Source organism: Lactuca saligna, chromosome 2, assembly GCF_052625555.1.
Source record: "Lactuca saligna cultivar CGN05327 chromosome 2, ASM5262555v1, whole genome shotgun sequence".
Classification (NCBI taxonomy): Eukaryota; Viridiplantae; Streptophyta; class Magnoliopsida; order Asterales; family Asteraceae; genus Lactuca; species Lactuca saligna.
This window is the reverse complement of record NC_136418.1, coordinates 52,231,387-52,303,475: the sequence shown is the minus strand read 5'-3', so window position 1 is coordinate 52,303,475 and position 72,089 is coordinate 52,231,387. Positions and strand designations below refer to the sequence as shown.

The 72,089-nt window shown below is 38.4% G+C and overlaps 3 pseudogenes; all 3 read left to right on the top strand.

Annotated features, from left to right (window-relative positions):
* Nucleotides 1-16,941: 16,941 nt before the first annotated feature.
* On the top strand, nucleotides 16,942-18,930 carry LOC145029724 (putative disease resistance protein RGA3; annotated as a pseudogene).
* Nucleotides 18,931-36,515: 17,585 nt separating this feature from the next.
* On the top strand, nucleotides 36,516-56,540 carry LOC145029723 (uncharacterized; annotated as a pseudogene).
* Nucleotides 56,541-71,903: 15,363 nt separating this feature from the next.
* Nucleotides 71,904-72,089, top strand: part of LOC145030959 (putative disease resistance protein RGA4) — a 3,429-nt pseudogene continuing 3,243 nt past the window's right edge.

Here is a 72,089-nt window from a genome sequence, read left to right as displayed (position 1 = left end):
ATCTTGATCTTTTGAGTTGAAATGGAAAGGTATTAAGGAGTATAGGAGCCTTTACAGCCATGCCAAGGCTTAAAGGTTTCGACTTTATGGGTAAGGAGGCTTAAAGAGAGCCGGATCTAGAAGTTGAAGAAGTGTCTTAACCATTTAAGACCAAAAATGAAGAATAGCTGAATCTGAGTGTTACGCTGGGCGTAACTCCCAGTACGCGCAGCGTACTGGGTGGAGACCCCGATTGTGGGTTGGCGATGTACGCCCGTGCACATAAGTCTGTACGCCCCGCGTACTGTAAGATGTTGACTTTTAGGGTTTTGGTCAACATGAGGACTGTGAGTCAAGGAAGGGTAAAATGGTCTTTTATCCCTCTGAGGAATGTTAATAAGGGTGAAGTCTAGTTGTGGAAGTCTATATTAATTAAAATGATATTTCGTTATGATTAGGCGGGGTTGGGATTCGGAGTAGTATTTTGGGGAACTCACTAAGCATTTATGCTTACAGTTGTTGTCTTTTGTGTTTCAGGTACTAGCGAGGACTGTGGAAGGCGCCGACGTGATCTGTACACACTGAATGAAGAATTGTTTTATGATCTTGGGGTGTATTTTGTTACGATGACATTTGTTATACATGTGATTTCCGAATATTAAATGATGGTTTATGTTGTTTAAAAAATGGAAAATTGTTTTGATTGTTACAAGTTGGTATCAGAGCCTTGGTTTGAGGGATTCGGATGGAGCTTCGGGCGTAATTGAACTCAAACTGAGGATTTGAGAAAAATTTTCAATTAATAAAGGCATAAAAATTTTATAAGAGATTTTGTACAACCAAAGGAGAAGCAATGTGTACGGTCAGCCAGCGCCTGAACGGTAAAATCCCCAAAATACCCTTACAATGTGTGTTATGAAATATGTTACTATATGTTATGCATGCTATAGTAGACTAGGTATTCATATTAGGACTAGAGTGGCCTGATTTGTGATGCCTTAGTCTAGGGGGAACTTGCTGTTATGAGATGCTTTGAGAGCGAGTAGATAGCCAGTGCATAGCAAGAAGAGAGTACTCGTGATCCGGGGTCCAAGGAGGAGGACTTGGGGTGAATACTGATGCAGTGTAGTCGGTAGTATAGGGCCCGTACTACTGAAAACACCGGATGAGTGGGCAATCCAAGTAAGAATCCTTTGGGTATTGGAAGCTGAGTAGGGTTGCGTTATCGAGTGCGAGTAAACTCAATTGAGTCTCTGATATTTTTATGTTGTATTTCAGAGGCATTATGGTTGGACCACGCCACAGACCTGGGACGAGCGGTGTGAGTGACGAGGAGCTTCGTCAGATGATTCACGAAGAGGTGGCTGCGGCGATCCGGGCCGAGATTCCGGAGATGTTTAGGTCTATCAAGACCACACTGATGGAGACTTTCGATGAGCGGTACGCCGCGGTGACTGAGGCCGCAGCCGCTGCAACTACCGTAGCTGTGGCTGTTGCCAGACCACAAGGAGGTGACTCATTGATATTTCGGGAGTTCAGCAACACGAAGCCACCCGAGTTTGACGGGACGCAGGATCCGATCGCTGAGATGAGATGGATTGCTGACATTGAGGGATGCTTCTACACATGTTCATGTCCGGAGCATCTGAGGTACAATTCGCTTTGAACCAGCTCCGCATGGGAGCAAAGGATTGGTGGAAGTTCGTGACGGTGAACTTCACTCTTACAAAGATTTCGGCCGTGACTTGGGAGAGATTTACTACTATGTTCAAAGACAAGTATGTTCCCCCGGTGGAGAGGGAATGGTTGATTAAGGAGTTCTTAACCCTCAATCAGGGTAATGATTCAGTTACTACGATCACCCGGAAGTTTCATGAGAGGGCGATGTTCTGCCCTGAGTAGGTGTCCACTGAGCAGGCTCGGATGAGCCGATATTTGGGTGTATTGAGGAGGGACATTATGGAGTTCGTATCGAACTCGACATACCGGACATTTGCTGAGCTCCAGGAAAATTCGCAGAAGAGGGAGATCGAGTTGGAGACTCAGGCCAGGGAGGAGGCCGAGTCTCAGCGGGTGGATCGGCGGCCGGCTTAGTCCCAACCGGCAGCCAAGCGGACCAAGTCCGCCGATTCGAGGACGGGAGGTCAGAAGGGCCGCACTTACGGAAAGTGCGACAAGGGTCATGAGGGGGCCTGTCGATCAGGTGCTTGCTACAAGTGTGGCAACGATGAGCACATCACTAGGGATTGCCCCAAGGGATTTATGGTTTGCTTCCATTGCAACTAGACCGGCCATCGGAAGGCCGAGTGTCCTCAGCTTCACCAGGGATCAACACAGGGGTCTGCACCTACTGCTAGGGTTACCGAGACTCGGCCGGTGAAAGCTGAGGCTCCGAAGGCTCGTGGGAGAGCTTTTCAGTTGACTACGGAGGAGGTGCACGCGATGCTCGATGTTGTGGCTGGTATGTATTCTTTCGTATATTTACTTTTATGCTGAGATATTGTGCTTATATTATGATATGCGTAAGTACGTTTCTTGTGAATTCTATACTTGCCTTGGTATTATTTGACTCGGGTGCGAGTCGGTCTTTTGTATCTTTGGATTTTAGTCAGCACATCTGTATTGATCGGGAGGTGATGAGTCGACCTCTGAGGGTTTCCATAGCTAATGAGAAAGCAGTATACGCCACCAATGTGATTCGAGGATGTGTGGTCGAGATTTTTGGTGTCAAGTTCCCTATAGATTTGGTTCCTATAACGATGGGAGATATCTGCGTCATCGTGGGCATGGACTGGTTGAGTAAGTTTGGAGCAGTCATTGACTGCGAGAGACAGCTAGTGACTATACGAGACCCTAGTGGGGGAGTGCTTACTGTGTATGGCGAGGGGACCCGGTGTGGGTCAGCGTTTTGTTCGGCTACCAGGGCGAGACAGAGTTTGCAGCAGGGCTGCAGTGGATTCATAGCCTATGTGATGGACACATGAGTGGCCGCAGGGAGGCCAAATTCGGTTGACGAGGTTCCAGTAGTGTGCGAGTTTTCGGATGTGTTTTCCGAGGAACTACCGGGCGTGCCTCCAGAAAGACAAGTGGAGTTCCGTATCGATCTGGTTCCGGGAGCGGCACCCATCGCCAAGGCGCCTTATCGCCCCGCTCCACCACAAATGCAAGAGTTATCCTCGCAGCTTCAGGAGTTTTTGGGAAAGGGGTTTATTCGACCGAGTAGCTCACCTTGGGGAGCGCCGATTCTTTTTTTCAAGAAAAAGGATGGTTCACACCGGATGTGTATCGATTACCGATAGTTGAACAAGTTGACGGTTAAAACCGGTATCCGTTACCTAGGATCGATGATCTGTTCGATCAGTTGTAGGGGGCATCTTGGTTCTCTAAGATAAACTTGAGGTCGGGTTATCATCAGATGAGGGTTCGGGATGAAGATATCCAGAAGACTGTATTTAGAACTTGTTATGGGCATTACGAGTTTCTGGTGATGCCTTTTGGGCTCACCAATGCCTCGACTGTGTTCATGGATCTATGAACAGGGTGTGCAGGCCGATGCTGGATCGGTCGGTGATCGTATTCATTGATGATATTTTGGTATATTTGAGGTCTACGGAGCAGCATGAGGAACATTTGAGGGAGATTCTTGGAGTATTGAGATCGGAGAGGCTGTATGCCAAATTCTCCAAGTGTGATTTCTGGTTACGAGAGGTCCAGTTCCTAGGGCACCTTGTTAACCAGAAGGGGATATTGGTCGATCCGGCCAAGATCGAGGCGGTGATGAGATGGGAAGTGCCGAGATCGCCCACTGAGATTAGGAGCTTTCTAGGATTGGCCGGCTATTATCGAAGGTTTATCAGGGATTTCTCCAAGATCGTCGTGCCACTTACCAAGATGACCCGGAAGGGTGTTGCATTTTCATGGGGTCCGAAGCAGCAGTCCTCATCTGAGACCCTTCGTTAGAAATTGTGCGAGGCCCCGGTGCTCACACTCCCGGAAGGGATGGAGGATTTTGTGGTATATTGTGATGCATCTATATCTGGATTAGGGGCAGTGCTTATGCAGAGGGGACACGTTATATCGTATGCATCAAGGCAGTTGAAGCCTCATGAGTCGAGATATCCCACCCATGACCTGGAACTGGGGGCTGTCGTGTTTGCCCTTAAGATCTGGCGACACTATCTTTATGGGGTTCGGTGTACCATATACACGGACCACAAGAGTCTAAAGTACTTGATGGATCAGCCAAATCTGAATATGCGCCAGAGGAGATGGTTGGATGTAGTGAAGGATTATGATTGTGAGATCCTGTACCACCCGTGCAAGGCTAATGTCGTAGCCGATGTGTTGAGCCGTAGGGCGGAGAGCGCCCCGATCCGAGACGTTTGTATGAGGTTGATGGTGATGACTCCGATTTTGGACACCATCCGAGGGGCCTAGGCTGAGGCTGCTAGACCAGAAAATCGAAAGAGGGAGCGGGTTGTCGGGAAGGTATGGGAATTTGTTACTAATGGTCGGGGACTTATGACATTTCAGGGTCGGATTTGGGTACCGTTTATGGGCAGGACGCGTACTATTTTGATGGAAGAAGCACATCGATAAAAGTTCTCGATCCATCCCGGGGCTACTAAGATGTATTTGGACCTAAAGAAGGAGTATTGGTGGCCCTGTATGAAGAGGGATGTTGCATGGTTCGTCGAGAGGTGCCTGACTTGTCGTAGATTAAGGCCGAGGACCAGCGTCCGCATGGTAAGTTGCAGCCGCTGGAGATTCCCGAGTGGAAGTGGGAACAAATTACCATGGATTTTATGACCAAATTGCCAAGGACTGCGAGAGCGCTCATTTTCTAGCTATCAGTGAGAACAAATTACCATGGATTTTATGACCAAATCGCCAGAAGTGTTATGCGGATAGGCTTCGGTCCGAGCTTGAGTTTCAGGTTGGTGACCTGATGCTCTTAAAGGTCTCTCCTTGGAAAGGAGTGATTCGATTCAGGAAGAGGGGCAAGTTGGGACCTCTATATATTGGACCTTTCAGGGTAATCGCTAGGGTAGGCAGGGTAGCCTACCGGTTGGATCTACCTGCTGAGTTGGATCAGATCCACGACACCTTTCATGTGTTGCAGTTGAGGAAATGTATTGCCGATGAGTCGGCAGTGGTACCATTAGAGGATATTCAGGTGGATGTAGGCCTGAACTATGTTGAGAGACCAGTGGCAATTAGGGATCGAAAGGTTAAGGTTCTGAGGAACAAGGAAGTACCCTTGGTGCAAGTGCAGTGGAAACATCGGAAGGGGTCCGAGCTGACATAGGAGTCCAAGTCTGAGATGCGGGAGCAGTATCCGGAATTGTTTTCGGTATAAGACTTCGGGGGCGAAGTCTGGTTCTAGTGGGGGATTGTGGATAGATTGACGAAGAGCGCTCATTTTCTAGCTATCAGTGAGAGCTCTTCTGCGGAGAAGTTGGTAGAGTTATATGTGAGGGAGGTGGTATCGCGGCACAGGGTTCTGATGTCGATCGTTTCGGATCAGGACGTACGATTTACTTCCAGGTTTTGGAAGAAGTTTCACGAGGAGTTGGGTACGAGGCTGCATTTCAGTACCGCATACCACCCGCAGACGGACGGACAGAGCAAGCGGACGATTCAGACGCTCGAGGATATGCTCCGAGCATGTGTTTTGGATTTTGGAGGGAGTTGGGACACCTATTTACCCTTAGCAGAGTTTTCATACAACAATAGCCATCATTCGAGCATTGGTATGCCACCCTTTGAGCTGCTGTATGGGAGGAGGTGTCGAACCCCAATCTGCTGGGGAGAGGTGGGGCAGCAGGTAATGGGTAGTATGGAGATTGTGCTTCAGACGACCGAGCAGATACAGCAGGTCAAGCAGAGATTGTTGACCGCTCAGAGTCGCCAGAAGAGTTATGCGGATAGGCTTCGGTCCGAGCTTGAGTTTCAGGTTGGTGACCTGATGCTCTTAAAGGTCTCTCCTTGGAAAGGAGTGATTCGATTCAGGAAGAGGGGCAAGTTGGGACCTCTATATATTGGACCTTTCAGGGTAATCGCTAGGGTAGGCAGGGTAGCCTACCGGTTGGATCTACCTGCTGAGTTGGGTCAGATCCACGACACCTTTCATGTGTTGCAGTTGAGGAAATGTATTGCCGATGAGTCGGCAGTGGTACCATTAGAGGATATTCAGGTGGATGTAGGCCTGAACTATGTTGAGAGACCAGTGGCAATTAGGGATCGAAAGGTTAAGGTTCTGAGGAACAAGGAAGTACCCTTGGTGCAAGTGCAGTGGAAACATCGGAAGGGGTCCGAGCTGACATAGGAGTCCAAGTCTGAGATGCGGGAGCAGTATCCGGAATTGTTTTCGGTATAAGACTTCGGGGGCGAAGTCTGGTTCTAGTGGGGGAGAATTGTAACAGCCCGAAATTTAGGTACCTCTAATTAGCCCTTCATCTTTCGCTATGTTGTCATTTTTGGGCTTTTGTGTTGGGCGAGTACGCTGGGTGTACAAGGAGTACGTCGCGCGTACTCACGTGCTTCATTTAAACGCATCGTCCCCCGGGTACGCTGGGCGCACCCAAGGTTACGTTGGGCGTAACTGGTCCAGACCCAAAAACCCTAATTTTGTGGATTGGCTATAAAAGGAATGAGATGGCTCGGTTTCTCAGCCACAATCTTTCAGAAAGAGACCCTAAGAGAGTTGTTCCTTCGTTCATAGCTTGTTTGTGAGTGTTCTAAGCTTGGTGGTGTCATTTCAAGGTAGCAAAAGAGAAGAGGAGTCCATTGTGGAGGCTAGAAGTTGGTGTTCAAGTGTAGATCAGTGAATAGCAAAGGTTGGAGCTTCTTTCTAAGGTAAAAAGTTCGAATCTTGACTTGTAGTTCTTGTGGTATGCTTTATGGACCATTTTCTAGGGTTTTGGTCCGAAATATGGAGACTTTATGGGCAAGTAGTCTCCATTAGCTTAGATGCATCATATTTCTAGACCATTTGAGTTGTAGATTCATAAAAATGTAATCTTGGACGTGAATGATTAGCCATGCATGAGATCTAGATCTTTTGAGTTGAAATGGAAAGGTATTAAGGAGTGTAGGAGCCTTTACAGTCATGCCAAGGCTTAAAGGTTTCGACTTTATGGGTAAGGAGGCTTAAAGAGAGCCGGATCTAGAAGTTGAAGAAGTGTATTAACCATTTAAGACCAAAAATGAAGAATGGCTGAATCTGAGTGTTACGTCGGGTGTAACTCCCAGTACGCGCAGCGTACTGGGTGGAGACCCCGATTGTGGGTTGGCGATGTACGCCCTGTGTACATAAGTCTGTACGCCCCGTGTACTGTAAGATGTTGAATTTTGTTGACTTTTAGGGTTTCGGTCAACATGAGGACTTTGAGTCAAGGAAGGGTAAAATGGTCTTTTACCCCTCTAAGGAATGTTAATAAGGGTGAAGTCTAGTTGTGGAAGTCTATATTAATTAAAATGATATTTCGTTATGATTAGGCGGGTTTGGGATTCGGAGATAGCGAGCACGTGAGATTCTAGACTTTCCACGAGGTGAGTTTTCTCACTATACTATACCTGGAAGGGTTTTATTGTGTGACCGGAAGGTCGGACATGCTATGAGCTGTATGTATTGTATATGATAAGTTAACCGTTGTATGTGCTATGTATATTATGCTTGATATGGGCCGAAAGGCATTATGTTATGGGACGGAAGGCATATATGTTATGGGCCGGAAGGCGTTTTGATGTGGATCGTAAAGTTGACGCAGGTAGGACCGGAAGGTTTACCGAGTCGGGACGGAAATCCCCTGAGACACATGGACCAGAAGGTCAGAGCCTGGAAAGGCGTATGTATGTAAGTAGTATTTTGGGGAACTCACTAAGCATTTATTCTTACAGTTGTTGTCTTATGTCTTTCAGGTACTAGCGAGGACCGTGGGAAGGCGCCGACGTGATCTGTACACACTGACGGAAGAATTGTTTTATGATCTTGGGGTGTATTTTGTTAGGATGACATTTGTTATACATGTGATTTCCGAATGTTAAATGATGGTTTATATTGTTTGAAAAATGAAAAATGGTTTTGAAATTTTCCGTTGTTACATCACTTATCTTAGGACACGTAACTGACTGGGTCAGAGTTCGGCAATAGCTTTTGGAAGCTACAATTTGCTGGTCAAATTTCGAAGTCGTACTAGCACATATAGTTACAGACTTATCCAAGTGGGAGACTATTAGATTAGGTGTCTAAGCCCATAACTATAATTGGTATCTACTTAATTGATAGCAACACAGTCCTTTTGGGTTGCCCTCAAACCTAGCAACCGGACAAGGAAATTATGAAAGGAGAGATATTGATTTATTATAAGATTAATAAATTAATATAAATGATTTATTAATATGTTAAAAGATTAATATATTGATTAGAAATCATAATGTTTCATTAATAGTTAGCCAGAAATTAATTAGAATTAATTTTGGGGTTAGCTGTATTAATTATAAAGTGCAGGGACTAGTTAGCAATTATCTAATAGTTGAGTGGAGGGTTGCAGAACCTCCTTGGGTGGGGGTGGACGAAATCTATAGCGGAAACCCTAATGATTTCGTCAAAGGGGATTGGATAAGGCCTTTGGATAAGCTTAGGCCCCAAGCAAAGGAACATTAGGGTTTTCCCTAAACCCTAGATCCCTCAGCTATATAAGGAGCCTCCTGGCTCTCAAAATTACTCACTCCTACCTTGGAAGAAACCCTAGGCCGATTTTTGCATACCCTACCCTCTCTCCTTCAAGTTTCTTTCTTGCTAGTTCTTGGGTGTGATTCCATTAAAGGCGTTACATTTGGGGTGCTAGGCTTCCAAGAAGATCAAGTTCAAGAGGATTATAAATTATTTATTATAACAATTGAAAGGTATGTAACTCTTAAACCCTTTTTACTTATTTTCGAAAATAGCCTCTCTCCTCTAGGGTTCTTGTTTTGCAATTCAAAGTTATATGTTCAATATTTAAAACATAGATCCGAAGTAGGTTGCATGTGAACTTAGGAATTGTTTTCTTGTTTATTTATTTTACCTAAAACCCATCAGTTATGACCTGTCGAAGTTTCACGACAAAACCAGCACGACCTAACATGACGTAAATCGTGAATTTACGTTAGAGTGATATTTAGCCTTAGCAATCTAAACGAAAGTCGTAGAGTTTGATAAACCATGAGAGTGCATAAAAAGAACGCCCAAATCTGACTTCGTACGAGGAAGTTATGATTTTTCTAAATTTTGACTTAGCAGTATGCAGCCCGAAACTCGAATTCGAGATCGAGTGACTTTTAGCCGAAAGAATCTAAACGAGAATCAAAGATCTCATTGATAGTAGTTCAACGGTAAAAAGACAGACAAAAACGGACGTCGGATGAAGAAGTTATGAATTTTTAACGGACATTCCCTGTCTCGACCTGTTAAAAATATAATAATAAAATAAAGTCAAAATTAGCTAATGGAGTCTAAATGAAAGTTGTAGAGCCTAGTATCACCTACGCGTGGATATAAAGAACATCAAAAAGGGAGTTCGTATGCGAAAGTTACGCATGTTTGGAAGTCTGCTTAAGCGAGTACGCCCAACGTAATTTTGGAGTACACCCAGCGTACCTGGAACCGCCTCAGCTACGCATTCAATGATGTCACTCGAGTACATACGCATGCAATGACGCTGCATACACCCAACGTAAGGCTTAGTATGCCCAGCGTACTGTGTACGCCCAACGTAATCCTAGATTCAGCACCCTATAAATAGAATGTGAGACTGCCTTATTTCTTTGCTCATTTTCTCTTTTCTCTCTCCCGTTTTGCTTCGATTTTCATGCAAGAAATATCCTAAAGCCCCGATATCATTCCCAATCCCCGAAGCAAGTCCCGAAGTCCCGAAGATCCAGAGAAGTGCAATTCCCGAACCGAAGCTCTGCCCGCGAGAAGCCAAATTTTGTGAAGATCTACCGAAGAATACTACTTCTACAAGCCGTAGTGCTGTCCGATCATCTTATGATCAAGTGAGTGTATAGTCACTTTCATCTTACACACAGATATGAAGTATTTTATAAAATACATGCTCTGTGTATATATATATATATATATATATATATATATATATATATATATATTGTTGTTTCTATGTGTGAGTGTGTGGTTACTTTCTTCTAACACACACACATATATATATATATATATATATATATATATATATATATATATATATATATATATATATGAAGTATTTGCTATGAAATACATGTTACATGTTTATATATTGTTGTTTACTTAAGATGAATGTTGAATAAATGTTTTATACATGTTTTTAAATAGTTTTAAACTGTATATGTAATTTATATCTAAAAATATGTTGGGTAGAACATGGGTAGATGAAATAGTTGGTGTGTGATGAAATAATGTGATAAGAGATAGGTGAGAATATAATGGTGATGATAATTAGGTGATGAATTACGAGTCCAGGCGATGTTGTGGCTGCGTATTCATGCGATGATAGTCTAGCCCTTATTATGAATTACGAGTCCAGGCAATGTTGTAGCTGCGTATTCATGCGATGATAGTCTAACCCTTATTATGAATTACGAGTCCAGGTGATGTTGTGGCTGCATATTCATGCGATGATAGTCTAACCCTTATTATGGATTACGAATCCAAGCGATGTTGTGGCTGCGTATTCATGCGATGATAGTCTAACCCTTATTATGAATTACGAGTCTAGGTGATGTTGTGGCTGCATATTCATGCAATGATAGTCTAACCCTTATTATGAATTATGAGTCCAAGCGATGTTGTGACTGCGTATTCATGCGATAATAGTCTAACCCTTATTATGATTTACGAGTCCAAGCGATGTTGTGGTTGCGTAATCCTGCGATGATACCCTAACCCTTAGTAGACACACATTGAGGGAGTGAATTAGTATTGTCTATGCGATGTAGGTGATGATCCTTAGGGAAAGTTCTTAGGAACAAACATATACGGAAATAAGAGGTAAGGAGATGAGAGGTGACCCTTAGGATAATATCTTTATGGAATATTAAACGAAGATAATGGGGATAGGTAATTGGGTTGATTGTTTGATGATTGCATATAATAATTATATTATTGTGGGTTGAAAACTCTATATGCTCACTAGGCTCCCAAGCCTGATCCACTCAGTTTTCTTTGCATTACAGGTAATGACACAAGAGTATAAGTTGGTGGACTTAACGAGAGATTTTGGATTATAGATCGGTAGTTATAAATAACTGTTGTAAGGTCTATTTTATACTGTTTATGCTTTTGGTCTGTATCGGAACATGACATCCCGAGATTTTGTTATTTAATGAAAAATACATTTCTTTAAGAAATACTTTGATAAATTTTATTTTATCATATTTTATTTTGGGAACAAATTCTGCAACTCTTTTAATCAAAGGATTACTCTGATTTAATAAAACAAAACATAAACAAAGCGGTCTTTTCTAGCCGTAAAATTGGGAATGTCACAGTGCCCCTAGTGGGGTCTAAGGGGTAGAGCCCCTGGTTGGGGTCTTGTGACAACTCGAAATTTCCATTCTGTACAAGTCATATCCAACCAATAGAAGTAGAACAGTTACAGTGAATCTCCAGACCTTTGGGTATAAGTTTGAGTATCCCAGGTTTTACCCTTAAGGAGATATAAGGAGAGTGGATGCACTAGGGTTTTGTGCAACACTGTTATTCCAAAATTCTAGGATATTAGGGTTCAATTCCGGAATTCAAATATTTTCTGCCAAAAATCCTAGGAGTATATATATGATTCTGAGCCATATTATTTCATTAGTTCCATTTTCAACTAGAGAAAAGCCGAATTCTCTCTCAAGGATCTTCGGGCTTTCGTCCCAAATTGTAAGTACTTTCATCCTAGTGTGTTATAAGGCTAGTTATGTACTTAAAACACTAGAAATCATAACAAAACCCCTAGATTTAAGAGTTCACGGCCCAAGAACATCTTGGACCGTGAACCATTCTTAAAGGGGCAAATGATGCCCTAGACAAGTTCTTGGGCCGTAAACCCCTATTAATGGGGCAAATTGGACCCTAACTCCTTCCTTAAGCCTAGAATCCAACTTAGATCATATCCTTGAAGTGTTAAGGACCTTAAGATTCCAAGAAACCATGTTCCCATAGAGTTTACGGCCGTAAGCTCATAAGGATTGGTCCTTAGTCCGTAAACTCTATAAAGGGGTGATATTGTGCCCTTAATGCTTCCACATGGCTAGAACTTATCATAAAACCAATCACCAATGAGCTAGGAACCTCAAAACATCAAATGGTACTCCTTACCATGAGTTTACGGCCGTAAACTCATGGGGGAGTGGTCCCAGGGCCGTGAACATTAAGCAAGGCCATTTTAAGGCCTTAAACCCACCCAAACACTTGTTTAAGCCTAGAAGCACTTCACCACTTAAGTTGTAATAGCTTTGAGCTTCATTTAGAGCCCCAATGGAGAGTTTACGGCCAAGAGTTTACTCCCTTGGGCCGTAAACTCCAACACACATGGTCTCTTGACCATAAACTTCCGTATGAGGTCTTGCACTCCTTTGTTGCAACCCATTAGCCTCCTAGAACTTGACCACAGTGTTTTCATCGCATTAGGATGTTTATACACCTAGCAGTCCTACCTCTTCAGTTCATCCGTATCACCCACAACAGGTGAGTTCATATCCCTTAATCAATGTTTTAATTGTTTTATGGTGGGGGGGGGGGGGAATACAAGTAGAATCATGCTAGTTACTATATCAATCACATGTGATTAGTAAGCAACATTCAAATGATTGGCTACTCATTAGCCATTTTACCAAACAGTTTACTTCAAATGTTTTTCATAAACACTTATGTGTTTAAAACTCCTTATTACACTGTACATATTACTCTGTATGTTTCATTTCAAACTAATTTACAATTGTGTTTCAAACAAATGTTTCCTTATACTTAAACTGTTTTATCAAACCCATGTTTCCAACCTGTTTTATAGATTGACATGAAGTCGATCTTTTTTTAAATATTAATTATGTTCAAAGGTTTTACAAAACTTACTTTATGCTTTTATATTATAAATTTCAAGCCTATATATGTATAGTTATATGAGAAATGTTTAAAAGATTTAGGAAGGCTATCCACCCTATTTCCTTTTCGCGCTTCAGATGTGGTCTGGTGGGATATCGTGTATCCGCCCGAAGGCCGTTTAAATATTAGTCATATATCATATGTACATATATAGTCATAAAGGCCCTTCCAGTTTAACCAATGCCCTTGGGTAGCAAGGGTATACATCGATGTCCATACGTACCAGTTAGATTACTAGTAAACTACCATAGGGGTAGTTTTGGAAGATACTAGAACAATTACTAGAACACGATATCATACAATGACTCAGTCCATTCATGAGTCAATACTTGCTAGATAGAGAGAACATACATTACAACTAGAACATTTCAGTACATTACTATTCGTGCTAGATAGAGAGAGAACACACATTACAACTAGCACACGTAGAACATTTCAGTACATTACATATACATGAATACGTTGACATAAATGTGATCCACTGTATCGGAGCATGCCTTCAATGGCATGGCCCGAGTTGTAGCCAGAGTCTCTTGGAGGGAGAGCGTGAGTTTGCGTATAGATCTATACTGGATTGACTATCCTACACCTTGCTGATAGCTACAGCCGGACCTACAGGTCTGCGGGTGTCAAAAGTCATACCTTTTTACGACCTACATTTGTCGTTGTTAACCAGTCGATAGTATGGTACAATTAATCACATGCTGCCTTAAAATAAATCCGGTTTAAGGTAGTTAGTACAACAGTAGTCCTTATAGCAATACATTACAGTATTACATTAATTTTCCTTTTACATATACTTAGTGATCTTTTCACTTAAACATTAAATGTAAAAACTATATTTTGTTAATGATAGTTACACTTAGGAAAATTACACACTTTTACAAGAAATGAACATTTAAAGCAGTTAAGTCTTGGTAGAAGGCTACATTCAGAACAGTTAGGTCTTGGTAGAAGACGCCCTTATATACTAGTAGGAATCATAGGGATTTCTAGGGTTTTTCAAACATTTACAGTTGTTTTACAAAACATTTTTATACTTACAGTTCATATACATTTTCAATACTTATAGTTCATATACATTTTCAATACTTATAGTTCATATACATACAAATACTTACATACAAATTAAGACACTAAAATACTTATGATCTCACCAGCTTTAAAGCTGATACTCTCTTTCAAAATAACTTGTATCCTCAGGTCAACCATAGACAGGTACCGATGCAAGGTTTAGAGAAGATGGAGCTCGTTCAAGACTCATCTTTCATTTTGTTAATACTTTAGTGTCTATTATAATTTGACAGAACACACTTGTATTAAAATTATATTATTAATGCAATGGATGATGTTGTTGCTTGTTTACTACTTTTCATTGTTGTGATACTGTACATGACGTCCTCCGCCCCAGAACGTTTCCGCCATTCATGGTTTTGGGGTGTGACAGGTCTTGATTGTAATTCTTGGAATAATAATTAAAATGATATGGAGACATAGTGGGAAAAACACATTATTGAAGGTGATTATGGTAAAACTGACGAAATTTGTCAGTTTTGGAAACCCTAAATCCGCATTAAATTTCAGATTTACTGGCTTGCTTCCAAAGCAACACATGAAGAACCAACCCTAATGAAACCCTAATCTTGTTTATTATATAAACGACTCTTCCTTTTGAGAAGATATATACGAAAATTAGCTCTCGTTTTTCTTAAAACACTTACCGAGTTCTTCTAGCAATTTGACTTACGATTTCTGTGTCTAGAATCATAAGTGTCCTCTTGGATTATCCTAGGCTGAATTTCTTGTAAGCCAGACATAGGGTAGAAATATCAGTTCGGAAAGTGTTTCATACGATCCAAGTGGTATCCAGATCCCCAATGTAAACCCTATATTCTCCAACAATTAAGCTAATTTATTCATGACTTGAAGCATTTATTTCATAAACATAAAAGAAAATAAGAAACGAAAGAACGAATAATTCCCATCTATTTTTTTCTTTATAATCATGATTTACAATAGTTCCATATTGTAGTCAATTAATGTGTCATTTTTTGAAATGTCTTTTTAAACCATAATTTTTCAAGTTTAACTAATCCGTTGTTTAGAAGTCTAACTAAATAACATCTAAACTGAAACATATTGTACCCCTTTTAAACCATAATTTTTTAATGAACCCATATAATATATGAGCCTGATAAATAGTGATATAGTATAGAGTGTTTAACATTAGTAAGTATTATCATTTAAATTTTATTTTCTTTATACTATTACTTGCATTTATGATTTTCTGAAGCTATCATGAGATGGTCTCACATTACAACAAAATTTATTTTAAATTAAGGTAAAAATAAACCATGGTATTTTAGTTTTTAGTTTTTACTAAATATTATTATATACAAAAAAGGGAAATTGCAATAAAGTCCTTACATATTGGCCTCATATTCGATTTAGTCTCTTTATTTTTTTTATTCAATTATGTCTCAAAAACCATAAATCATATTCAAATTAACCCTTTTACCAAGTTAACAGGTTATCCATCTTTCAAAAATTATATTTTTGGTACAGATTTCAAAATTTATCACAAATTTGGTCAAAAGTTTACACTTTTGGCCCAAATTTTAATTTCTTTATTTACAAATTTGGTCCAAAAATATACCCTTTTGGCCCATATATTAGAATTTCGTTATGAATTCATTATAACTTTAGTTTTTTTACAACTTTTTTGTTAAAAAAAAAATTCAAATGTTTTTTCTTTATAAAATCATATCTATACAAAAAAACACATTTTCACATAAAAAAATCTTATATATACTAAATAAAACCTTTTTAATTTTTTTTTGTATACAAAATACCTATTTAAAAAATTAGGTATTTATTAAGTACATAAATATATACAAATCTATTTTTATAATATATATATATATATATATATATATATATATATATATATATATATATATATATATATATATATATAAATGTGTTTGAATACAAATGCATTTATTATAAAATAGGTGCTTATAATATATATATATATATATATATATATATATATATATATATATATATATATATATATATATATATGTTTTTACAAAATAAACCACTTATTTGAGTCATATAAATATATTTTTACCGAAGAAATGTATATGTTTACTATGAAATAGGTGTTTTTATAAAAAATATGTGTTTGCATACAAAAGTATTTGTAATAAAATAGATGTTTGCATACATTTTTTTTGTAAAATAAATGTGTGTGTGTGTGTATATATATATATATATATATATATATATATATATATATATATATATATATATATATATATATATATATATATATATATATATATATAAATAAGCAGATTTGTATATATTTATGTACTTAATAAATACCAAATTTTATAAATTGGTATTTTGTATAGAAAAAATTAAAAAGTTTTTATATAGTAAATATAAGATTTTTTAATGTGAAATATGTTTTTTTTGTATAAATATGATTTTATAAAGAAAAAACATTCGATTTTTTTTTTGAAAAAAAAAAGTTGTAAAAAAACTAAAGTTATGATGAATTAATAATAAAATTCTAAAATTTAGGCCAAAAGATTATATTTTGGATCAAATTTGTAAAAAAAATTAAAATCGAAGCCTAAAGTATACATAAAAAATATGTAAAAAACAAATATATATGTACATAAAAAAATAGTAAAACAAAAGATAAAAGTAAGAAATAAAAAAGAGGAGTTTAAAATGACTTTTAATTTGTTTCCGCTGCACATTTCCCTGACCCTCTCTCTCTCTCTCATCGTGTCACTCTAGCTTTCTCAACAGTGAAAATGGCCGAAGCACTAGTGACTATTGATGCCGAGGGGTTACTGAAAAAGGTGTTGACTATCGCTGCCAGCGAAATCGCCATTGCTTGTGGTTGTGAAGAAAAGCTGAGCAGCCTTCACAGAACATTGGATCTGATTCGTGCCAAGTTGAGCGACGCGGAAAGTCAAAAGGGAACACAAGCTGTGATGGTGTGGCTGAAGCAGCTAAAAGATGTAATGGATGAAGCTGATGATGTGTTGGACGAGGTTCATTACGAAATGTTGAGGTGTCAAATAAAGAAACTAGATCGGTTGTCAAGAAAGGTATCGTGCCTTCTAATCTTAAAGTTTTCATTTCGTAATGAAATAGGTCATAAAATCCAAAACGTCAATAAAACGTTGCTTGAGATCTATACACAAGCAAACGGTTTAGGACTACAAAATGAACACCCAGCTGGTTCTATTCCAGATGGACTCTATCGGGAGACTATTCCACATCCAGAAGAATTCAAGATTGTTGGGAGGGATGATGATGTCCTACGTATCATAGAGCTTTTAACCCAATCAAGAAAGGAAGAAAAACTTGCAGTTGTTCCCATTGTGGGAATGGTTGGTATTAGGAAGATAGCATTGGCTAAGTTGGTCTACAATGATAAAAAAATCGTGCAACATTTTAATGTTAAAGCATGGTTGTGTGTGTCAGTTACGGTTGATATCATCACTCTTCTTGCAAAGATCTATGAATCTCTTGTTGGATAGAAACCTGAGTCGGACTCTAAGGTCAATTTAATTAAAAGTCTTGAAGAGAAGTTGGGATCAAAAAGATATTTTATTGTCTTGGATGATGTTTGGGTTGAAGAGAGACCATATTGGGAAGAGTTTAGGAGATGTATGCTTGGTGTAAACTCACAAAATGGAAGTTGCATTCTTGTCACTACATGGAAACTTGAAATTGGAACTCGTGATATGATCATGGATTCCTATTGTCTGGAAGGTCTTTCTAATGATGAGTGTTGGTCAATCTTTAGAGAAAAAGCGTTTGTGGGAGGAGAATCACCTTCACCAGAATTGGAGGAGATAGGTCGTGAGATTGTGAATAAGTGTGGTGGTTTACCATTGCTATTAAATGTAATAGGTGGCATGTTGGCAAATTACAGTGGTCGAGAGAAGTGGTTATCCATAAAAAATAGCGAGGTTTGGGATCTTGAAGAAGAAAGGTATATAATTCAAAAGAGTTTGGAACTGAGCTTTGATAATCTCCCTAATTCTATTATCAAGCAATGTTTTGTATATTGTTCCATCTTTGAAAAAGACACGGTAATGGAAAGGGAAGAACTGGTCCGACTTTGGATGGCTTTAGGATTGGTTCAAGCAGATGAGGCAAGTAACAAGGAGATGGAGGTTGTGGGAAATGATATTTTTCAAATATTGGTTAACAATTCATTGTTTCAAGATGTTAAAAGGGATGAGTATGGTTACATCACTCATTGTAGTATGCATGATCTGGTGCATGATCTTTTGTTATCACTTTCGAAACATGAAAGCTTACGTCTGATGGGTGTGAAGAATGATGATATTGCTCGTATTCCTCAGATTAAGCATCTCATTTTTTACCTATTATATCATGAATTAGAAGGCAAGATTTGTAAGTTCATTGAAAGGGATACAATGGCTAGAACTTTGCGCACATTGTTCATCGAGGGTGAAGTTGAGAAGAATTTTTCATTTGAACGATTCAAGTGCATGAGAATCTTAAAACTCAAAGGATGTCATATAGATAAGTTACACGATTCAATTGGAGAGTTGGTGCATCTTAGGTATCTTGATTTGTCAAATACAGAGATCTATGTTCTTCCAGAATCTATTGGTAACTTATACCACTTGCAAACTCTAAAGTTGCCTTACAGATTTAAGCAGTTTCCAGAATCCATGAGAAATTTAATAATCCTACGATATTTCCAAGGTCACATAAAGATTCCCGCCAATATTGTAGGACACCTGACCTCTCTTTGAAATTTGTCTTCCTTCACAGTGCTTAGTAGTATGGGACATGGTATTAAAGTGCTACACCATTTGAATAACCTTAATGGAAAGCTCCGTATTTGCGATCTAGAAAATGTTAGGAGCAAAGAGGATGCTATCAAGGCAGGTTTATCTAGCAAGAAAAACATATACGATATTGAATTCAATTGGAGTGAGTATAATGAAAGTGCCAACAGAAATGACAAGGATGTATTGGAAGGCTTGCAACCCCCTGGAGATGTGAAAACATTGTCAATTAACAAATTTTCTGGTGATAATTTTCCAGATTGGACGCCACTTGACAATCTCGTGAAGATATCACTAAGTGGATGTCGCAGCTGCCTCTCTCTTCTAATGCTTGAGCACCTACCACATCTTCAGAATCTTTTCTTATCTAATATGGACAGTTTGACATGCTTAAGGAATTCCGATGTTACTGGATTAATGAAGCCTTTGTTTCCATCATTGAGATCGTTCAGACTAATACATATGAAAAGACTGGAAAAGTGGATAGATGAAGCACCCAACAGCTCAAAAATGATTTCTGCTATCCTCTAAAGCTGGTCCATTCGGGATTTCCCTAAGATTGTTCTCTTATATGAGTCCCATCCCCACCCTCTTAACTCCTTAGAAATTAGAGCTTGCAAAGGTCTGGTGTCCATTAAGAGCATACAAGGCCTTACATCTCTTGAAACTTTAGTAATTTCTAGGTGTGATAGTCTTTTAGGAATAACCAATTTGCCCAACCAGTGTCGTTCTTTGAAGACTTTGAAAATTACATACTGCAACAAATTGAATTTCTTGCCTCTAAGAATGTTTGATTGTTTTGCCTTCTTAAATAAGTTGAAACGTGGTTCGTTTTCACAGGAGCTCGATTATCTCCCAAGTCTCAAAGGTACCGAGAAGTTAAGGGACCTCCTTCACTTATTGGACTTTTCTTTTGGGGTTGGGATGATTGGGATTCAATGCCAGAAGAAATACAACACCTCACCTCACTGACTCGGTTACAAATACATAAATTTGGAATACAACAACTGCCTATGTGGTTAACCAACATGTCATCCATCCAACATTTACTTTTCCATGATTGCAAGGGGCTAGATAAAGAAATGGTTAAACGAGGAGCGCCTCATGAAGCAAATTTTGTCAGTGTAAATTATTCAAGGGTTTCCATAAATAGAGATGTTAATTAGTTATTTGAGTGTGTTGGTGTATAATAAAATATGTTGTATCATTTTTTTCTCCTCTTGTTCAGTTATAAACTCTTGTTCGACTTTCACCATTTGTATGAGAGATCGCTGTTGTTCAACATTTAAAAGAGACAAATTGAAATGTTGTGTAAAAGTCCAAACTTTTTATGAATTTGATTTTGCAAACACTTTATACTAAAATTCATAACACTTGGGTCTCTCGCCTACCACTTATATCTATAACTTATAATCGCAATTAGTTGACCCAACTTTGCAAAGTTCATTTCTGCTTAATTTTCTTGTATAATTTCATCATTGGAATTTTCTTGCATGATGGTTCTCATTTAATTGCAACTGATTTGTACTACACCTAAAAAAGTACAAATTTAATGGATTGCAAAATGCAAATCCCAGTCTCCTATTTCTATCACCAAACAACTCATCCTTTTATATGTTGACAAATAGGGATGAGCAGCGGAACAAGGTACCTGCTTTCGGAACCAGAACCGTCTTAGAACCGCCGGTTCCGGAACCAAAACCGGCTTAAGTGGTTCCGGTTCTGGTTCCTAAAGTTTAGTAACCGCCATAAGCGGTTCCGGTTCCGGTTTTCATTTTCTCGGAACCACTACCCGTCGGGTACCTGGTAGAACCGATATATATATATATATATATATATATATATATATATATATATATATATATATATATATATAACGCTCCAATTCTCAGGTATTGCTTAAATAAGGTTTTTCTTTGGGTTCAGCTCTACTCGACGAGTTGGTTCACCTACTCGTCGAGTAGCAGCGGGGTGGGATCGCGTTTTAAGTGACCTACTCGACGAGTCCATGTTGGGACTCAACGAGTAGGAGCTGGCAGTGGAAACCCTAAATTCTGGGGTTTGCATTTTTATGTAAAGGAGCCTTAGCCTCCTTTGGCCTCTTTACAGTCTTTGAGAGCCCCCTTAAAACCCTAATTCGTGTGTGTGTGTCTTGGTGTGGTGTTGAAGCTTGGAAAAGAGGATCTTGCAGAAAGAAAGCTAAGAGTGCAAAGGAATTGAAGAAAGGAAGGATTGGGAGGCAGGCCTTTACCTCAGCTAACATCCTTTGTAGGTATCAAAGTGCCATTTCTACTTCCCTTTTTCGCTTTTGTTGAGTTGCTAAGGCTTTTATGGATTTTCAAGTTGGTATGATGAGATATGGGCTAGATATGAAGTTGTAACTTCAGATCTGGACCCTCCTTGGATTCTAGAAGCATAAAGTCACAGTCTTGGTTGTGATTAAGGTCCCTCTTGAGCATGAAGTTCCATTAAGACCTTAGAATAGACATTTGGAACCTGTAAGGCCATGCATGCACGTAAAGTTTGCAACTTTACGTGATAAGCATGCCATAGAAGCTTGGATCTGTGATTTGGAGCCGTTGCATGGCTCAAAACAAGTCTTTATGAAAAAAGGACTGAATGGACTCGGCGAGTCGCAAAGTTGACTTGGTGAGTCACATGAAGATGGTCGTGAACTCGACAAGTTGGATGAACAACTCGGCGAGTCCGATGAAGATCGCCATAAGACTCGACGAGTTGAAGAACAACTCGGCGAGTCGGATGAATTTTATCTTGGATATGTATGAGTGTGTATCCGTTGAGTTGTAAGGAGGGAACTCAACGGGTGACCTTAAGTTTGATCGGGAGTCAAAGGAACTCGACAAGTCTCTCCGATGACTCGGCGAGTTGGAATGCACTTCAGAGAACTCCACGAGTACCCAAGGGTACTCAACGAGTTAAGGTTAACATGTACTGTTGATCTTGACTGAGGACTTTGACTTTGAACAAGGGTTGACTAGTGGGTTATGGAGCAACTTATAAGGTTAAGGACTTATGAGTATGTTGTGCTATGACGATAGGTGGTGGGGCCTGTGTCAAGTGAACTGAGAGTTGGAGTTTGACTTTCGAGTCGACATCTGCAAGGTGAGTTATCCTCGCTATATCGATAGGGTCTACGACACCAAGGCCGACCCTTTAATTGTTATTGTTATGGTATGTTGCATGTGTTCATGAATTATTAGTTCGGAATCTAGGTAGACAGTATGTTATGCTCTTATGATCCATAGGGATTGGTATGTTAGTGACCTGCTAGGTCGGTACTCTAGTTACAGGTGATTTCTATGATTGATGATCAGTGAGACAAATATGTTTGATGTTTGTATATGCCAGTATATGATAGTATGCACACATGGTTATTTGCTTGTGGTTGGGTTGAGGCGGTCCTGCTTTGTGATGAAGGCCAATATACCCTATGAGCGGTCCGGGGAGACTGTAGGCCCACGTGGCGGACCAGTCATGCCGAAGGCTTGGGATAGATTTAGACAGACTGTAGGCCCGGTAGGGCATTCTAGTCAGGCCGATGGCCCAGAATGCATGTTGATTGATTGATTATTAATGTTATGGTATTGCTAGTGTGGTATTGGTATTTTGGGGGTAGCTCATTAAGCCCTCGGGTTACAGTTTTCAGTTTATTGTTTCAGGTACTTCAGGAGATCGTGGAAAGGCGAAGGCGTGACCTAGTGGTTGTCGAGGCCAACAAAATAAATACCCTAAACATTACACACTAAAATAGTGTATAGTGGTAAAGGGATCGTATCCACGAAGATTGGTTCAATTTTATAACTCTATGAAATATCTCTTTGTAAAAATACTTGTAAAATGACAATAAATAAAAAATGAGGGGTTTGATCTTTTGAAATACTTGAAACAAACTAGAATTAAACTATGATTTAAATTGACAATTTAAAAAAAAAACAAGATTTGATGTAAATCAATAAGAGAAGGATGATTAACTTAAGGTTTCCTCACTTTAACTTTTGATGAACATATCATTAGAATCCAATGGTGCAATACTTGTTTTAAATCCTTAATTTGGCTACAGTAATCCAAGAAGCTTGAGATTACCTAGACTTTTCTTAGTTGTTAAAATGGTTAGAGAAGCTCATAACAATTTCCTTAGTCAAAGTCACAATTTCCGTTAAGCATGTAATTAGTGAAAGTCAACTAGCATTAAGAACCAAAAAGTCACCAAATCCAAGAGGGGTCAAATGCTTTCACCACCATGTTGGAGGAAATGTTTTTATGATTGTGTGAAGCAAAACAACACAAAAATCATTTGTTGCTTGCTAATTTGAGGACCCTTTACTTAATCAAGAAATTAGCCAACTAATTACCACAAACACATTTAAACTCATGAACTAAAACATACAAGTAGTGATAAGATGTTAAAACACAAAACATTCCCATAAAGATTTAACAACATGTTCATGGATTCTTCAACATTCAACAAAAGTTCAAAGGATTCGACAAAAGTCAACCAAGATTAGTTTAGCTAAGCATGGCTAAACTTAAAGAAAAAAAGTTAGTAGAGGATTGTACCAAACATTAAGCAAGAATCAAGAGGTAAAAAGATGATGTTCTTGAGGTGTTCTTGGCCTTCAAAAGTCTTCAAAAATACAGAGAGAATCTTCAAAAATCAGATGTCTAAGAGTATCCAAAAGATAGGCACCAACCTTCCCCATATAGCTCAAAAAAAGAATTTCTAGAACTGACCCTGCAGGGGGTTGCGCGACCCGCGTGCTGTTGCGCGGGTGGTGCCTGACATGGGCTTCTTTGAGTTTTTGGGCCTCCAAAACATATCCCACTAGCCCAGATCGAATCCAATCAACTCCTTGCCTATTTTCTTCAAGTTTTTCTTCATTTTAAGCCCAATTTGGCCTCTCCAAATCCTCCAAACTTGTTCGATTAATAATCTACGCATGCTTGAATAAACTCCCGCATCTTGCAAATTTAAAGTTTATTTCTCTCCAAGTCTTCAAATAATCATCAAGCTCGATCCACGCATCATCTCCACAATCACCAAGCCTAACATCCTTTTTGTCTACCAAATCCCATCGCTTCTTATACATCCCAAACACTCCCGCTCCGCTAGACCCGAAAACCTGCAGTTATGCTCACAAGATTCGAAAGTACCTGAAATACTCATAAAATAACAAAAAGGAAAATATGCATGGAAATTATCTAAATTACGAATGAAATATGCTAAAATAAAATATAAAAAGAAGTAAACAAAACAAACTATCAAATCACCCCAAGCTTAAACCTTACTTGTCCTCAAGTAAGACAAGACTAAAATGAACTTGGGATGAACTATCCTAAAGAAAATGAAAAGAATGGATAGAACCATAGAACCTGATCACCATTAGTCAACATGGTCAAAATTGAACTTGCTATTACCTCACAAAATTTTCATCTGATGACAATGGAACCATGAACCATAGCCAGGGCAACTCCTTTAGGTAAGTAAGGAGGGATGAGTAGTTGTAGCCTCAATGGAACATGCATACAATGATGAAATATTTGTAATAGGGAGAAAACAGCTGGATGGGCTCGGGTGGAGCTCTTATTTAAATGTACACTCTGATCTCACGTTTTCCGGTTTCTCTCATGTGTAACTAGGTTTAATCGCTCGGGCACCGTTGTAGGAATCGGCTCACTTGGTGTTGGCCCAAACCTCCTGTAGTATCCGACTCGATGGTCTCCCTAACATCACCAATTTGCGAAAAAAAAACTCGATATATATACAATAAAACATACCTAAATAAATGAATATCAAACGTCGGGTGACCAAAATGTTGGAAAATTTTGTTCAATAATTGAACCGGTCACCCTTCTCAGATTTTTGTAGCTAGGAATTTTCCTGCCCCCTTTTTTTGTTACCATACTTGAAGGTAATGTAATAACAATCGAAATTTTTAACAAGAAAACCCTTTGACTCAAAATTTGGTTCCTAAAGTGTGTAAGTGGAATCGAAAGGGTAGTAATATAATCCGAATGGTCTAAGCGAGAAAATGACCATGTGTGGAGCATAAAGATGTAATGTAAGCTGCTTTTCAAAATTGTGATTTTTTTTTCCAAATTCAATGTAAATGTCCACATGTGGACTAAAAGACTTCTCTGAAATCCTAAGAAAATCGCAAAAAGATATCGTGATATAAAGAGACCGTATATGGATTCTACTCGGGGACAAGCACTAGTGCTTCATCCTAATGGTTCAAACATGATCAAGTGTGATCCTCTCGGCGGTAGTGACCGCAAGGCTAAGACATCCATTGCTATAGTATATCCTACAATCATTAGTATTGTATGCATAATTCTTCATGAAAACTACCTGGTCATGATCACTTACCCCTTTAAGCTACCAGCATCTAATCCCAAGTATGAAATCCCAAACTGCAGCTAATGGTCCTGGTTCGATGGGTGAGATAGCAACAAGATCCTGGACCAGTAATGATACAATAACCGTGAACCTGTTCCACGGCATCCACGAGAGGTGAGAATGAACAGAAAACAAAAATGCATGAATGCTAATTCCCTAAGCTAAATGTCATGTAAAAATAAAAGTGAAAAAGAAGAAAACAAAATTTTTTTGGAGTTTTTTTTTAATGCAATTTAAACTAAAATGCTATGCAACCTAATTAAAATGCATGAGAAATAAAAAATGAAAAGGAAATGCCCCACCCCAAGCTTAAGAACAAGCATTGTCGTCAATGCTTAAGGAAGGGGCATAAATGACCTAAATCGAAGGGTCGGGCGGCGGGAAATGCCCGTGGCGATAGTGGTATTCCCACATATCCTGGACCTGGCGGGAAGTGGGAGGGAAGGACTGCTCCAATCGATCAACACGACTCGCCACATCTTGGATTACTCTTGTATTCTCTTGCGTTTGGGTGTCGATGCGCTGCACCGTGGAGAACATTGTGGCAAATTGGTCAAAGAACATGTGGGGGAAATATGGTGGGACTTCGTGTCCCCCCTGCTGATGCGGCTGGTCAAAACGTTGTGGAGGGGCTTGGAATTGGTCATGCTGAAACATTGACTGCTGCATCGAAGGCTGGTCAAAATGGTCCTCAGCTGCGGGCATCTCGTCGTCCTCTTCGTCATCTTCTTCCTCTTGTTCCTCTGCGTCGTCACCTTCATCATCACCGAATTCTGGAAATACACCTGCTTGGGTTAACTGATATGGAAGAAGCCAAGTATCCGGGTCGTTTGTGTCGAATGAAGAACCGATCCAACTTGGTAGGATGTAAACCCGGGCTTTGTCAAAGTCTAACCAATTGTACGTGCGGGTTCCCCGATGGAGCAACATCTCCATCCGAATGAGAGCATCACAGTCTAGCAGGAAGTTCGGTGGTGTGTCGACAGGTATGTAGTCGGGAGCTGAGAAGTCTAGGCCGATGGCTTGACCTATTAGCATGATAAGTCCCCCGATGAAAATATCTCCTGTGGTGCGCTGGCTTATGGAGTCACATTTGTCTAAAAAGAAGCATGAAAAACTGAGGTAGAGAGCATGCCTCACGATTCAGAGGAAAAAGAGCTCACATCTGTTGATTTGACTGGGCTCGAGGTGCCCGAAGATGCTTGTTGTGAGAACTCGATGAGCAATTCACCAGCAAGGGTGAACAATGTGCTTGGCTCGCTGTCAGCTCGGGTTGAAGGTAGTGAGACCACAAGTCTGCATCCAAAAGTATGCATCCGTGTTACGCAGAAAATCTTGGTACTCTTGATGTTGGGGACTGGTGCAGTTTGAACTGTCAACACCCATGATGGAATCGAGCTCTGCGTATGTGAGGCTATGGTACTCTCCTTTCAACTGGAATGTGAGGACTTTCGCAACATCATCTCGTGCATATGTGCTAAGAAATTCCATTGTAGGTTCCTCGTAAGTTCTATCACAGAGTCTAAGAAAACCACGCCAACCCAGTTTTAGGAACAAATTGTATACACCATCATGCACCCCAAGCTTTTTCATGGACTTTCTATGGTAGAATTTTTTCGGCCGGATTGGACAACCCCGAACGTTGGAGCGATAGGTTTTGATTTCAGCATTTGTAAGGGAAGGATCGCTTCCCTCTTCTCCTCTTTTTTTCATTTACCGGCTGCTTTGCGTGATGGACCGATGACATCCTTTTGCAGGTTAGGATCAATCGATGATCCATGGGTGCGTGTTCGAGCTGTGGTTTTTCCTATTTTCAATACCTAGAATATCAAAAACAAATTCACCAACGTAATCCCTCACCTCAACACTCTCAAATCAATGCAACTATCTTTTAACCGAACACAAAAATTCCAAGAAATAATGGCACCCAACATTTTACAATTTAAAATGGTTTCAACAACACCACTCGGTTAATTTGACAAACCCAACAAAAATTTGGCAACATTACGAGACAAAATGAGAAAATCCAAACTAAAGTTTAAACAATTTTTGAACAAATTTCCAAGCAAATTAACCAATGTCAACCATTCTCAAATCAATGTTTCCAAATAAACCGGGAAAAAATTAACGATCCTAGGCAATTTTAAAAGCATAATTGGATGCAATTATCGAATTGGAACAATGTAATAAAAACCAAGGAAAAAAAAATACCTGAATTGTCCCAAAATTTGTGGTTATTCGTGGGTGCCAAAATGCAAGACTTGTTCACTAAAGGAATATTTTCAACTTGATTTGTGTGAAAAATCCAGCGGCGGCTCGTGGTGGCTCAAAAATCCCGGGAAAATTTTTGGTGAGATTTTGAGGTTTTGTTTGGTTAGATGTAAAGAGCTTGGAAAAAGAAACACTTTGGTGGTGTCGGAATTGCGAGAGGTGGCCGGAGTTGGCCGGAAAATGGCGAGTTGGGTGGTGGTGGTGCCCCTAAACCCGACAATGGATCGGAGTAAAGTTTGGGTGGGGTTGGTAGAGCACGGAAAATGGTGAAGAATGGCGGTGGTCTCATCGGATTCCGACCGGCAGAACTCCGGGAAATCGATTTCTAGTGAAAAGTGGGTTTATGTGTTCTTGAGAGTTTGAGAGAGAATGGTGAGTGTTTGAGAGAATGATATGAAGAAGAAGAAGAGCTGGAGGTCTTCAATCCATATTCAAGTGTGGTCAATACCCAATCAACGTTGGTCAACTCATTAAACCACATGGTCAACAAAAGTCAAAGCTGGTCAACAAAATAGTGGTTGGTCGTCGAGGCAGCACGCAGGTCGCGCGCGGGGGGGGGGGGGGGGGGGGGGGGGGGGCACGCGGGTCGTACAACCTATGCAGTTACGAAGGTGACTTTTGTTGCATGGAGGCGCGCACATCAGTCGCGCAAGGTTCTGGTCCGATTCTCGATTTTTCTCCGTTTTCTTTCGTTTCTTCACTAGTTCTTGATTCGGAAGGCACCAAACACCTAGAAACTCTTGATTTCTTCAAAAATGACTTCAAAAGACGCATCAAAACATTTTCAAAACTTTGTTATTCAAACATAAAAACATGAAAGCATAAAGCTTTCCAAAAATGCCACTCTTTAACGTCTTTGGCGAGACGTCCTTCTAGCTTGATTCAACACACCGAGACATCCAAGTGGATAATTTCAATAACATTTGCATTTAAACCTTCATAGAATGGCTTTAATCGGTGCCCATTGACTTTGAATTTTTTTTCCCGTTTCTTCACTTTGGATTTCGACCGCTCCATGGTCAAAGGTTTTTATTACAACAAATGGGCCAATCCACCTTGATCTTAATTTGCCCGAGAATAACTTCAACCGTGAATGGTAAAGTAAGACCCTATGCCTCGGTTCAAAATTCTTCCGGGTGATAGACTTGTCGTGGAAGAGCTTCGTTTTCTCATTGTAAATTCTTGAATTTTCATAAGAGTCATTTCTCAATTCTTCTAACTCTTGAAGTTGAAGCTTTCTATGTCTTCCTGCCTCATCAATATTGAAATTGCATTTCTTGACCGCCCAAAACGCTCGGTGCTCTAACTCGAAGGGAAGATGATAAGATTTTCCAAAAACTAATTTGAAGAGCAACATTCCTATCGGGGTCTTATAAGCGGTCCGATAGGCACATAGGGCATCGTCAAGCCTCAAACTCCAATCTTTCTTTGTTGGATTCACTATTTTCTCTAGAATAGACTTCACTTCACGATTCGAAACCTCTGCTTGGCCATTCGTTTGAGGTGGTAGGAGGTAGAGACACGGTGGGTCACATTGTACCTTTTTAGTAAGGCCTCCATCATCTTGTTACAAAAATGTGTCTCTCGATTGCTAATCAACGTCCTAGGTACACCAAACCTCACAAAAACATTAGACTTCAAAACTCGAGAACTGTTTTGGCATCGTTCGATCTTGTGGCTTTGGCCTCAACCCATTTAGAAACATAGTCAACCGCGAGCACTATATAAATGTTGCCAAATGAGACGGGCAATGGGCCCATGAAATCAATCCCCCATACGTCAAAAATTTCACAAACAAGGATTGGATTTTGGGGCATTTGGTTCTTTTGCGAAATGTTTCACGTCCTTTGGCATCGTTTACAACTTTTGCAAAACAAGTAACAGTCGCGTGACATGGTCGGCCAAAATAGTCCACACTCAAGGACCTTTCTCAAGGTTCGGCTAGGTCTGAAGTGTCCCCCACAAGCAAATTCATGACAGAATTGCAAAATAGATTGGTGCTCTTGTTGGGGTACACATCGCCTAATGATTTGATAGGGACAATGTTTCCATAAATAAGGCTCATCCCACACATAGTATTTTGCATCACTTTTGAGCTTGTATTTTTGAGCATGTGTGAATGTGTCGGGATACCTTTTTGTGAACAAAAAGTTAACGATATTGGTATACCAAGGAATAGATTGAGTAAGGGAAAATAGATGCTCATCCGGAAACTCGTCCCGCAAAGGGGGAGGAGTTTCATTTGAAGTGATCCGGCTTAGATGATCGGCAACAAGGTTCTCACATCCACTCTTATCAAGAATCTCCAAGTCAAATTCTTGTAACAATAAAATCCACCGGATGAGTCTAGGCTTTGCATCTTTCTTCATCATCAAGTACCTAAGAGCTGCGTGATCCGAATGCACAATGACCTTGGTACCAAGCAGGTATTGTCTGAATTTCTCCAAGGCAAACACTATGGCCAATAGCTCCTTCTCTGTAGTAGAGTAGTTTCTTTGAGCATTGTCTAGTGTTCTTGATGCATAGTAGATCACATGGGAGACTTGTCCATTCTTTTAAGCCAAAACAACGCCTATCACATAGTTGCTTGCATCACACATGATCTCAAAGGGGAGATCCCAATTTGGTGCTTGCATGATGGGGGCGGATGTAAGCAACTCTTTGAGCTTGTGAAAAGCTTCTTTGCACGCCTCATTGAACTTGAAATCAACATCCTTTTGCAAGAGTTGGCACATTGGTCTTGTTATCTTCGAAAAGTCCTTAATGAATCGCCGGTAGAAACCTGCATGGCCAAAAAAAGAACGAACTTCCCGAACAAAAGTCGGGTAAGGTAAGCTTTGAATAACATCTATCTTGGCCTTATCTACCTCAATTCCTTTCTTTGACACAATATGACCCAAAATAAGACATTGACTCACCATAAAATGACATTTCTCAAAATTTAAAACCAAATTTGTTTCAATGCATCTTTTTAAAATTTTGGTGAGATTGGTCAAACACTCTTGAAAGGAGTTGCCATATACCGTGAAATCATCCATAAAAACTTCAATTATGTTGTCGACATATTCTGAAAAGATACTAACCATTCAACGTTGGAAAGTGTTCGGGGCGTTACACAATCTGAATTGTATTCTACGGTATGCGAAAGTGCCAAATGGACATGTAAAAGTTGTGTTTTCTTGGTCCTCCGGTGCCACCAGGATTTGGTGAAAACCGGAATACCCGTTGAGACAACAATAATGAGATTTCCCGACCAACCTTTCTAACATTTGGTCAGTGAAAGGCAATGGGAAATGATCTTTTCTTGTGCTTGCATTGAGTTTTGAGGTAGTCAATACATACTCTCCACCCGTTTTGCACACGAGTGGGGACCATCATACCTTTGTTGTTCTCGACCACCGTGATTCCCGTATTCTTTGGAATGACTTGCACTGGGCTCACCCAATTGCTATCCAAGATTGGATAGATCATCCCCGCATCAAGAAGCTTTAATATCTCTTTCTTCACAACTTCCATCATTGGTGGATTCAACCTTCTTTGCGCGTCTCTACTTGGCTTGCATTCATCCTCCATTAAGATCTTGTGCATACAAGTAGAGGGACTCAATCCTTTAATAACCGCAATCATCCAACTCATGGCTTCTTTATGCTCCTTCAACACCTTGAGGAGTTGCTCTTCTTCAAATTTGGTTAAGTGAGTTGAAATGATAATCGGAAGGGTTTCATTCTTTCCAAAGTAGGCATACTTCAAGTGTTAAGGTAAGACCTTCAATTCCAATTCGGGTGGTTGAACAAGGGATGGAGGCAATTTTGTATGAGTTGGGGGCAATTCAATTTGCTTGACATTTAATCTTGTGGATGTTGGATTAATGTTTAAGTCCATAACTATAATTGGTAAGAATTGACCCAACCCGGCATGGTCCATTTGGGTTGCATGGCATCATGCACTTGGATAAACTATAATGAGAGAAATAACACTTAAGTTTGATTAATATATTATAATTTCTAATATATTAATAGGATTATTTAATTAGTATTGATCAAGAATTAATCTAGAATTAATTAAGTGATCAAAAGATGATTGTGTAAATCATCAATACTTGTATAGTAGGCTAATGCTCCATGGATAATCATGTTGGGCTAAAATCCATAGGATGGTCCATGGATGCTCGATGGTGTATTTGAACCCATGGATCCAAGGAAATGGAAGGCCATGACAATTAGGGTTTACCCTGATTGTAACAACTATATAAGATCATATTTTTGGGAAAAATCGGCCACTATGAATAATAAGAAAGGGCTAGCCGATTTTAGGAGTGTTCAAGTTTCTCTCAAGTTATTACAGGTGTATTTGGTGTTTTGTGAACCATTTGACGTGTCACACTTGAGGCACTAGGCACTCAAGCTTCATGAAGACATTTTACATCAAAGAGGTATGTATTCTATCTTGTTATATTCCTTATTTTGTATACTAGATTAGGATAATACCTTGGATGTTCATAATTGCATGTATAATAGAGAAAACATAGATCCAAGGTATTTAGGGTTACATGTACACTTAGGAGTGTTAGAATGCTCAAAACCTAACATTGGTATCAGAGCCTAGGCTTGTTTTCTTGTTATACTTGAAAAAATAGCTGAAAAATCGAGTTTTGCTGTTGTCTGCTCAGCAGACTCGCCGAGTCCACTGATGGACTCGCCGAGTCCAAGGCAAAATGCATCCAACTCACCGAGTTGGTTCGTGCACTCGACGAGTTGGACCCATGACAGCATATATTCGATTGTTTTGGCTGGAAATGGACTAGGAACATTACCCTAAGATGTTTTTGAACTTATAAACTTGTTTTTTGATGTGGTAATGTTCATGTTAATCCAATTTCTAAGATAATTGTCATAATTTCAGGATTTGTATTAGTTTGTATGTTCATGCTAATTTCTTGAAGATTGATGATTTGAATTATCTTATTTTTAGATTTATAGAAAAGTTGTGTGAAATAGTTGATTTCAATCCATTTTAATCTAAGAGTTGATTCCAAAGTGTGTTTTTGTAACTTGTCCTTAAGTTATATGAAAAGTCACATTTAAGAATCACAAAACTCATAAACGTTGGCAAAGGTTACAAAATGAGGAGTCTAGTTCCAACTAAATGGTTTTATGACTCCATAACTTGTCCTCAAGTTATGGAGGTTCAAGAGTCTCTTCATTAAATAATAACAAAAAAAGTGTAACCTTAATTAGTTCCATAAGTTACAATAAAAAAGTTATTTTTTTATTAATTAGTTTAAAGTCTTCCATAACTTGTCCTCAAGTTATGGAACTTGAAGAGTTTTTAATTAAAACTACTTTAAACTCATAAGTTATGGAATTAATTAGTTTTGAATAGTTTCAAAACTTGCCCTCAAGTTTTGGAATTTGAAAAAGTTTTCTCTTATGAATACTTTGATTCCAAGTTAAGCCCTTAGAATTTTAAAGAGTTAAAATTCAACCCTTATACTTTATAATATTATAAGTCAATAATATATATATATATATATATATATATATATATATATATATATATATATAAAGAGTAAAGTCAGTCTTATCGTTAGTAGGCCTCATTCACGAAGCTGGTCTATAAGGGGGGGTATAAGGTTACGGCCTGTAAAATGGTAGTTTAATGGGTGTCCACTCTCACCCACCGTTTCCTTGACCAGTGGAGGGTCGTTAGCTGAACGGGTAGGACAAGGACTAGAATTCTCCCTTCATTAAAAGTATTAATGATAAATAGTAAGTAACTAAACCATTTATAAATACCCAATCTTAGTTAGGTAAATGTGAATAAGGTGCTAATCCATGAAATTACACTTTGCACTTGGTTTAAGTCGGTTAGTGGAGCGTGTGTGGTTAACCGACACACTAACTCGTATTTAACAAGGTTGGCAAAGGGTAACTTAATGTTTATCATAGTATCGATGGAGCGTGTGTGGTTAACCGGCACATTGATTGAGAGGTAAACACTTAAGGGTACCAAGTAATTTGCATGGTTACTTCACACCTTGTTTTGTGATCCTCGACATCCCAGTCACAAAACTTGAAGGGCACACTCGAGATTGAAACATGCAATTGAACAGTTCAATGAATCTCAAAAGAATCTAGGAGTATCAAAACCAATTAAAACCTAATAATACATTTCGTTTATCTTGGTGGAAATTGGTGAATCGTCATTCAGCTACCTTTAAATATTTTATAGCTTGGATTACGACATCCCTCTTCCGAGTTATAAAATAGTTTGTAGGGTCCTAGCCTTAATATCTCATATAGGGTGTTATATTAAGGACTTTTAATCAACTAATTGTATACATACATATGTCTTTATATGTTATTAGGATCATTGTGTGTGTTCAAGTTTTCACTTGACACCTAGCACCTTGTCCGACACTTCCATACGATCCACTCACTACAGATGAGTTCATACCCCTTAACTAACCTTTTAAATGTTTTTAAATGTTTATAAATGATTTTATAGGGGGGAATACAACTTGAATCATACTAGTTATTATATCAATCACATGTGATTAATAACTAGCATACAAATGGATTTACTACACTTTTAGCTGTTTTACTCAGTATACTACTTCAAAATGACTTTCTGAAAAGTTTTTACATGTTAAAATGTTTATCAAATTGTCTTATATACTATATTTTTCCTTTCAAACTCTGTTATAACTGTGTTTCACACAAAGGTTTTCAGGTATTTCAAACTATGTTTCAAACAAAGGATTTCTTATACTTCAAACTGTTTATGTCAACAAACAGCTTTTAAATCATTTTATAAAATGACATCAAGTCATCAAATTTATTATTAAACTCTTCAAATGTTTTACAAGATTTCTTTTATACTTTTATATTGTCAAATGCATGCCTATATATATGTATAGTTATGTAAGTAATATTTAAAGGACTTAGGAATGCTAACTTGCTTTAATTCCTTTTCCTTGTTTGGATGTGGCCTTAGGGTATCGGTTATTTGTCTGACGGTCGTCTAAATATTAGTTACATATTATGCATACATATGTAGACATAAAAGTTCTATTAGTCAGTTCAGTACCTTTGGGTAGCAAAGGCATACCTTCATTCAGTCATATACATACATTACTAGTAACCGGTGTTGTAAAACTCGCCGAGTTGGCCGATTACTCCTCTGAGTACTCGCTACTCCCCCCTTGCCGAGGCGAGTTACATAATCCCAAGTACTCCCCGATTGGCCCCTTACGAACTGAGTAGTTTTGTGAAATTTGGTCAACTTGGTGATTAATATGTATAATATACTTAATGATTTATTATTTAACACACACACATGTGATTATTACTACATATATATTTTAAATTTAAGTAATTATTCACGAAGTGAGACCATTATGTTGTTATTCATTTTTTGTGTATTCACATGTATCCAATTTTGTTATATATTTCAATCAACTTATGATTTTATCTTATGATTTTGACATATATAATTTCCATAAAAATATTTATACAGAAATTTCCAAATCCGAGTACTCCCCGAGTACTCCCGAGTACTCGCTACTCGGTAGTCGGCTGAACAGGTACCGAGTAACGAGTTCTACAACCTTGCTAGTAACTATAATAGGTATAGTTAAAGATACTACTTACTATTCCTAGTACAAGGAATCACACAAGAGTCAGTTTATTCATGAGTCTATGCAAATGATCCATGCATGGATCATGAAAGCCAAAAATGTGATGGAGTAGTGATTAGTAGTGGGCTAGAAGGTGGTTTGGGCTCAATGGTTGGGTTGTGCATGGTAACCCACAAATTGAATTAGGGTTGCATGAAGGCTAGGGTAACATTTTTAAAGCTTCATAAGTGCTAAAACCGTTACTTTTTACTTCATAAAGCCTCCTAGCCGTTTTTATCACTCTTTGGTGGATTAGGGTTACACTTTAATGCTTTTGATGGCTCTTTAATGCTTCTTATGGCTCCTTAATGAAGCATAGACGTTTTTTTCTTCACCCTCAAGTGTCTTGGACATTTTTTTGTGTTATTTCAAGAGTTTCCTTAATTTTCATTTACCAGATGTAATGAATAATTGGTTTGTTGGCTTGTAACCACCAAATTTGTAATAAAGGCTTCATATAAAGCCAAGTTTATGCATGGGAAAGATAATGCACGAATTTTAATCAAAGAACCTTTATTTTCACTTTGAATTATTGTCATACTTCACAAATTATCATCTTTTGGACGTGATCCTTGAGTTGATCGAATTCAAACTAATAGGTCTTAGTTTGTCTTCAGATTTACAAGCTATAGGTATATTTTGTTTATCAAATCTATCCTTGTCATTCCATATATTTGTGGTTGTTATTATAGCTTAATTTACCTAAACACTACCCCACTCACTAAATCAAGCCCATACACGCATCATAAGTGGTATCAGAGCGCAGAATGGATTTTGATGATCCGGAGTTCCTACAAAATCTTCGAGAAGCATCCAAGAAGGTGGAAATCGAAGGCAACCCCGCCATGGTGAACATAGGGTTGTGGAAGAATTAAGGTGTCTGAATTGCCTGAATTTGTTGGTGGAACCGATCCTGAACGCTACTTGGAGTGGGAAAGGAAGATTGAAAGAATGTTTGAGTTCAAGGAAGTGGATGATGAAAAAAGCTGCAAGTATGCCATTCTCAAGCTAAGTGGTGGTGCTTCATTATGGTTTGAAGGGCTTAAGGCCAAGAGAACCCGTGAAGACAAAGAAAAAATTTGTTCTTGGCTTTCTCTAAAATAAAAGCTAAGAAAGAGATATGTTCCTTCTACTCATAGAATTGCCACTTACAAGAAGATTGTTGATTTGAGGTAAGGAAAAATGAGTGTTGGAGAATACATTGATGAATTTGAGAAGTTGTCCTTGATGGGGGATATTGAAGAACAAAAAATGACTCGTTTTCTAAAAGGGTTGAACTACAACATTGCCAATGTTGTGGAGTTGTATCCTTATGCTGATTTTGGAACTCTTTGTGGTTTGTGTTTGAAGTTGGAGGGGCAAGCCAAAGCACGTTATGGTGGGAGTTCAAGTTCAAGTCTCGAAAGTCCCAAGTCAAAGTCGTGGTCCAAGCCCGAGTCTAGCAATAGACAAAATTCTGTTTCTACTCCTTCTGGTTCTAGTAATGTTCCCGTTGCTCCTAAACTTACTAGTGGTACCAAAGAAACTAGTTTGGAGAAAATTAGATGTTTCAAGTGTCAAGGTTTTGGTCATTACCAAAATGCTTGTCGAAATAAAAGGGTGGTGACTTTAAGGGAGGCCGTTGAATGTCGTGAAGAGTTGGAGGAAGAAGAGAGGTTGGCGGGTATTTTTCATGATATACAAAAAGAAGAGGAAGAAGAGGAGGAGGTAGAGTATGAAGCACTGGTGTATGATACAGTTTTGGTGCTTAGAACCCTTAAAACTCAAGGGGTTCAAACTGTGGATGATATGGATCAACGAGACCAATTTTTTCACACCAAATGTTTGGTTAGAGACAAGTGGTGTAGTTTGATTATTGATGGTGGAAGTTGTACTAATGTTGCTTCTAATGAAATGGTGACCAAATTGGGTTTGTCTACTACAAACCATCCAAAACCATATGTTCTTCATTGGTTGGATGATGGAAGCAAAATAAAGGTGACAAAACAGGTTAGAGTTGGTCTAACTATGGGGTTTTATGAAGACGAAGTGTTGTGTGATGTTATTCCTATGGATGCATGTCATATTTTGTTGGGGCGTCCTTGGAAATTTGATAAGGACATGTTACATAGAGGGAGGAGGAATGAATATGAGTTGAAACACAATAATAAAAAATTTGTGTTAAAACCCATGTCCCCAACGGCTATAAGGTCCATGAATTCTAAACAAGTAAAAAAACCTAATCTTTCTGTGTTTGCTAGTGAAAGGGAGGTGGAGCAAGTTCTTGACAAAGGTGATGTGATTTACATGCTTGCCCAAAGAGCATGCAAAGGTGGAGAAGATGGTGCATGGAGAAAAAGATATTGCTGATTTGCTTTTAGAGTTTCAAGATGTGTTTCCAAGCGAATTACCACCGAGTTTGCCTCCAATATGTGGTATCAAACACCAAATTGACCTTATTCCGGGTGCCCCTTTTCCGAATAAAGCTGCCTATAGATGTAATCCGGAGGTGACAAAGGAGTTGCAAAAACAAATTGATGAACTCATGAAAATGGGTTATGTTCGTGAAAGCCTAAGTCCTTGTGCTGTTCCAGTTTTGTTTGTTCCAAAAAAAGATGGTTCTTGGAGGCTGTGTGTTGATAGTAGGGCTATTAATAACATCACCATAAAATACCAATTTCCTATTCCTAGAGTTGATGATTTGTTAGACGAGTTGCATGGTTCTATTGTGCTCTCAAAAATTGATTTGAGAAGTGGTTACCATCAAATTCATATGCGTGAAGGGGATGAATGGAAAACACCCTTTAAAACTAAACATGGCTTGTATGAATGGACCGTGATGCCTTTTGGTCTAACTAATGCACTTAGCACTTTCATGCGACTAATGAATGAAGTGCTAAAATCTTTTTTGGGCAGGTTTGTGGTGGTGTACCTTGATGATATCTTGGTATATAGCAAGAGTTTGGAGGATCATTTGGTGCACTTAAAACAGGTTTTCAAGACGCTTAGAGCTCGAAAACTCTATGGGAAGCAAGAAAAATGTTCGTTTTTGCTGGAAAAAGAGGGATTTTTGGGTTTTGTGGTGTCAAGAAATGGCGTGTCCGTAGACCCATCCAAAACTGAAGCAATCAAGTCATGGCCTATTCCTACTAACATTTCTGAAGTTAGATCATTTCATGGTCTTGCTTCTTTCTATAGAACATTTGTTCGTGATTTTGGTACCATTGCAAGTCCCATAACAGGTTGTTTGAAGAAAGGAGTCTTCGCATGGGGAAAAGAAGCTCAGAAGCCGTTTGCAAAACTCAAGGCATTGTTGTGTGATGCTCCTATTTTGGCTCTTCCAGATTTTTCTCAACCATTTGAAGTGGAGTGTGACACAAGTGGAGTTGGTATTGGGGCTGTTTTGATCCAATCCAAACGTCCTATTTCTTATTTTTTTGAAGAGTTGGGTGGTGCTCGTTTGAATTATTGCACTTATGATAAGGAGTTTTATGCTATTGTTCGTGCTTTAGATCACTGGAGTCATTATTTGCGTGCAAATCATTTTATTTTGCATTCTGATCATGAATCCTTGAAGTACATCAATGGGAAACAAAAGTTGAGCACAAGACATGCAAAGTGGGTGGAGTTCTTGCAATCCTTTCATTTTTCATGCAAATACAAGGGTGGCAAAATCAATGTGGTGGCTGATGCACTCTCGAGGCGTTACTCATTATTGGTGACTTTGGATGTTCGTTTCTTGGGATTTGAAACTCTAAAGGACCATTATCAACCTGATATGGACTTTGGAGATATGTTTTTGAAATGTGCAGGTGGTCCTAATGGTGAATTTGTGATTCAAGATGGATTTCTATTCAAAGGCAATCGCCTTTGTGTCCCAAAACATGTAATACGGGAGTTGCTGATTCGTGAAGCTCATGGCGGTGGTTTGGCTGGTCTATTTGGCATTACCAAAACTTTGGAGGTGCTTAAAGAACATTTCTTTTGGCCAAAAATGTTGGTGGATGTAACCAACATAGTGGGAAAGTGTGTTACATGTCACATGGCAAAAACAACTTTCAAGCATGGTGTTTACACTCCTTTGCCGGTTTCTATTCATCCTTGGGAAGATGTGTCCATGGATTTAATTATGGCTTTTCCTAGAACTCAAAGGGTGAAGGATTCCATTATGGTGGTGGTGGATAGGTTTTCAAAAATGGTTCACTTTGTGCCATGTCATAAAACCAATGATGCATCTAATGTGGTTGATTTATACTTTAAAGAGGTGGTTCGTTTGCATGGTATTCCTAAAACAATTGTTTTTGATAGGGATTCCAAGTTTCTAAGTTACTTTTGGAACACTTTATGGAGGAAAGTGGTTATAAGTTACTCTTTAGTACATCCCATCATCCACAAACGTATGGACAAACGGAGGTGACTAATAGAACTTTGGGTACTTTGTTGAGAGGGTTGGTTAGCAAAACTCAAAAAGATTGAGACATCAAACTTGCCCATGCTGAATTTGCCTATAATCGTTCTCCTACTTATGCAACAGGTCATTCTCCTTTTGAAGTAGTGTATGGTGTGAATCCTTACATGCCTTTAGATTTGATTCCATTGCCAAAGGATGAATTGGTTCACAAGGATGCTAATGACAAGTTGAAGGCCATGATGAAACTACACCAACAAGTTCGTGAGAAGATTGAAACTGTGAATGAGTTGTACAAATAGAAGTCAAATAAGCATAGGAAACCACGTGTCTTTGGTGACTTGGTGTGGGTGCATATGAGGAAAGAACGTTTTCCTAACAAAAGGAAAAACAAGTTAATGCCAAGAGCCGAAGGTCCTTATAAAGTGGTATCACGTGTCAATGATAATGCTTATAAGGTAGACTTAGGAGGAGACCATGGAGTGCATGATACCTTTAATGTGGGAGATCTTTCACCTTATCTTGATATTGATGGACTTGATGAATTGAGGTCAATTCCTTTCAAATGGGGAGGGGATGATCCATGCATGGATGATGAAAGCCAAAAATGTGATGGAGTAGTGATTAGTAGTGGGCTAGAAGGTGGTTTGGGTTCAATGGTTGGGTTGTGCATGGTAACCCACAAATTGAACTAGGGTTGCATGAAGGCTAGGGTAACATTTTTAAGGCTTCATAAGCGCTAAAACCGTTACTTTTTTACTTCATAAAGCCTCCTAGCCGTTTTTATCACTCTTTGGTGGATTAGGGTTACACTTTAATGCTTCTTATGGCTCCTTAATGAAGCATAGACGTTTTTTTCTTCATCCTAAAGTGTATTGGACGTTTTTTTGTGTTATTTCAAGAGTTTCCTTAATTTTCATTTACTAGATTTAACGAATAATTGGCTTGTAACCACCAAATTTGTAATAAAGGCTTCATATAAAGCCAAGTTTATGCATCGGAAAGATAATGCACGAATTTTAATCAAAGAACCCTTATTTTCACTTTGAATTATTGTCATAGTTCACAAATTATCATCTTTTGGACGTGATCCTTGAGTTGATCGAATTCAAACTAATAGGTCTTAGTTTGTCTTCAGATTTACAAGCTATAGGTCTAATTTATTTATCAAATCTATCCTATTCATTCCATATATTTGTGGTTGTTATTCTAGCTTAATTTACCTAAACACTACCCCACTCACTAAATCAAGCCCATACACGCATCAACAAATATACTGTTACAAACTAGACAGAGAATACTAGGCAAAGAATAGTATAACAGAGAATACTATAATAGAGAATACTAGACAGAGAATACTATAACAGAGAATACTAGGCAGAGAATACTATAACAGAGAATACTAGATAAAGCATACTATAACAGAGAGTACTAGATAGAGCATACTATAACAGAGAATACTAGACAAAGAATACTATACATACATAGAATACTATTACTACAACAAATATACTATAACAAGGTTCAGAGATAACATAATGTGAGATACTACTTCATGACACATCGACCATTTCATTATGTCACGTTTTGTAACCATAATCTTCTGAAGGGAGAGTGTGAGTTTGCGTATAGATCTATACTGGATTGACTATCCTACACCTTTGTTGTTTGCTATAGTGGGACTTGCAAGTCCACGGGTGCCAAATGTCATTTCTTCCGACGTCTTTCATCGTTGTGTTTTATTCAGATTAGCATGGTAATGATCATATCACATTTTGCCTTAAACCATTGGCTTTCAGGTAGTTATTACTTCGGTAATTAATTCAAATAATACTATAGCACACATATACATTTTCCCATTATATTCAAATTGTGATCTTCTCACATAAAGGGTAATATAATACTATATTTTGGTAATGATAGTCATACTTGGGAAAAGCTTTAATTTTTACAAAGAGACAAACATACAAAACAGTCGAGTCTTGGTAGAAGACTACTTTTTATACTAGTAGAAAATATAGGATTTTCTAGGAGTTTTCAAACATATACAAAACTTTACATTGTTCAAATAAAAACTTATCTTTTAAACATTTAAAAGTCTTTTCTTCACAAGCTTTACTAATCAATAACACTAAAATACTTATGAATTCACCAGCTTTATGCTTATCTACACTTTTAAATAACTTGTATTCTCAGGTCACAATAAACAGGTACGACGACCAGGTGTTGTGAAGACGGAGCAGTCAAGACTCATCTTTTATTTTGATTATTCTTTATGTTGTTTTATTCTATGAAAGAACACACTTGTATTTAAAATTATACTATTAATGCAATGGATGATGTTGTTGCTTGTTTACTACTTTGCATTGTTGTGATACTTTACATGACGTCCTCCGCCCCAGAACGTTTCCGCCGTTCTTGGTTTTGGGGTGTGACAGATTGGTATAAGAGCGTTGTTTATAGTGAATTGAGTATATCAACCCATCAAAGATATACAGACTATAAATAAAATGGGATTAAAATTACTCTAACCAAGAGTTTATACTTTTAAATATTAAAATATTTAACTAAGTATACATACCTGCGTTCATACTAAAATCAGTGTCACGATGACAAGAACAAAAGTATTACGATTGTTGAATATCACAAGTAAGCTCGGGGATGTATGGTCAGTTCTAGGAGTGGCATAGCCTGATCAACTATACTGGTTCGAGGAGTGATTAGCATATGCCCAAGAATGGTTGTGATATGGCGATAAGTCTAAAAACTTACCAACACTACTACAATGAAAACACTAGAACAGAACATAAGTCTAAAATAATATAAGAGTATTTTGTGTTACTATAAGTACTTATGTGAGAACTAAAAATATCTTCATTACTAGGTCCATAGTTGCTAAGTGGATACGCTAAAGTTATATATAACTAGAATGTTATAGACTTAGAATCTGTGAAATTTTGCTTTACCCCCATTCCTTGTGAATTTGGAGTTAAGGTCACTTATTCGAAGGCCTAGCCTATTTTGATTAGATATAAATGATATGAACTTTACAAATAGTGATGTAACTAATGAAGATTATCTTATAATTATCCAGTTAGTACGTCTAATAATTATTTCTTTACCCTAATTCTCGTGTAGATAACATGGTTGGACTCCATCTCCACGGCGACCCGTACCTTCCGAACGAAGGCAATGCTGGATGGTTTAAAGAAGAACCAGAGGACGATCATCCAATCCTTTTGAATGATCACCATGTTGAAGACCTTTTGGATGGTGCTAACTCCGAGCCCAAGGTTGAGAACCTACCCCAGGTAGCTCCCATTCCAAATTCTAACCCGCGTCCGACTTTTCATGTCCCGACGCCTCCTTGGGTAGAATGCTTGGAAACATGGAGCGAAGAGCAGAATCAACCTATGCCATTCAATGGAGACCAAATTTTCTATAACATAAGCGAAGGAAGCTCAGCAGACAGAGTTCTGCCAATCCTAGTCCAAAGAGTTGCCTAAAACGAAATCCAGGGTAGGACAGCCCTCCAGGGTATCATAGAGGTTGATGCCAATGCAGGAATGTATACCATTTGCACCAATCACATTAAACAAACTCGTGAGAGATATGAGAGAGACCATGAGACCCTGCTATGTCCTGTCTATGTCCTATGTGGCATTTTTCTACGAAACTATCTTGTACTGTAGGTACTTTTAGTTAGGCTTTTATGCGGCCCAAACCTTTCTACGCCGGATATGATGTAAGACCTTCTACAAGGTCAAATTTTCCCAAACTTATTACATCATAAATAACAATGATATTGACAGTCGGCTAATTTTTGAAACTCACTCTAGTCGAGTTATTGGACTATGGTAATTTAGCTCCGGGATCATTTCCAATTCTTGTCGAAGGTTGGATAGCAATCATCTGGTAACCATTATATGATATTACTTCTACCCTTACTAGGACTACATCATAAGGATGTAGGTCAAACCCTTGAGAACATACTTCTACTCCTTTCATGAACGATCGAAATACATCTAGGTTCAACCATAATCGCTCACAAAATCATTTTTTTTCGTGTAACAGAATCATGTCACCAAAGAAAAGTAAACAACCCGTCAACCAGACTCCAACTCTTCAGATTGATGCAACTACCTTTCAAGCTGTAGTCTCAGCTGCCGTGACAGCTGTCATGACTCACCTAAATGCTAACAATGCAAATGTTAGCGGGATGGTTATCAATAATTCTAATCAAAGTAACAACCAAGTACATCAATGAGTAACAAACTACCATGACACTTCGAATCTCAAACCCAAGAGTAATAAACGAAAATTCAGGGATAGATTTAAAGGCAAATCACCCCGAGGGACGAACAAGAAACAATCACATGTGGCAGCATTCGCGGCCACGATGTCTGTAACTCTTACTACCATCCCTAATAGCATCCCGGATATCCCAAACCCAGCCAGACAGTATGTTGGAAACCTACCAAAGTGCAATAAGTACAACTTCCATCACCTAGGTAGTTTTCGTCTGTTACACTGCAATAACTGCAACAAGAACGGACACACTACCCGCTTCTGCCAGACTCAGATCCAACACATTACTTCAACCACCAATGTTGAAATTTTTCGTATATGCCATCTATGTGGTGTAATGGGACATTTAAAAAGGGACTGCCCAACAGAGAAGGGTGACGAGGGAACAGGAGGAGCTTGACTCCAGAACAACAAAAGACAACTAAGGACCCTACTATAATATAGGAACACTTCCAATCAGCAGTATTTAAGTATGCTTTTAAATTGTTTAAAACTAGTGCAACTTGAGTCTTATATTTTGCGAGATCCTGTTGGTAAAGGGATCCTCGTGCTGTGTACTTATCTTCTATAGTATACCTTGTTCGCAGCAGTAGTCTTGTAGTTAATATAAAGTACTGTAACTCTGTTAAAAGTTTCACTTTTGTGTTTTGTCTGTAATGCCTTTATGATATAATCTAATGCCTTTATTTTCCAAGTGATTATGATACTATCAGACAACTCGAGTCAATTCAACTCTCAGAATACCAGTTCGTGCATACATCTCTTTCTCCGTAATCCCCTTTCTAGCGAAGCCGTCATTCCAGAACTCCGAAGTACTCATGCATAGAGTACCCTATGTTTCATATCCCTTCCAAAGAAACTTCAGAAAACCTTCCCAGAATACCAACTCATATAGTACGTCAAGTTCAATACAAAGACCCTTACGGTTGATCTATCTCTGAAGAATGTATACACAAGGGTAGTATATAATCAAGGTTCTACAGGTTGAGAATTGATGATTCCGCTTTAACTTCTTTTCCTTGTTTCGATGTGAGATGAAAGGAGAATCATTTATTCGACTACCATTTCAATCTTAATTATATATGACTCGTATACACGAGATGGTGATTGATGAACCATGTATGACTTCCAATACGGACTTCAGGACGGAGACTACTCAAGACTACGAGTGATCGTGCCGTCTGTCACACCCCGAAACTGATGGCAGAAACGTTCCGGGGCGGAGGACGTCATGTAAAGTATCAGAACCAATGTACATAGTAAGCATAGTAAACACAACCATTACATTACATACAAGTATTTACATTTTTTTGAAAGCAAAGTTATACATGATTATATATATACATCCAAAATGAACAAAAGTAAAGACGAGACTGCTAAAATGCTCCGTATTCTCCAAAAGATCGCGGAATACCTGTCTAACGAGGACCTGAGAATACAAGCAATTTTAGAAATATCAGCATAAAGCTGGTGAGTTCATAAGCGGTTTGTTTCTGTAAAAGAACAAGTTTCCTTTGGTTTTCTGAAAAAGTTGTTATCCAAGAAAATCCCATATTTTCTTATAAGAAAAGTTTAGTTATCCATTGGTTACACAGTCTGGTTAAGAACAGTTCAATTATCCCAGGAAAAACCCTTATTTTCCTTAAAAGTTTGTGATTGGTTATCGATTCGGAATGCAGTGTACAAGTATCTACCATACTTGTATCGTTAAGAGAAGTATCCTGAAAGCCTGGTTATTCTTGAAAAGTACATTAGTTTTAACATGTATATAAAACTAATAAGTAAGTAGAAAAGTTTTGATAATCTAAGTTGCGAGTTCCATAACCATACAATATACTGGATAAGGTTCGTAACGGGGCCAATATCGTTTTATGACTTTTGTCACCTGTGGACCAGTCGGTCTCACTGTAGCTAGCAGACAGGTGCGGGGTAGTCAATCCTGTATAGATCTATACACTTAAGTCACGTTCTCCCTCCAAGAGATTCTGGTTACAGGGGTAGTCCTACACTCTCGTATCCGGGGGAGTGTTACCAAGGACGTGTCTCTAATCTTAAGATTAATGAAATTGGTCCTTCACTCTCGTATCTAGTGGGAGTGTTACCAAGGACGTTATAAAATTTTGTTGATTAGTCCTTCACTCTCGTATCCAGGGGAGTGTTACCAAGGACATTAGAAATTCCTGTTTATTAGTCCTTCATTCTCGTATATAGGGGACTGTTACCAAGGACGTTAGAAAGTTCTGAGATTAATGCTTTTAATAGTAATAATGTGGAAAATCATTTGTGAAATATAAAATATAACATTTTATAATGATTTTCGCACGTAGTTTGAAAACTAACGCTGCAAGTTCAGCGGTTGGTTAATACGGTTTCCAGTATTAAAAGCATACAAAATATGAAACATTTCATATAAAATAATAAGTTTGAGTACAATATTTCCTTGTACTTTTGCTTGTATCCCCCCTGAAAACATTGAGAAACACAGAAAAAGGTGTAGGGGTATGAACTCACCAGTCGAGAAATGTGCCGGTTAGGATGCTAAGTGTCAGTTCAGGGCTTGAATACATGCGAGGTTCCTATCTAATATGAAGAGATACATAATTGTATCTAATTAGACTTTGAACCACTACTTAATTAAGATAGTTCACTCCAAGATGCGAAAACACTTTATTTCAAGTGTTAGGAGTGATCCGGGTTGCATCTAAGGAGGTGTAAGGCCTAGATATGGAGTTTGCTCTTCAAGAGTAAACTCCTAAGGGAGTTTTCGGCCCAATGACCATATCCCCAGGAGTTTACAACTGTAAACTCATGGGTGGTGTGTTGTTGGATGTTTAATGGCCTTACAACACTTGTGGAATTAGGCTAGGTTCAGTTCTAAGGCAATGGAAGTGATTAAATCACCAAATGGACCATTTAAAGGAGTTTACGACTGTAAACAAGGAGCTTACGACTGTAAACTCTTACATACCCTTTCCTTTTTGTGTTTTGATGATCCTAGGTTAAGCACATGTGATTCTAGTCCAATGTACAAGCCATGGAAGGAAATTAGGGCACCATTTGACCACTTTAGAGGAGTTTACGGCCAAGGAACCGTTCCTTGGGGGGTTTACGGCCATAATCTCCTAAGGGGTGGTTTTCTTTTAAGTTTAAGGTCCCTAATGCAATGGTGGTTGGTTCTAGACATTATTCCAAGCCATAGGAGGTGTATAAGGGGATTTTGACACCTTAAATGGTGTTTACGGCCTATGAAGGGGTGTTTACGGTCCAAGAATGATCTTGGGCCGTAAAATCATGTTTACTCCCCAAACATCAAGTTTTAGGTGTTCTAAGTTCGTATATGTAAGCCCCTAAGTCATAGCTAAGCACCAGAAGTGATTTGGGAGGGTTTTTGGGCTTCAAAACCCCATTTATGGGTGGTTGTGGTTTGGGATTGTTCCTGGGCCGTAAACACATACCTTTGATCATTTTAAATGATTTAGACATGGATTTAAATGTTAAACAAGCTACACTATCAGCTAGGATGGATCACTTACCAAATTAGAGCTTGAAAGGGGTGGTTTTGGATCAAAACTTGGATTGTAGAGAGAGAGAGAAGAGAGAGAGAGAGAGAGTGAAAAAGATTCAAATGAAGTCCACTCACCCTTATATAGGGTTTGAGTGTGAGGCCCGGTGGAAATCTACCCGATACCAACGTTAAACGAGGCTTATGGTCGCACCCGATTAAGTTGTCGTAACCCGACGTGGTTGAAGCAAAAAAATTTCCAAGTGAATATTGAGGGTGTTTTCACATGTTTCTAATGTGTTTGGACACTCATAAAGTCATAATAAAAGTGTCAATTTAATTAACTTTATCCAAAATGTTAACAAAAAATTGGAATACAAACGGGTTTTTATTAAGGGGAACGAGTTACAGTGACATAATAATGTTCGGATCGTCACATTATCCCCCCGTTAGAGGGATTTTCGTCTCGAAATTTAGAATTAAGGTACAAATCATGGATTTGGAAAGGGAGGCGGATATTTCTGTTTCATCAAGTTTTCGTGCTCCCAAGTGAATTCGGGTCCCCGCTTAGCATTCCAGCGAACCTTCACTATCGGGATGCGACTTTGTTTCGTATGTTTGATCTCTCAATCCATGATATCGATGGGTTCTTCCACAAAGTTCAGGTTTTCGTTGATATCGATCTCATCAAGAGGGATCACGAGAGTTTCATCGGATAGACACTTTTTAAGATTAAAGACGTGGAAGACAGGATGGATGTTGCTATGTTCTTGAGGTAGTCAAAGTTTGTAGGCTACGGGACCGATCCTAGCGAGGATCTCGAAAGGTCCTATGTACCTCGGGTTAAGTTTCCACGCTTTCCAAAGTGTATCATGCCTTTCCAGGGTGAGACCTTCAACAAGACACGATCTCCAACCTGGAATTCCAAGGGTTTTCGTTGTTTATCAGCGTAACTCTTCTGTCTGTCTCGTGAAGCTTTTAGGCGTTCTCGGATTTGAATGATCTTCGCTGTGGTTTCGCAGATGATTTCAGGACCAGTGAGAGCACTGTCGGGGACTCGACTCTTGGCTAGCTGTGTGTCCTCTACCTCGGCCCAGCACAGAGGGGATCTGCACTTGCGACCGTAGAGGGCTTCAAACAGGGCAACCTTGAAGCTGGTGTGGTAGCTGTTGTTATACGAGAACTCGATCAAGGGTAAATGGGTGTCCTACGAGTTTCTGAAATCGATGACACATGCTCTCAGCATGTCTTCCAGGGTCTGCATAGTTCTCTCACTCTGTCCGTCTGTCTGAGGATGATAAGCTGTACTCATATCCAACTTAGTTCCAAGAACTTTCTGAAGGGTCTGCCAAGACCTTGAGGGAAACCTGCTATCTCGATCGGAGATAATGGATACAGGCACACCGTAGATTCAGACTATCTCTTGGATGTAGAGTCGCGTGAGTCTTTCCATCTTGAACGATTCTTTAATCGGAAGGAAGTGAGCGGATTTTGTCAAACGATTGACAGTTACCCAAATAGTATCGTACCCACTCGAAGATCTGGGTAACTTGGTGATGAAATCCATAGTAATCATCTCCCATTTCCACTCAGGTATCTCGGGCTGCTAGAGCAGACCCGAGGGTTTCTGGTATTCAACCTTCACCTTGGTGCAAGTCAGACACTTGCCCACGAATCTGTACAAATAAGTGGGAATGGATGGTCATCATTAATGTCTTCGCCTTGTTACTTGAGCTTTCCTTTCGGCTAAGGGCATATGCTACCACATTGGCCTTGCCAGGATGGTAGCAGATTTCACACTCGTAGTCACTGAGTAGCTCTACCCATCGCTGCTGCCTCATATTTAAGTCCTTCTAATTGAAGATGTGCTGAAAGCTTTTATGGTCGGTGAAGATCGTGCAATTGGTTCCGTAAAGATAATGTCTCCAAATTTTCAGTGTGAAGACCACTGCTCCTAGCTCCAGGTCGTGAGTTGTATAGTTAACTTCACGTGCCTTTAGCTGTCTTGAGGCATAAGCGATAAATTTTCCTCTCTGTATTAGCACACAGCCTAAACCCTGATTGGACGCATCGCAATAGACAACAAAATCCTCTGTTCCTTCAGGCAGGGACAGGATAGGTGCGCTGCACATGGTTCGCTTCAGTGTTCTAAAGGCAGTGTCTTGCTTTTCACTCCAACAAAAGGGTACACCTTTCTGTGTTAGAGTGGTTAGGGGTTTGGCGATTCTTGAAATTTTTTGAATGAATCTATGATAGTAGCCGGTGAGACCAAAGAATTGACGAATTTCTGTGGGTGTCTTCGGTGCCGACCAATTCTCCATTACCTTGATTTTGGACGGGTCCACATGTATACCCTCCTCACATAACACGTGACCAAGGAAAGCTACCTTCCGAATCTTGAATTCGTACTTGGAGAATTTCGCGTACAACTTCTCCGATCTAAGTGTTTCCAACACTATCCTCAAGTGTTTTTTGTGATCTTCTTCGCTTCTGGAATAGACAAGTATGTCGTCAATGAACATGATGATGAACTTGTCCAGAAAGGGGCGACACACCCGTTTCATCAGGTCCATGAACATAGTCGGTGCATTGGTTAGACCGAAGGGCGTCACTACGAACTCGTAGTGACCATATCGAGTCCTGAATGCTGTCTTGGAAACATCATTCTCGTGAACTCAAAGCTGATGGTTCCCTGATCTAAGGTCAATTTTCGAGAAGTAACTGGCTGCCTGAAGTTGATCGAAAAGGCCATCTATTCGAGGAAGAGGATAACGGTTTCTGACGGTCAATTTATTCAACTCATGGTAGTCTATACACATCCGAAAGGATCCATCTTTCTTCTTCACAAATAATACCGGGGATCCCCAAGGTAAGGAACTCGGTCTGATGAACCCTTTGTCGAGAAGCTTATTGAGCTGGCTGGATAACTCTTGCATTTCTGCTAGAGCTAAGCGATATGGAGACTTGGCTACGGGGGTAGCTGCAGGAATTAGGTCGATGCGAAACTCGACTTGGCAAGAGGGATTCCCAGGAGCTCTTCGGGAAAGACATCAGGAAAGTTGCAAACTTCGGGGATCCTCTCGAGGTCTTTAACTTCCTGTTTCTCATTGATTACATGAGCTAGGAATGCGTAACACTCCTTTCGCAAGAGATTTTGAGCTTTGATGCACGAAATGATGCGAAGATTGGAACTAAGTTTGTCGCCATAGATCATGAGAGTCTGATCAGAGGGGAGATTGAGACGGATGTATTTTTTTTGTAACAAAGGATATCAGCATGATTGGGACTCAACCAATCCATACCAATGATAACATCAATGCTCTTTATGGAAACTAGCATTAGGTCGATGGGAAAAGAGTGGTCGTTTAGGGTAAGAGTACATCCTATGAATATGTCGTTGTCGTTTTCTTTCTCACTGTTAGCCATCTCGACGGTAAACATTTCAATTAATGGTTGGGGGTTAGGTTTAAGAAGATGTTTGAATGAATGGCTAACAAAACTTCTTTCAACACCAAAATCGAAAAGGATATTAGCATAAGAGTTGTCGAGAAGGAACGTACCTGAGACAATAGTGGGATCGGTGACTGCCTCCTCTCGTCCCATAGCTAGGACTCTCTCGGTGTTGCTAGCTATTGCTGCCTTGGGGCAGTTTCGCTTAAAATGCCCGACTTCACCGCAACCATAGCAGGCCTGACCGACACCCGCTCCAGAAGATTGATTTGTTGATTGGGTTGGTGTTTTGCAGTTTCGAGCAGTGTGGCCCTTTTTGCCACAGCTGGAGCATGACAGTTCACGACATGGTCCGGGGTTATGGTGGAAGTTACACTTGTCACATCGAGAAAGGGTACCAGCATACCTACTGGTAGGTGTTTGAGTTGTAGAAGCGCGACAGAAATAGTAACGGGGGTAGTAGCAGCGTTGACTGCCATAGTTTGCTACTTCTTGGAAGATCCTTGTGAACTCTGACTCTTCCGTTTTCTCCAACATCTCTTCTTATTTTCATTCCTCCCTTTAGCCGGTTCAGGAGCGGTGGTCACTTCCTTCAAATCGTCACTATGGTCAATCAGAGTTTGCACTAGGCATTTGGCGCTGTCGTAGGTGTCTGGCTTCGCAACCAAAACATTACCCTTGGTTGGTTGGGTCAACCCCCAGATGAATCTCTCAATCTTTTTGCTTTATGGGGTAACCATTCCTAGACAAAGAAGCGCAAAGTCATCAAATCTGGAAGTGTAAGCGGCGATATCGGAACCCTTCATCTTTAGGTTCTAGAGTTCATGCTCCAGCTTCTGCATTTCACCCCGTGGGCAGTAGTCCGTAAGCAGAAGCTCCTTCATGCTCTCCCAATCCATAGCATTGGCTATAGGCAGGGTTTAGGATTTTACTCGGCCATTCCACGAAGTCAGGGCTTTATCGGTGAAAGTGCAAGCGGCGAACTTTACCTTATCAGTTTCTGAATAGGCACAGCTTTCGAAAATAGATTCGATTTTCTCGAACCATCGAGTTAGGGAAATGACACCTCCAGTGCCATTGAAGGGTGTGGGTTTCGTGTTCATTAAGTCTTTGTAGGAACACTCTTTTCGGTGTCCCTGACTACCCTCCTGGTTTTGGGGTTGAGTACCACCTCGTGGCCCGCCTGAACCACCGGGGTTCATTTGTGACATGGCACTACCGAGAGCTATTTGAGGTAGCGGATTTTGAGGACAAACTTTGATTCATATGGGGGAGAATTGTAACATTCAAGTTTTGGTAAGTTTCACTTTTAGCCCTTAATGCAAAATTGTTAAAATTTTGGTCCGATGGTTAGTACAGTGGGCGTACTCTATGAGTACGCTTAGCGTATTAGCCTTTTTGATGATCGTGGGTTTCACCCACGTATGCTTGGGCGTCCGTGGAGTACACATAGCGTACACAATTTTGAGGTAGACCCTAATTTTTAGGGTTTGCACCTTATTTAAACATCATTATAACATCTTTTGGACACTTTTGAACAACCTCCATCTTCCCTTAACCTGAAAATGAAACCCTAAGAGCATTTGGTGAGTTTTGAGTTTGAGAGTGATTTGATGGTGTTTTGTGGTGAAGAAGAAGAAGAGGAACACTTGGAGGAGTAGCTTGGTCTTGTAGATCAAGGATCACCTTCTCATTTGCAATATTTTTGAGGTAAAAATCTCACACATTGATGATCATTTGTGTTAGATCTACTTTATGGTGTTTCTTAGGTATTTTTGAGTCTTTTGAAGTAAAGATGAGCTTTTGATCCATTCCAGAAGCACTGGATGCTAGATCTAAGCTCCATTTAGGCCTTATGTTCATAAAAATGAAAAATTTATGGATATTTTCAGTTAATGCGAGTATTAAGCCCTTTATTAAGCTCTCTTTGGAGCTTTGAGTCCCATTAAGCCATGTATGAGTGTAAAGTTGACAACTTTACGCGATAAGTCACCCCTAGGCATGCGTGACAACCCGTAATTTTCTATCTTGTACAGTTAAACACTTCATTGAAAGTCAAACTCATTCCTGCTAACTTTTAGCACAATTTGGAGTCTGTTTGTGTGTTCTGAGCCTTGTACACTTAAGGGATAAGTGTTGGGGTTTATCTACTGAAGCTATAACACAAAGAACAAGCCTAAAACACATTAACCATGAGTTCATAGCCACCACAAAGGAGTTTATGGCCGTAAACTCCATGTGGGCCGTAAACTCACCTTATATGATGAAATGTTGGCCATTTATTCATTCATTTCCTTTGCTTGGCTAATTCTCTTCCAAATCCTCTCAACTATCATCCCGATCTTCATCCCCGATCTACAAAACTAGTAAGTTTCTTGCAATAACTAGTAGATATCTTACTTGATCTAGTGATCTTACATGATTTCATCCGTGAAATGATTCCATTTGTGTAGATCTTCAAGTTTCACCAAGAACACACACTAGTGTTCTTGGCCAAAACCGACATTCAAGCTCCTAGATTGTAAGTAATATTGTTCTAACTCGTTGTACACTAGGTTTAACATGTTTAGGCCTTAGAAACATCAAGAATCAAAGGATGAATAAGAGTTTACGGCCAAGGATCTCCCAAGGACGTAAACTCCCTTTAAGGGTGCAATGATGCCCTCTCTTCCTTCCTTATGCTCAGAACTTAGCCAAGAACCAACCACCATTTAACTAGGGACCTCAAACATCAAAATAGTACTCCATACCATGATTTTACGGCCGTAAACTCATGGGGAAGTGGTCCTCAGGCTGGAAACACAAGTTAAGGTCAATTCTTGGACCTTAAACTCACCTAGCCTCTTGTTTAGCCTTGGAGCACTTAACCATTTAGGACATCATAGCTTTAAGCCTCAAATTGAGACCCTTTAGAGAGTTTATGGCCAGGAGTGAACTCCCCTGGGCCGTAAACTTAATTAAGTATGGTCCATGGGCCATAAACTCAATAACAATGCCTTGAACTCCTTTGTTGCAACCTAATCGCCTCCTAACACTTGGACCAAAGTGTTTTACACACATTAGGGTGTTTATACTTTTCTAATTAGTGTTATAAACACTAATTGTATACATACATATGTCTTTATATGTTATTAGGATCATTGTGTGTTTTCAAGTCTTCACTTGACACCTAACACCTTGTCCGACACTTCCATACGATCCACTCACTACAGGTGAGTTCATACCCCTTAACTAACCTTTTAGATGTTTTTAAATGTTTATAAATGATTTTATAGGGGGGATATGAGTTGAATCATACTAGTTATTACATCAATCACATGTGATTAATAATTAGCATACAAATGGATTTACTACACTTTTAGCTGTTTTACTCAGTATACTACTTCACAATGACTTTCTCAAACGTTTTTACATGTTAAACTCTTTATCAAACTATCTTACATACTGTATTTTTCTTTCAAACTTTGTTATAACTGTGTTTCACACAAAGGTTTTCAAGTATTTCAAAGTATGTTTCAAACAAAGGATTTCTTAGGGTCTGTTTGATACCCATCTGTCTGGGTTTGAGTCAGCAAATTGGGCTGACTCGGTCAGACCTTAGATGTTTGATGGGGTGCTTTCTTGGAAAGATATCTGGCTCAATAGTCTTACCCAATCATCTTTGTAACATATGCTGACTGGGAATAAAGACAATCGTGCCCTTGAATTTTTTCTTCCATCATTCCATTCTCGTGACCTAAAAAAAAGCACCGAAAGCTCCGACTTGTTTCCATATTGCAGTGATGCTGCTCGTCCAGCTCACTTCCATCTTGCAAGTCACTGCCATCACCTCGGTCGCTGCCATCTCGCCACCGTGTAGCCACCATCTCGCCGGCCAACAAGAGGTCACCATCACCGATTAGTTTTTCGATTTCTTGTTATTCAACCGCTACAATTCATCAAAAACAGGTAATATTGTTTGCTGGTTCATTTTGGAATTGATTGTGTATATCCAATTTGGGGTTTGGGAAAGCTGATTTTGGGTTTGGGATCGATCGACCGGTGAAATTGAATAAAACCTCTTATCTTTTATACAATTGATTGTGTATATCCCTTCATATAATGCATCGATTCAGTAGATATATTCCATACACACCATTATTTTTAATCAATTTCATTGATTTAAGTGGGTCCAGATTTGTTTGCAAATTAATTGATTTCATAATATTATTTTCTGGTTCATCTTGGAATGTAAATAGAGGATTCCATGTATATATACTGACGCTACACCATTATGGAGTAAACCAATAAATATATCTAAAAGATTCCAAGTAGAGCTGGTTCATCCATAAATGTAAATTGATTTCATAATATACTTCATAGTGGTTTGCAAATTTTTATTGGTTTATACCTGCAGATTCCAAATAGAGTTGCAAACCATTTATTTCGGTAGGCAATCAACAGTATATCTACATGGATGAACTTTTTTTTTGAATTTTGAAGCGTTATTTGCTGGAATATTACATCCTTTTTTTTTTCTCTCTGCTACCGGGCGTTGTTTATTACTACCACTACAAGGTAGTGGCATTGCTGTTTGATGGCCTTCTATTTACCAATATATACATATTATTTGCCTTGTTTTTGTGTTTTTTGGTAAATTAAAAGAAAAAAGATATTGTCTTTGAAATACTTGAGCTTGAGAAGGTGTACAGAGATCATAATTACCATGTCTATTTCAATTCATTTATAATTGGGAGTTTGTTGTTTTATGGCATCAACATGATTGTTATAATAGATAATAGACATATCACAATTCCATAGATTTTATGCTTTTATTGGTACAAAATAATCGTTTTATATTTAAAATTGTTTTTGATCATGATAAATTTAAGATAAATTATTTTAAACATTAATGTTTTAGGATGTTGGTTTGGAACGAGAGTGAGGACACAACTTTTATTGATGCATGTATCCATGAACTAACCACTAATGGTCGTGAGGGTTCCGAACTTAAGGCTAGTTCATGGAAGACAATACGCGAAAAATTGATAAACGAACACCGTAAAGAGGTTGATCAGAAGCAAATAAGAAATCACCTTGACTACTACAAATCAAAGTATGTTGCTTGGGTGAAACTCAAAAACAAAACCGGCAATATATATGATCCTATAAAAAATAAATTTAATTTGACTGATGAGCAATGGAAAGAAGAGGGGAAGGTAATATTTTTATAATAAATACTATTATGATTATTTTTATAACATATCCTAATGTTTATAAAAATTGTAAACAGTTGAACAAGTTCGTGTTGTCATTGAAAACCAAACGTCTGTTGTTCCCTGATCTTTGCACCCAACTATTTGAAGGGTCGACCTCAACTGACTTTCAAAGTTGGGGGCCATCTTCTACACTCCCTCGTCCTGTAGAAGAGCTTAGTGCCCATGATTTTGATGATGATGTTCCAATGGAAACTTCAACACAACACGTAGGTGCAAGTGAAGAATCTTCGGGGAGTTCAAAAAATAAGGAAGTTGGTGGAAACAAAAGAGTTGGTGGAAAAAAAGAGATGCAAGGGCATTAGAAGTTGAGGATGAGATTGTCAAGCTTTCAAGGTCGTTAGTGGAAAAAAAAGAAAGAATTGATAAAAGTGAAATGGATAAGGATGTTGATGCATGTATGGAGAAATTTAACAAAATGGAATGGGGAGAAGAAGATGAAAGACACAAAACCGCTCTTTTGCTATTTGGTGAAAGTGCCGATGTTAGGAAAGTTTGGTTATGACTTTCACATACTAGTTGTGAGTCGTGGGTGATGGGTGCGGGTAGGAAATATGGTTATGTTTGATGATGTTTACTAGTTTTTTTGTTGCATGACTTTTTGTTACTTGCATGACATTTGGATGCTATGTTTGATGACTTTTTTGGATGTTACTTTGGATGATGTGTACTAGTTGTTGTTACTTTTGGATCCTATGTTTGATGACTTTTGTTACTTTGGATGATGTTTAGATATTGAATATGACTTTTGTTATTTACTAGTTTATTATATTATGACTTTTGTTACTTAGGAAAGTTTGGTTACTTTAGCATGTTACCTAGTTGTTTGTAACAGGTCAAATATGGTTTCTGATGGTGAAGTTATAGCTTTTCTTTTACTTGTGTTTTATTGGTTGAGGTCAAACTGGCGCAAGCTAATCAGAATCCATACAATTAGAGATAACGATTCAAGCGGGTATGCGTATACGCAAGATTTGATGTACGGAGAGCCTAGACAATGTTTCGATATGATATGTCTTACACAAGAGGCATTTTCTTTATTATGCAACCACTTTACCCAAAAAAATTGGTTGCAAGCTAGTAGGACAATAAGCATTGAAGAGAAGATGTCTGTGTTCTTACATTTTATAGGACTTAATGAACGTTTTCGCGCGGTTAAGGGAAGATTTCATCACTCCACACAAACAATTCATCAATGTTTTCATGAGGTCCTAACAACAATGATGTGTTTTGCAAAAGAAATTATAGTAACAACAACTCCTAATCCAACAAGACATAACTCGGAATGACATAGACGGTTAAAAAACATTTTTTATGGAGCAATAGGTGCATAAGATGGAACTCTTGTACATGCGGTTGTACCCATTGTTCAACAAACTCGTTATAGAGGAAGAGGAAAAGGAGAATGTTTTCAAAATGTAATAGGAATTTGTGATTTTGATATGATATTCACCTTTGTTTGGACTGGATGGGAGGGTATAGCACATGATTCAAGAATTCTGAAAGAAGTTGCATTCAATTCGACTTCTGGATTTCCTTTTCCTCCACCAGGATTGTAATTTGTATATGATTTTTATTATCTATATTTTTTATATAATATGTGTCATTATATAATACGTGTGACATTTATTTGCAGATAAATATTACCTTTGTGATGCCGCATATACAAACACTCGTGGGTTTATGGCTCCATACCGCAATACTAGGTATTGGTTAGCCGATTTTCGAAGAGGCAGAGCTTTAACTAGAGAAGAAAGGTTCAATTATGCTCATGCACAACTTAGAAATGTTATTGAGTGTGCTTATGGTGTATTGAAGGCGAGATTCCCAATCTTAAAACAAATGACTCCTTATCCTTTTACAGTGCAAAGAAACATAGTCATTGCTTGTGTCGCGGTCCATAATTTTATAAGGAATTACAATATAGAAGATGACTTGTTTAGAAATTTTGAGGAGGATACTATGGTTACTCCTGACGTCCAAGGTGGAAGAATTGATAGAGAAAACATACAAAGCATAGAATGGGGTCCAGAAGCCGTTGAATATATGCGTGTTTTGCGTGATTAGATTGCAAATCGACTACTTTCACCTACTTTACATTAAATTATTATGTTATTTTAAATTTCATTATGTTTTTATTTGGATATTAAATGATTTATGTTTAATTTACATTTTGTATGACATTTTTATTTGTGTAATTTACATTTTGTATGACAATATGTATGTTTTTATAATTATTCAGCAACTTAATCCATCACTATATATAACAGCAGGGTAAAATGGTAATTTTTTATCACTCAACACATTCAGTCAAATGTACAATCAAACAATAGGATTTCTTATTGAGTTAGGATTTCTTACCCATACAGACCTTTCCCAATCAGCACTTTCTCAGTCAACAACTATCAAACGACCCCTTATACTTCAAACTGTTTATGTCAACAAACTGCTTTTAAATCATTTTACAAAATGACATCAAGTCATCAAATTTATTATTAAACTCTTCAAATGTTTTACAATAGTTATTTTATACTTTTATATTGTCAAATGCATGCCTATATATTTATAGTTATGTAAGTAATATTTAAAGGACTTAGGAATGCTAACTCGCCTTAGTTACTTTTCCTTGTTTGATTGTGGCCTTAGGGTATCGGTTATTTGTCCGAAGCTCGTCTAAATATTAGTTACATATTATGTATACATATGTAGACACAAAAGTTCTATCAGCCAGTTCAGTACCTTTGGGTAGCAAAGGCATACCTTCATTCAGTCATATACATACATTACTAGTAACTATAATATGTATAGTTAGAGATACTACTTACTATTCCTAGTACAAGGAATCACACAAGAGTCAGTTCATTCATGAGTCTATGCAAATATACTATTACATACTAAACAGAGAATACTATAGCAGAGAATACTATAATAGAGAATATTAAACATAGAATACTATAATAGAGAATACTATAACGGAGAATACTATAACAAAGAATACTAGGCTAAGAATACTATAACAGAGAATACTAGATAAAGCATACTATAACATAGAATACTAGATAGAGCATACTATAGTAGAGAATACTAGACAGAGAATACTATACATGTTGGATATAGTGTCTAAGTCCATAACTTTATTCGGTATGAACTTGACCCGACCCGACATGGTCCATTTGGGTTGCATGGCATTGCAATACTTGGATAGACTAAATGAGAGAATAAGGTACTTATGATTATTAATATATTATAAGTTCTAATATATTAATAATAATATTATTTAATTAGTATTTGATCGAGTATTAATATAGTATTAATTTGGTGATCAAAGTGAGACTAATTAAATATATAAGGGTTGATTATGACAATCATCAATTCTTTTATGGTGGATTAATGATCCATGGTTTATGGGTTATGGATGTAACCATTTGGAGCTCCATGGATAGTCCATGGGAGTTACAAACCCATGGGTCATGAGAAATGAAGAGTCATGATAATTATGGGTCTTCTTAATGAAACCCTAATTGTGACACAATTATAAAAGGAACCCTTTGGCTAGTAAAATCGGACCTAGGAGGTTACTAGAAAGGGCATAACCGATTTTGAGTGCTAGAAGTATTATCTCAAGTTATTCCAAGTTTTGTGGTGTTGTGTGAAGCATTTGAGGCACAACATTTGGGGTGCTAGGCTCACAAAGTCTTGAAGGAATCCAAGCAACAACAAGGTATGTATTTCTACTAGTTCTTTATGTTTTATGTAATCCCCATGCCATGCTAGTTAGGAAATAACCTTGAAAATGAAATTTGCATGTATATAGAGAAAAAATAGATTCAAGGTTATTAGGGTTGCATGTACACTTAGGAAGTGTTAGAATGCTCAAAACCCATCAATACATACATATAATACTATTACTATAACAAGTATACTATAACAAGGTTCAGAGATAACATAATGTGAGATACTACTTCATGAAACATCGACCATTTTGTTATGTCACGTTTTGTAACCAGAATCTCTTGGAAAGAGAGCGTAAGTTTGCGTATAGATCTATACTGGATTAACTATCCTACACCTTCGTTGTTCGCTACAGTGGGACTTGCAAGTCCACGGGTGCCAAATGTCTTTCATCATCGTGTTTTATTCAGATTAGCATGGTAACGATCATATCACATTTTTCCTTAAACCATTGGTTTTAAGGTAGTTATTACTTCAGTAATTAATACAAATAATACTGTAGCACACATATACATTTTCCAATTATATTTAAATTGTGATCTTCTCACATAAAGGGTAATATAAAACTATATTTTGGTAATGATAGTCATACTTGGGAAAAGATTTCATTTTTACAAAGAGAAAAATATACAAAACAGTCACGTCTTGGTAGAAGACTACTTTTTATACTAGTAGAAAATATTGGATTTTCTAGGAGTTTTCAAACATATAAAAAACTTTACATTGTTCAAATACAAACTTATCTTTCAAACATTTACAAGTCTTTTCTTCACAAGTTTTACTAATCAATGACACTAAAATACTTATGAATTTACCAACTTTATGCTGATCTATACTTTCAAAATAACTTGTATTCTCAGGTCACAAATAGACAGGTACGACGACCAGGTGTTGTGAAGATGGAGCAGTCAACACTCGTCTTTTATTTTGATTATTCTTTATGTTGTTTTATTCTATGTAAGAACAAACTTGTATTTAAAATTATCCTATTAATGCAATGGATGAAGTTGTTGCTTGTTTACTACTTTGAATTGTTGTTATACTTTACATGACGTCCTCCGCCCCAGAATGTTTCTGCCGTTCTTGGTTTTGGGGTGTGAAAGAACCGGATCTAAATGTTTGACAAAATGTATTAAATATTTAAGTGCTTAATGAAGAAGATTAGTTATCAAGGGAGTACGCTAGGCGTGTGGGCTGAGTACGCCTCACGTACTAAACATATGGGCTTTTTGGGATCAACAATCTATGGTATTGGGCCATAGTTTGGGTTTGTAAGTTTGGGCCTTGTTGGATCATTAGACTTATGTTTTGGAATTTGGACTAGTATGTTGGGATTCCTTGGTTTAGGCCCATGATGGGTTTTAGGCCCAATTTGGAAGATTCGGACATAAATTGGGCTTTGGATTCCATTTAGGATTTGGTCCTTTTGGAGTAGTTGAGTTGGGATTTGTCTTTAGACCAAGTTACATAAATGGTAAAATGGTCTTTACCCTGGTTATGGGCTAAGTAGCTTAGATTCTTTGTTATGGGCCGAAATCCAATTATTAATTGGATGTTATTTGATGTTGATAGCGCAGGGATTTCCCGGACTTGCAAACAGAGATTCATTTGAGTGATTCGACAGCTAGAGGTGAGTTTCCTCACTGTGCTTAGTAGGTTGAAGGCACCAATGCTGACCCATGATTTGTTATATTAGGATGCTAGATGTCTGTGTAACTCTTGCATGTGTTATGTGATGGGTTTTGAGCATATCTACATTCCTGTGTGATCATGCAAGCCTAATTGCTTTCGATCTAAGTTTTTCTCTATTGAATCATACAAATATGAACACCAAATCAATAACCCTAGATCTAGTATATACATTTCGAAATTTACATATATATATATATATATATATATATATATATATATATATATATATATATATATATATATTAGTGTTAGAAGATTACCTCACTTGTTATATTTTAATAACAAGAACAATCCTTGCTTGATCTTGAATTCTGAAAGCCTAGTGCCCCAAGTGTTGCACCTCTAATGGAGTCACAAACACTCAATGCAAAGGATGAGTAGGAGAGATGAGGAAATCGGCTAGAGTTCTCTTAGAATGCACAGGGGGGGGGGGGTGAAATTCCTTAGGTTAAGAGGGTTTATATTTGGCTAGGTTGCTTAACCTTTAAGCTGGACTTGAATAAGGAAACCCTGGTTCCTAACTTAGGCCCAAAGTAACCCATGAACCTCCTTAATGAGCCCTTGGACGAAATCTTATGAGGTCACCCATAAATTTTGTCCACTCCACTTACAAGGAGTCCTAAGCCCAGTTTTACAACTATCAATGATTTGCAAAACAACCCATCCATTATTAATCAGTTTCTTTAATCCTAAAATTATTATCAAATTAATTTCTGATTAATTACTATTTAATAATAGGATTTCCAAATAATATATTATTCTTATAATATATTAAAAAAATCATTCTGAGCACCAATTTATTATTCATATAATAAAATAAGTCTGAGTACCAATTTATTATTCTAAATAATAAATTGAACTTCTCTCTACATGTCATCCTATCAAGTTGCTTGAGTGAAGGCAACCCAAAAGGACCATGCTACATATCAAATCAAGTAGATACCAATTATAGCTATGAGCTTAGACACCTAATCCAACTGTCTCCCACTTCGATAAGTCTAATAACTATTATGTCAAGTATGACTTCAGAATTTGAATACAAATCGTAGCTTTCAAAAGCTGCTGTTAAACTCTGATCATATCAAAAACATGTCAATTAGATAAAGGATCAAATATTCCTCCGTTCTATAAGATATCGTATGGATATGAGACATGAATTATAATCATTCTCTCTATCCAAGGTTTGTTTCCCGATTTCCGATTTATGACGACTGACTAATTGAACAAATAAAATCAGTCCAGGCTTGGCCAAGCGCTTAGGGTGTCATGACTAAATCATCGAGGGGCCATAGATATCGCTTTTAACCCATTTAGGGTAAAAGGAACGGATAAACTTCAACTCATATGCTTGTACTATTTACTCATCAAATCACACACAACAATACGTTTTATAACATCAAGTTACTGATGCGTTTACATATTATCAATATGCAACCGACTCGCAAACAACAACTATATGTCTCTGTTTCAAGAATATGATATATTGTTGTCTCATAATCACCCGTGATAAATTCGATGAAGTGATTCAAATGAGCGTGAGTTTAATCTAATACCTAAATCATATTTTAGGAGTACTCATGAACACTGCATGAAACATTTTCTATTTCTAAGAACTTAAACAATCTACAGTCGGATTCATGACAATCTTAATTCACTACTTATTTCCAAAATTGTGATCGACTGTGGATGTTTGAATAATCCTAGTTATTCGGGAAGTAAAACATGCAAAATGAAACAACATAATAACCTAATCCAATATGGTCTCAAAACTTTTGAATATAAATAAAACATTTATTATTTAATCTATTGGATAAGGTGTCTAAGTCCATAACTATATTTGGTATGTACTTGACCCGATTTAGCATGGTCTATTTGGGTTGCACTTCACCGGAACAATTTGGACTTTTGAAAAGACGATATTTATGATTTATTAATATATTATAAGTTATAATATACTAATATGAAATCATATTATTTAATTAGTATTGATCAATAATTAATTTGGAATTAATTTTGTGGTCAAAAGAGACTAATTAATTATATAGGGATTGATTGTGTAAATCATTCATTCTTATAATGTGGGCTAATGATCCATGATTCCTTATGTTGGGCTTGACACATGTGGTGACCCATGAATATGCCATGGAGGTTAAAACCTATGGATCATGAGGAATGTGGAAAGTCATGCACATTAGGGTTCACATGGTGTAACCCTAATGTAACCACACTATATAAGAAGCCCTTTGGTTCACGAAATTGGCACCTAGATTCTTTACAAGAGCGAGGCCCATTTTTTTGAGCTATAGAGTCCTCTTCCAAGTTTCCAAGTGTTAGTGGTGATTTGTGATTCCACTTGAGGCATTCACATTATTGGTGCTAGGCTCTTAAAGCCCCAAGCAACAAACTATAACTAAAGGTATGTTATCTAACTTGTTTTATTACCCAAGTATCAATGTTTTGTATGCTAGTTAGGGTAATACCTTGGAAAATGAAAGTTTGCATGTATAATAGAGAAAACATAGATCCAAGGTATTTAGGGTTGCATGTACACCTTACAAGGTTAGAATGCTTAAAACCTTTTAGTGGTATCAGAGGCTAGGCTTAATTTCAATTATACTTGATGCTACATTTTTAGAACTGCTTTAAAAATCAAAAATTTGCTGTCTGGACAGTGGACTCACCGAGTTCACTAGGGGACCGGCGGAGTCCCTTCAAAAAATAGCCCAACATGCTGAGTTTGTTCATACACTCGATGAGTTGAAGCCCCTGAGTGCAGATTTTTGACTTTTAAGGTTGGAATTGGACTAGGATCATTGCCCTAAACTGTTTCTGAACTTATAAACCTGTTTTTGATGTGGTAAGGATCATGCTTATCCAATTCAAAATATAATTTTCAAAAATTCATGTTTTGTATTAGTTTATATGATTAGTCTAATTACATGGAATTTGTTTGATTTGAATTATCTTGTTCATATGAGTTTAATCAAGAACTTGAACATGTGTAACGACCCAAAAATCACGACTAAAAATTTCCTTTAAAACATTACTAAACCATACTATAAGTCATAACATAAGTTTGGAGTATCAATTCAAAACATGTTCTTATTATCAGAGTAAAACATCCTAGGCTGACTAACTATAGTGTGTTCCATTCGATCATCCCGAGCTCTTTCGTCTGCTACCGGAAGTACCTGAAACCAAAACTGAAAAACTGTAAGCACGAAGCTTAGCGAGTTCCCCAACCTATCACATACCCTACATAAACACATACTGCAAATACTGGGCCATACCCGCTACTTCAGGCCTCACCCGCTACCTCGGGCCTCGCTCGCTACAATGGCCCCATTGCTCCAGGCCCCACCTGGCTTCAAGCCCCTCTCGGATACAAACCTATTTCTCTTAGCCCTACACGCTAATCATATACAAACATATAAGATATTGTCTAACACATAAACCATAACTACTCTACTGCATTCCTATGCTAAGGCCTCGCTTTTCTTGGGCCCCGCCCCTACCCTAGTACTGATGAGTCATGGAACCCCGTCCACACTCCTGCTGATAGTGAGATACGGGCCCATCCCACACTCACTCCATTCCTAACTTGGGCCTTGCCCCTGCTCGACTACTGATGAGATATGGAACCCCATCCATACTCTGCTAATAGTGAGATACGGGACCTCACCCACACTGACCTCCCTACCAAGCACATACAAGTATCACACAGACAACAAGTATACTATATCAAGCAAACCATTCCTTGGGCACCCGCCCAACATTATACCTTGGTCCTGAATATCATACTGGCAAGCAGTGCCTAGGATTTACCCCCGAGTCTTCCTACTCAAAACTACATGGGCTGGCATTCTGGCCGTAGACCCATTCACACAAAGGGAAACTCACGTGCATTGCTGAACTTGCTGATAACCCTTCGGCTGCTATCCAACAACTCTCTGAACCGATGCTCCACTTGCTCCCTGAGCTACTAATATAAATATAACACTTAGTCCCAAACTGAACTCTATAAGTCAACTAAGTCAGCTCTAGTCAAAGTCAAAGTCCTGGTCAAAGTCAACCTTCCAGTTGACTCGACTCGCCGAGTTGTTCTACCAACTCGCTGACTCCATGCTCCTCAAATCCCAAACAACCCCGACTCCACTCGTCGAGTCTATCGAGAGCTCGACAAGTTCTCCTTCATCTAACACTTCGGGACTATCTTCAACCGACTCGCCGAGTTGTTCTACAACTCGATGAGTCCATCTTCATCAGCTAAGGAGATTGCCTTGGACTCGCCGAGTTTAAAGGTTTCCATCGACCAGTTCATTTCCCTTGGGTAGCAAGGGCATCCTTCCATTCATCATTCATAGACCTGAAACGTTAGTAACTATTATAGGAATAGTTAGGAGACTCTATCTCTATCTCTATCTCTACCTCTATCTCTATCTCTATCTCTCTCTCTCTCTCTCTCTCTCTTGCTTTAGAATGTGACACACTATTTCCCTCTACGATGCTTCATTGCGCCAACGCCGTGTAACCAGAGTCTCCGGGAAGGAGAGCGAACATCATGTGTATAGATCTATATGGGACTGACACTCCCACATCCAGACTACTAGCTACAGTCCGCTCCAGTAAGGCCCATGGGTGACATAATGCCACTACCTCTACGCGTGATTTGGAGGGTCATCGGATACTCTATCGTCGATCAGCATGGTTACATACGAGTTCACATTCACCCTTTGTTTTAGACTTTGCTAGCTGTATCGTTCATTCGATACTGTCTGGAGTCTGTGCTTCCTTTTGTTAGACTGATCCAGGCATATCATTCATTCGATACTCTCCTGGAGTCTATGTTTTCTTTTGTTTTAGTCAGCAATGTTACTGTTGAGGTATATATATTATTTTCCCCTAGTATTTTCACTTGTGATTTTCTCATTTTTCTTTTAAAGTCAATTCTGTATTTTAGTAATGATAGCAATTTGGCGAAAACTACTCCTTAAAACATAAATCTGTTGGGTCTTGGTAGAAGACTGCTTTTATTTAGAAAATATAGGATTTTCTGTAAAAGACGCTAATACACCGTAGATTCTAAACTACTATCTTTCATAAAGTTATTTTGATTAAAAATGTGCATTTATACAAATGACACTAAATACTTATGAACTCATCAACATTATAAAAATGCTAATACTCGCTTTCAAAATAACTTGTATTCTTAGGTCATCGATAGACAGGTACATTCGCGGAGCATTTACGAAGTCAGCCTAGAACCGAGCTGCATCTATACTAGTTTCTATATTACTTTGATGTTGCTATGAAATCTAACCTATGTAAAACTATTACTATTAATGCAATGGTTGTTGTACTTTGATTACTATACTTCATATGTTGTGATACTTGACATGATGTTATCCACCCCAGAACGTTTCCGCCGTTCCGGTTTTGGGGTGTGACAGATTGGTATCAGAGCATTGTTTATAGTGAGCTCAGTATATCAATTCATAAAAGATATACAGCCTATAAATACATAGGGATAAAATACTCTGACCAAGAATTATACTTTGAAATATAACCATATTTTACCAAAGTATAAGAACATACAGAATCTAAATACCCGAACAAAAGTATCACAAGAAGAACAACAATAAAAGTCTTCGGATGTTGAACATTACCGTCAAACCTGGGAAATTATGTAATTGTAAGCTGGAATAAATGTAACCTGATCAACTACATTTATTCGAGATGCGATGAACGTGTGCTTGGGAGTGATGGTGGTGTTGCAACAAGTCTTAAACTTACCAACTAGGAATACTAGAGCCAAACATAAAGTTTAAAAATACTATGGGAGTATTTTGGAATACTAAAAGACTCACATTAATCCCAGAATCATATTCAAAAGTTAAGAATCAAACAAGTAATTAAAATACCATAGGGGTATTTTAGGATCCATAGCTAACCTTGTGTGAAAAACAAAAAAGATCCTTATTGATATACCTACGATTACAGAGGGTATACTCCCATGGTTATATATAATAAGGATCCCATAGACTAAGAATGTGTGGTTTCTCTCTACTTCCTTTTCCTCATTGGGATGTGGATATAGAGTAGTATCACATATTCGAAGGCCTATTGGATCTAAGCTATATATAATTTGTGTACCCTATGTAATTGTAGCAGGACTCTATATGGATCACCTAGTGAAATGTTTTAATAATCTCTTAGGATTCTTTAGACATTTCCATTCTCACACGAACCCTATAGAAAACCTTATCCATTTCAGTGTTCGACAGAAGAGTTGATTCAGACCCAGAAGAAATTCATTGAGAAGATTTCCAGTTCGGAAATAAATGAACTAGGACGAGACTATTGAAACCACTAAGTGCCTATACCTTTTAGGGACACCGGTGGGAAATCCGCCTGAACTTCCGAGAGTTCCATTAATCCATCATGAATCAATGAAACTCAGAGTCAGAATCGGGAGTAAGACGAAGTAGAAATTCAATATGTCTACACGAGAAGAGAAGCCTAGGTATCTACCTGAAGAAAACCAATGCCGATCCCAGTCAAGGATAAGAGGTAGATAGAGGGAACCAATACATGGAACCCGAGAAGTGTCTTTTCCTCGTTATTGTCGCACTAATACACCCATAAAATAATACGATTAGATCGGATCACAACACCTCGATTGAGAGTGTTTAGCCATAAGTCTTCAGGAGCCTTTCTTCCTGTGGTCTTCGTTCCGAACTGTCCTCAGATCTTTCCAAGCCGGAGAGTGAACCTTTCCAACATAAAGGTAACTTAGTAGGAACTACTCCCATCTTATGACTTTCCGATACTCTTACTCCTACCTTGAATACCCGGACTACATCATATAGATGTAGGTCGACACTCAGATAACCAACATCCAAGGCGCGGGAAAAATTATTGCCTATTATAGGAAAGATAGATACATCCAGGGTTAACAATCGTCTCTCATCAACTTGTGCTCCTTTCCGTGTAAGAAAACCATGCCTCCGAAGAAACGTAACCAATCCACTGGCAAGAAACCGACTCTCCTATTCGATGAAGCTACATTCCAAGCTGCAGTCTCGGTAGCCGTAGCAACTGTCATGGCTCAACTGAATGCTAACAATGCCAATGTTAGCAAGAGCCCTATCGAGAATTCCGATCTAAGTAATGGACAACAACAACCAACACCTGCATACCCATCCATCCAAGAACCTCAACCAACTCCACTGAAGAGAGAGTTCAAGAGAGAGGAAGGAAGTACCTCGACACAAGGACCTTCCAAAAGGCAACAAGCTGCGGTAGTCAATACCCCTGCCAACCTTTCCATCCTGACACCTGGAAGACCATACCTAGGAAGCCTTCCCCACTGCAGCAAGTGTAGCTACCATCATCATGGTGTCTGTCGAGAACTCTTGTGCGCTAGGTGCAACAGGAAGGGGCATACCTCTCGTACCTGCAGAGCCCTGGTTGAGTTCATTACATCAACCACCAATGGGGTCCAATACAGTTTGCCATCTATATGGTGAAATTGGGCACTTCAACAGGGACTGCCCAACTGAAGGAAGCGACAAAGGCACAAGAGGATTCTAACCCTAATACCTAGGGAGAAGCATCAAGGAAGCCAGTAGAAATTTTGCTACGTCTCTCAAACTCAGATAACTAACCGAAAACATTAACTGAAAACATTAAAAAACTAATTCTAAGTGTAATTACTCTCCCGTTAAGGCGAAAGTCGCAGCACTGTTGTAAGAATTCAAAATTTCATCAGGTAAGGCTATAATGGCTCGGTATATACGTTAAAGCCATGTATAATGAAGATGGATAGACCTCGAGTGAGTTATGCTGCCTCATTTCCTGTTCCTCGTTTGGTTGTGGATTTAGGGCGGTGTCACTCAGTCAACAGTCCTTCCCACCTTAATTATACATGACTAGTGTATGCTAAGCGATTATAGAAAGACCTCGTGAGAATCCATTCATGAAAAGTACATTATACCGAAACCTCAAGACCCTCTATAGTTTCCACGTCGACTCTATCAGTCCAAGTATCCGCGACAGTGATACACAGGGCGAAATCCGAGACACCATGAACTTGTGCGCCCGCTCAGCTCATGGACCTATCGACCCTCATTCTATATCATGTCGATGTATGCCAACTTCGACGCCTCTATCAATCATGGTCCGACTCAGTGCAACCATGTGTAAATTCCTAGTGTTGTGTAAAAAGAACTTTCACCGTAGCCATTTCGGCAAATAAAAGTTCTTCCTAACTTAATAATAAAACCTAATGCGATCCGTCAGACGTCTCCCTCATCTAAAACCTTCCAAAATACCACTGAGTAGGGTATTGCACGCTGCTAACCAACCCTTCCTTAGACAAATAGAACTCGAAGCGAAAGACACTTCAGGCATTCCAGAAGACGATAACCACCCAAAACCTACTCCGTAGATCCCCAGACAGACCCTTAGCACCTCACAATCAGGTTCGTGAATCAAGTGGAAAGAACTCATGGGATTGACTACTAGTAACTGGGTATATGCATAAGAGTGGTATATAATTCAGATCAAAAAGATTTAAGATGTGTGCTTCCTCCCTACTCCCTGTTCCTCGTTATCAATAATATCTGGGTTAAATGCAAAAAGTGGCAATGTAGTTCTATTGATTTCTATTAAAACTTTGGACTTTGAAAACTCTACTCAATACTAGCGATTTCCATTCAAATACATCGTAGTTTTCATTGTTACAGTTGGTTAGATTTTTAATGTAAAATGTCCTAAGAGGAATAGAATTCTAAAGGAATGTCATAATCAGGCACATCTTTTTATATTGCACTGAGTTAGTAAGAAGTTAATGATATCATTTGCTTGATCAAATAGATAATAGTGGATGATATAATTTTGTTCCCTCCTTGATCAATGCATTCTTTTCCTTGTCACCAACAAATATATATGGGATATATTTTGACTTATGTGGTTAATTTTTATACAATTTAAGTTCATAATTTATTCAGTAATATGTGGGTGACGTATGCTTTTAGTCTGTCAACTGTTTATAAGAAACAAGTTGTTTGTTTTTTTTAATGTTTTTTTTAACTTGATCGACTTCAAGAGAACGAAATTTATCTGCTATGCTATATATGGATGTTCCTTTTTTACTTCATGCAGAAAAATGACATAATAGAGAAATGAAAGGAAATGAGATCATTAGGCGCTAACTTTTAGGTAAATATTCCAACAGTGTTTTCCTAATTTTTACAAACCCTCAATCATCTTTTGTAGGGCTTCATCAGCAAGAGTATCAAACAACAAATATATTGGGTTAGAATGAACTACCTGAGATTGAATATTTTAGGCTTTAGACAAGTAAATTTGTTAATGTATTATTGAGTGCGTCACAAGTAAAGTTTTCAAGTTGGTTGTGGCCTTGTGGGTGTTTTTATTTGTATTGTTGATAAACAGAAATGGTTTGAGTATGATAATCAACCATGGTTAGTTTATGTTTTATTTTTGGTAATCATATTTAAAATTTGGCTTTTGATGTTTTTGTAATTGTTAGTTGATCTTATGTTCCAACCTCAAATGAAAAAAATGGTGTTGGGTCATCTTCCATTCATAAAGTTGATTTCTACTATGTTCGTAAACTAAGCACAGAACCTGAATCCTAAGTTTAAGCAATTGAAAGATCATGGCAGCCACTTATTTTCTTGATAAAATCGACTAGAAGCTGCAAATATGACAACACTAACATCCTTTTAGAATTGTGTGCTACTGATACATCAAATACTTCCACCATTAGTACTTCAGGTTAAAGCAGAGTTGAATGCAAAAAATAACAATGTATTTTCATTGACACGTATGTTAAAAAAAATCTCCATTTCTTTAGATAAATGGCATAAGAAAAATCCATTCCAGAGTATATGAAGAAAATTAGGGATCAAAACTAAAAAATTGGATACATATTAATTAAATTACAATAAAAAATATCAGAAGGTAAATAAAAATTAACCCGTCACAAAGATGAACTCAAATTTATTTAATACATTATATATAACTATTAAAAGAGAGAATACGAGGATATATTAATGTGTTCGATAAGTAATGATGAAAAAGTAGAAAAGAAATTAAGGCATTACGTGTTGTAACAGAATGCTAATATAACTCAATTATTGGACAGCTTTGGATCGGATACCATTTTCCACTACACATGCCGACACAGCGACAAATTAATATCCAATATCCTTGTGGCTTTTTTCTCTCTCTCTCTCTCTCTCTCTCTCTCTCTGCTAGCATCTCATATCTTATCACTTCCTCTCTTTCTTCCACCATTCATCCACTTTGCCTCTCTTCTCAACAGTGAAAATGGCGGAAGGTTTAGTGACTATTGCTGCCGAGGGGATACTGAAAAAGGTATTGTCCATCGCTGCCAGCGA